The 72,089-nt window shown below is 40.5% G+C and overlaps 2 protein-coding genes across 5 annotated transcripts; one reads left to right on the forward strand and one right to left on the reverse strand.

Moving 5' to 3' along the window:
* Positions 1-6,021: 6,021 nt before the first annotated feature.
* On the forward strand, positions 6,022-29,547 carry LOC131233640 (probable transcriptional regulator SLK2). Of its 3 annotated transcripts, XM_058230424.1 has the most exons (11): positions 6,022-6,164; positions 6,558-7,474; positions 7,655-7,786; positions 8,002-8,050; positions 21,621-21,835; positions 21,956-22,024; positions 23,716-23,816; positions 26,180-26,273; positions 26,391-26,460; positions 28,536-28,901; positions 28,988-29,229. In XM_058230424.1, exons 2-11 carry the CDS (start codon positions 6,788-6,790, stop codon positions 29,077-29,079), a joined length of 1,875 nt encoding a protein of 624 aa, XP_058086407.1. In that variant the 5' UTR covers positions 6,022-6,164; positions 6,558-6,787; the 3' UTR covers positions 29,080-29,229. The 3 variants fall into 3 exon arrangements, with proteins under 3 accessions (XP_058086407.1, XP_058086405.1, XP_058086406.1); XM_058230422.1 differs by having other exon boundaries at positions 28,536-29,547; XM_058230423.1 differs by having other exon boundaries at positions 6,056-6,164; positions 6,517-7,474; positions 28,536-29,547.
* Positions 29,548-31,465: 1,918 nt separating this feature from the next.
* On the reverse strand, positions 31,466-56,607 carry LOC131233641 (F-box protein At4g00755-like). 2 transcript variants are annotated; one of them, XM_058230426.1, is made up of 6 exons: positions 56,344-56,607; positions 55,794-55,953; positions 40,433-40,849; positions 40,166-40,344; positions 39,350-39,468; positions 31,466-32,034 (listed from the first exon to the last, which is right to left on the reverse strand). In XM_058230426.1, exons 1-6 carry the CDS (start codon positions 56,590-56,592, stop codon positions 31,731-31,733), a joined length of 1,428 nt encoding a protein of 475 aa, XP_058086409.1. In that variant the 5' UTR covers positions 56,593-56,607; the 3' UTR covers positions 31,466-31,730. The 2 variants fall into 2 exon arrangements, with proteins under 2 accessions (XP_058086409.1, XP_058086410.1); XM_058230427.1 differs by having other exon boundaries at positions 31,472-32,034; positions 56,442-56,574.
* Positions 56,608-72,089: the final 15,482 nt, after the last annotated feature.

Genomic DNA, 72,089 nt, shown 5'->3' on the forward strand with positions numbered 1-72,089 from the left:
TAAGTGGATGTTTTTCATTCTACCGTCCAAAAATGTTCACCAGCCTAATAGTTATTTAATCAGATAATGTAAATTTTGGTCTGTGCCACATTGAAACTGCATTCATTAGTTTAAACTGATTAATTTAAATTGCCTTGTGTTTCAAGTATGCAATGTCTAAGTGACCAATAAGTCCTGCAAATTATACTGTAATGTTAGTGAGAGATTCACCCATCTGTTCATTTAAAAAAATGCAACAAGATATGTTATGCCTGGCGTTTTAACCTTCCTAGGCTCCACCTTGATATTTATATGGTGAGTTTCATTGGGATGAAGTAAGAACTCCAAAACCGTATCTTGATACAATACTTTTGTGGCCACATGAATGTTTCAACGGTTGTCATTGAAATCCCCCTGTTTCCTCTCTTTTTATCAACTTGAATCTGTGTCTATCTGAAATTTAATTACATTTTTCTAAAATGATGTCACAAAATGAGCACAGCGGTGAATTTCTCACGTTTTAACCTCCCTAGGCTCCACCATGATATTTATATGGTCATTTTCATTGGGATGAAATAAAAACGCCAAAAATGTATCTTAATACGGCACTTTTGTAGCCATAAGAATGTTTCAACGGTTCTCATTGAATTCCCACTGATTGGTCTCTTTTGATCTCCTTGAATTTGTGTCTATCTAAATTTTAATTACATTTTTCTAAAACGATATGACAAAATGAATGCAGGGATGAATTTCTCACAAACAAAACGGTGGCCTCACCTGGCATCCCAGTGCACGAACGTCATGTGAAAGAATTTTGTAGGAAATCGCGTCCTTAATACCGCAACCTTGTGACGTGATTGGAGCCGTTACTCGTGTGGGCGAAGCACATGCGAAGGCTGCGAGCTAAAAGTTGTGGGCTATCAAACAACGGTTGCCGTTCATCTTATTGGATGCATTAGGAACGCTGAGGGGAAAAAAAACACGAAATGAAGCATCTACTCAATGACAGGATGGCCAGATGAACCGGTTAGATCATACACTTTTCCACGTGTGGGCGGCCTAGCTTACAGATTGCACTCGTGCAAGTGCAAGATGTGAATATCATCAGCTCCTTTGGCCATAAAAAGGCTAGCGAATGGGAAACCATTTCTTTCTTCTCACCATCATGTGGTTACCATATCCGCACCACACGCACACAGGATCTTGACCGTTCATCCAAGTGTGCCTCACGTCGATCAGTATGAACTGGGCTGATAACTTTGACAGACGTCAATCGGATGGCTATGATCGTTTGATCAGTATGATTTTGGAATGCAGTTCGACACACGTAATCTTCGATTTGGACGGTCTGGATGGATGTAAAACGAATCCCGAGTGAATGGGTCATCGCTAAAATAGTAGAATGACTGTCGTCTGGTCAAAAAGGGTCCGAGGCGCTGTCTCTTTATTCTGGGAATCGTGGGTCCCGAGCCCTGACTCACCAGGACGCGAGCAGTCTCCGCATGGTCTTGTAAGTTGATGTTGGAGCTTTAGGTTAATGATCCAGTCCGTTGATCTGACGGTCCGCGCAGTGGATGGATGACCCAAGTTAAATTTATCATTGCCATCCCATCATTGTACGCTTGTCGTCCTTTTATTTGCAGGTCACCGACTGAGGGTTTAGCATGCATTGATCTTTGATGTTCTTTAAAGCAGCTATATACAAAGGCGGGCCCATCGGATCAACGGTCTGGATTGCAGAATCATGGGGAACTTTGTGGATCCTGGATTGCTGCATCCGGGCATTTCCAGGTCTCGTCCCGATGCGTCGGGACCTTGTCATGCCTCGGTCCGGTAAACTCGCCGCTAATATAAAAGCGCCACGTCAGCATGCGCGGAATGAGGACAGCGTATTGATGGACGCGGATTGCGTACTACCACCTGTCCCTAGCTCCGAACGGGCAGTTCTGTGGGCGGGCCCACCGTGATGTATCTTTACATCCAAGCCGTCTATCCACTTTCTCAGATTATTTTAAAGTAGGAAAACAAAAATGAAGCAGATCCAACGGTCAAATGGACCACACCATAGATGAATCTTGCCTTTAATGCAACTGAGATTTAATGCTTTGTGCATTTTAATGCAACCAAGCTTATTATTTGGTGTGGTCCACTTGAGCGTTGGATCTGCCTCATTTTTGTTCTGATGCCTTAAAATAATATGAGAAAAGGGATTGACAGCTTGGATGTACACATAAATCACGGTGGGCCCACCCCACAGAACTGCCGTTCGGAGCTAGGGACTGGCCGGGGGGTAGTACGAAATCCGCGTCCCGTATTGAGTAAACCCTGCGGGGCCACGATGGACGCTTGTGTATACACATACGCCCTGCATCCGTTCTTACTTATCATTTAAAAGCATGGTTCTAAAATTTAATTCCATCGGCACACCCAAGTGTACCACAACACAAGAAACAGAGTGAAAATAATGATATTCCCCGTTAAAACGTTCATTGGGCTACCGTAAGACCCACAATGATATTTGTTTGTCATCTAACCTTTTCATAAGGTCACATTGATATAGAAGAAGGGTACACACAAATATTAGCTTATCCAAAACTTCCCTTCCCTGCCACAAATATCAGCTTATGCAAAAACTTTCATGGTCACCAACAAATTTTCAACCGTAGTCATTCAACTCGCATTGTCTCCTGTGGTGTAGCCCACTTAATATTTGGAAATGCTTCAATTCTCAACTAATTTTCTAAATTGCTCTGGTAAAATGATAAATGGCATGGATAGAAGATATAAATCACGGTGTGCCCCCCACAAAACTTACTCAGTAGAGTTACTCAGCACATAATCCACTTCCGCCTAGCATTCTCCGCTACCAGATTTCTCCGGGCGTGGATTGCCGGTGGTTTCTTCCTACCTCCCTAAGCCGAATATTTCTTTCAAAAGCTCATTAACTCATGCATCAGTAGATAGAAATTTGAAGTATAACACACTAGAGGAAGAGGTGGGAAAATGTCAGCCAGCATTGAAACCTTCCCAGGGCCACCGTGATGCTTATTTGTGGTCCAATATGATGAAGTCAAAACACAAATGTTAGCTTGATTTAAAACTTCTACGTCCCATGGTGTTTTCAATGGTGGGTGATCAATTTTGAACTTTTTAATTTGCCTCGTGTTTGACTTGACACCCTAAGGTAAGCTTGCAAAACCACAGCCCCATAAAACTTCTATGGGTAATTCCCATCCATTTCTTCATGCCACCGATACAACCTTTGCTGATGGATGCCAGGTCTATGGTTCCTCCTGCTCATGTTAGGATATAATTCTAAAATTCAAGCAGTCCACGCTGCAAGAAACAAATAGTGGGGGATGGAATGACTACTGTCACAACATTTGCCGGGGATGCAAATTGCCTAAGAAGGGCTTTGGTTGGTGCGCAGGGAAGTTTGGTGAGGTCTACCATGATATTTGTGAGAAATCTAGTTGAGTCATCTGCTTTGTTTATCATTTTGGACTATGAGACATGAGGTGGATACAAAATTCAAGTGGGCTGCATGACATGAAATAATGATGACTAAATGACCACCGTTGAAACATTCGTATAACCACAAAAGTTGTATCAAGCTAAGTTTTTGTGTTTTCAATTTATTCCCATGAAAATGACCTTATAAACAATTTAGATGGCATATAAACAATAAGGTGGACCTGACATGATTTCAACTGTAGGCATTTCTTTCGCAACCACTTCCTGTCCTGTGACTCACTTGAGTTTAGGATTCATCTCAGGGTCTTAGTCTTATGTCTTAAAATGAGTTGTTAAAATGGATGGATAGAGTAGAATTTCTTCAAACATGACCGTGGGCTCCACCTACCTTTCTCGTGAAGGAACTTCCTTCCAAAGCTTTTGCAGTCAATCCTTGTCCTTTACAGGATCAAGTTAAAATTTGAGTTTTTCAGTTCATCCCTTTGAGTGTCCACGTGAATAATCTGGATGGGATATAAAGGTGTTGGTGGGCTGCGGAGATTTCAATGGTGGACATTTCCTTCCTGTTTCGTGTAAGACAGTGAACGTAGGTTTTGAATCTTTCTCATTTATCAGATCATGTATTTAACACGATTGAAGAAACCAACTGAGGCCGTGGATTTCTCATGGGCATCTTAGTGGGCGTATGTAACTTCTCACTACATGAACTTTTTATAACTGAGGAAAGTGGCATCCCTTCCATAAAAGAACAAAGTGGATTTGACATGCTCGAGTGACGAGAGACCCTTTTGTGGAATCCATGTGGCCTCTAGGGATGTCCATTGGAATCCTCTTTGTCTATCGGTTTTACCGGGTTATGTTGGAACGTGAACCTAAAATCAAGAAGATTCAACTCAAGTGAGCCACATGACAGAGACCAGGAAGCAAGTCTGGGCCTATCTAGATCAGGAGGGTATTTGTTTCTGGGAGTTTTAAAGAAACTACCTGCTTATTAGAATGTACACCTGGTATCATTAAAAAAACGATTTTCAATAACTTATCCTATTAATTTAAATAATAATCATCAAAGTACCTAATAATATAGCTCTAGTCCGTGCGTGGAAAGTGGTCAGCGGCTCAATAGGCTCTCTTATGATGGTTTAATGAAACTCACTTTTGTCACCGGGCGTCTCACCCAATGTTAGGCCTAGGGAGAAAAAAAATAAAAATCTCCATGCATATTTAGGTGGATCACATGATTGAAAACTATACACTTGGTGAACTTACCCCAACAGTTCTCCTTGCTGTGGCCCACCTGAATCATAAATGGCCTATTGCATGGGCTCCTATCTTAAATTGGAATTTAATAGTTGGAGTGGATTACATATGATCATAGTGAGATTAAGGAAGCTTTAGGAGTGTTTAGCGCAAGGTATTAAATGAGATTAGGTGGGATAGAATTGCATTTGGTCACATGCAAATTCCACATTGCATTTGGGGATGATGGGAAAGGTTGGGATTAGGTGGGAGGAAATTGCATTTGATCCCACGTGGGATTTCTGTGGATTTTGAAATCCGCTACACACGTGGGCCCCACATTGATGCAAGCGTTTATCCATGCCTTCCATCCATATACACCATTTACATGTGACATTTTGATTATATGTGTACAAATGAATGATATCCATTAGGGCGTGTTTGGCTGGGTGGATTCGAAGGGATTGAATGGTAGCAGGGTGGATGGCATGGTTTTCAAGGTAATGATGGACATGGTGTTGTCGGTGAATTGTCTTAAGATCCATGGGATTGCTATATCCAGATATTGCTATATCAAGTCTGTTTGGCATGCCTGGCCAATCTTGGGATTAAACCTTTTCATTCCTTCCAATCCCTTGAACCAAACACGTCCCAGTCAAATTTGAACAGATTAGGGTGGACTGGATGGGATTTAAAGGTAATGACGGTGTTGTCAGTAGATTGTCGTAAGATCCATTGGATTGCTATATCTCGGGATCAAATCATCCAGTTTGTTTGGCACGCCCAACCAATCCTAGGATTTAACTTCCCATCTCCAATTCTTTCCGATCCGCCTGGCCAAACAGGCCCTTATGAATTTGGTTCATTGATTACAATTCCATGCTCCTCCAAACAAGATTTTGCTTAATCCAATGTTTTTCCATAGCTAGAATTTTATCTCAAACATGGAATTGAATGGCTAAAATATTCAGACATCAATCATTGTACAATAACAATGCTAATCCCATCTAATACAATTCGATACCATTTAATTCCACCGACCAAATACGCCTTAACGGTAAGGGTCCATACCCACAGTTTCCTGCAGTGCTGTCACTTAATGATTTTTAACGCCCTAGAGTGAGCCGGGGAGCCTAATTTTGAGTGGAGCATATGTGAAACAGAAATCAGCGGGCTCACACCGAGCTTTTTCTTGCCTAGGCTCTCTACCCCTACAGTAGGAAACTCGCGTCCAGTAGGCACCGCGAGATCGCGACCATGTCCACGTGGATCCCACTTCCGCTCGACACGTACAACGGACACTACCGGCTGCACCCGGTTCGTTGGATTTTGGAACTGCTACAGCCGGTTACTCCCCTTCTCTCTGTCGCACTGCAGTTCCCGCGGGGTATAAAAACCGTATCCTACTCTCCTCAAGACATCGCTGGAAGAAAAGGAGGGAGAGAAGGCTTCGCTTTTTCGAGCTCCATTTCAAGGTTTGTGAAAAAGTAAAAATATTTTTATTTTTTCTTACATTTATTTCCCGTATTTTCTTCGCGATCGCTTTGGATTGAAGGTATATGCTTTAGGCTTGGTTCTTGATTCTTTTTTCTTTTTTTTTTTCCCTTTCTCTCTTGCATTCTTGTAGAAATTAAATGGCACAGTTTTCGGAATATTAGGGTTAGGAGATTATTTTATTTATCCTCGTCATTTGATCGTTGAATGTATGTAATTATAATAAATTCTTGAATTCTTGTCGTCAAATCACCATTTTTTATTTCGCAGTGTGGGGTGTGTGTGTGTTGTGTGTTGTGTGTTGTGTGTGTGTGTGTGTGTGTGGTGAATTAGCTTGATCTGTAGGAATTCACCACCATAGGACGTGGTTTCAGGTTCGTGTCGAAGAGCTACATATATTCCATCCACCACTTCCGCTCTGGTGTCATCCGCAGCACCATCCTGGGTGGCTGGTGGCCGTGCTCAATCTTCATTCGCTTCTGGCATCTCTTTTGAAGGAGAATGACAGATCCAGGTGCCCGTAGATTCCACATTGAATTCATCATTTGGGAACTCATCTAATTCTGGAACTGAGTGGTTGGGTCTAGAGCCCGCTTCCGGGGATATGAACCAGGTATCGAATAGTGTGGCAAACTCGGGGCCCAGTGTGGGGGCAAGTTCGTTGGTCACGGATGCCAACTCCTCACTTTCTGGTGGACCCCATTTGCAGAGAAGTGCTAGCATTAGTATAGACTCATACTTGAGGGTGCCGGCATCACCCATGTCTTTCTCGTCGAATAACCTAAGCATGGATGGTTCCTGTATAATTCAGCAGAGCTCCCATCAAGACCAGAATCCACAGAGGCAGCAGCAACAGGGGGCGGCTTCAACGGCTACATCACATCCGACATTGCAAACAGGCCCACAAGTTCCTGTCTCCTTAAACCAGGAGCCGATGCAGAAAAAACCCAGATTGGATATCAGACAGGAAGACATTTTGCAGCAGCAGCTTATTCAACAACTGCTGCAGAGACAGGATTCCATCCAACTACAAGGGCAAAATCCCCAGCTACAAGTCTTAATTCAGCAGCAGAGGCTCTTGCAGCAGCGACATCAGCAGCAGCAGATATTGCAATCTATCCCACAGATGCAGCAGGCACACTTGCAGCAGCAGCAACAACAGCAGCAGGAGTTGAGGCAGCAAATGCAACATGGGGTGCAGCCGATATCTGGTATGAAGCGACCGTATGACAGTGGCATATGTGCTCGTCGGCTTATGCAGTACATATATCATCTGCGTCATCGTCCTCCTGTGAGTTGGTTGTTTAATATGCTATTTATTTGTGTACTAATTTTTCTGTTCCTTTGTTCCTTTGATGAAGACATTGCTCGTAATACTATTTTTCTTACTAAAGCGTATTACATTCTTACATTTCCCCCCTTTTTTCTATTGAAATAGTCAGTATGTCTAACTATGCTTTCTTATTACCAGGACAATAATATTCTCTACTGGAGAAAATTTGTGGCAGAGTATTTTGCACCTTGTGCTAGGAAAAGGTGTTGCCTGTCATTATACAATAATGCTGCCCACCATTCCCTTGCAGTGTTTGCTCAGGCAGCTCTGGTTAGGTTTTCTTGCAATTTTACTTGAGTTGATTTGCTTTTAATTCACGACCTTTTGTGCATGCATACGTGCATGTCTTGCAATTTTACTTGAGTTGGTCTGTTTTTAATTGATGACTTTTCGTGCGTGCGTGCATACAGAAATATGTGCATGTCCATATCTGTACCCCTGCAAATGTGTATACAGGCATATTGATATTGTTGCTTGTTTGGCAGGATGCATTCCATTGTCATATTTGTTGTTCTAAGTCAGGAAGGGGATTTGGTAAGTAGCTTCATCACTATTAAACTGGAACCAGAATGGGTAGTTGCTTTGTTGCGCTCTTGGCAATTTTATCTCCAAGTCATTTAAGGAATCATATTTTAACCCCTTTGATCTCATGCTGCTCTTTTCTTTACTGTATTTACTTGGAAATGATCATTGCTTAATTTGATGATAGTATTATATGTTCTCACCAACATCATTTTGCAACTTAAAAACTGTATGTCTTCATCATTTATGTTGTTCAATTGTAGTTTGGGGACGCGATTAGCTGATTGCTATGTGCAAGGTATTCAATAATGGTAACAGTGGCTGTAAGTAACGGCCAGCCTTATGGTTGTTATGATATGGGCCATAACAGCCATTACGGTCCTGTAACAGTAAAAAATATTTTAAGGGAAGAAAATGTATCAGCCCTCTATTGGACCATTACAGGCTTGTATCGGATCATTATGGATCTACCGTTATAGGGCCGTTACGGGCCATCTTTTTAGAATGGCATTACAGCCTCGTAGTGGCTTCCACCTTTACCGTTACATAACCATTTTGAATACCACAACCATTTGTTGACACTTTTAAAACTTTGGATCTCCTTTGATGTGTCATCAACTATGGTTTCATTAGCTCAATTGGAAGCAGAAGTAGGAGCTTTCTTTTATGTTCGTGATTTAAAAAGTATTATTGTACATGTGAAATGTTAGAAACTAGTTATTTGTAAATGAAAATGATAAATAGTTGGGATCTCATTGAATGTGATTAATCGAAGTTACTTAAAATGAAATGAAAACTTGCAAAACAATGGTCATTGACTTATTGAAGTAAGCATAGGGAATGTCAAAGCCAAAGAGTGAGATTCCACAACAAAGAGGATACTTTACCCTATTGTAGCCTTTGTGCACTAAGTTTGATAATGATCCACAACAAAAGGAATATACCCTATTGTAGCCCTTTTTTTTAATAAAAAAAAAAATAAATAAATAAATAAGGTGATTATATTAAAATGCCAAGGACCAAAAACAGAAAACACATAAAAAAAGAAGAAGAGAAGATAATAGAGATAAACAAAGAAGAAAAGAACATATATTGACAGAGAAAGGCCAGCGAAAGGAGGAAGAAGAAAAAATACAAGGGCAAGGGCGCGACCCCAGGCCCAAACCCAACCCTCTAACTAAAGCCCGAAGTTCATTCCCTAACAAGATGGAGAACGTTACAGAGAACCCAACTATCGGAACACTTGGCATTGTTGAAACAACATTTATTTCATTCGAACCAAATGGACCACATAGCTACAAGCAGAGTTAGACTCCCATCTCTTATTTCTGAGCTTTCCACCACCTCTAGCCTCCCATGATCTGATGTGGGCCTCAAACAAATAAGGGAAAACCCACAAAATTCTCGCATGAAGCAAAATCCCATTCCAGACTCTATTGGAGAAAGGGCTGTGCAGGAGAAGGTCGGGTACCGATTTTGCATCTTGCATACAAAGGAGGCAGTGGATGTTTGGGAGGCAGAGCCCCCTCTTATGGAGATTATCTATTGTGAGAATACAACTCCTATCAACGAGCCAAGCAAAAGAAGAAATTTTCGGGCAAGCCCCAAATGACCAAAGAGGACCAACAATATTCCAATTTATGGAGTCAACGACATGAGTTTGTAAAGCATAGTCCTGCTAGGAAGAAAGGAATCCTAATAACTCATCAAATTCCTCATTCCAAAGGTTCCTCATAAAGGAAGGAGTCTACACACCACCTTGACCAGAGGAGTAACGATCCAAAACCATGATCTGCGTGTTGGGGCTCAATCTAGCTAGGGCTGGGAAGGAGGCCATTAGAGGAAGGTTCCCACACCAAGGGTTACACCAAAACCCAATCCTTTCTCCATTACCCACTAGGAAAGAGGTGTTCCTGAAGACCAAAACAAACATCTTAATAATCTCCTCCCAAAGAAAAGAGGACCTATAGAGGGATGGTTTTTTGGTCCACCACCCTCCTATCTCAACACCATATTTGAATAAAACAACTGATCTCCACAGGTAGTCTTCCTCAGAAATAAAATGCCAAACCCACTTACTTAATAGAGTTGAATTAACAACTTTCAAACCTTTGATGCCAACCCCTTCCTCAGAGTGTGGCTTACAGACCTCATCCCACTTAAGGAGAGGAAACTTCGTGGATAGGGAGCCTCCTTCCCATAAGAAGTTCCTCCTAAGCTAGTCGATCTTGAGTACAACAAATTTGGGACATCGGAAAAGGGACATACAAGGGAAGATTAAAGAGGGAATGTTTGATTGCAGTGATCTTCCTCCAATAGACAGAAGGTTACTCTTCCAAGGCGCAAATTTTCTTTCCATTCTCTCTAGCCTGTCCCAAAGGTGCAAGGTAGGCTTGCCTACACACAAGGGCAGCCCAAGGTATGTGGAAGGAAAGGATCCCACTTTACAACCAAAGGTAGAGGCAAAACCCTACACTTCCTGTAAATCCATGTGAATACCCAAAAACTCAACTCTTAAAACGGCTAACTTTGTGCACTAGGTTCGGTAATGAACCACAATAGAGGGAATATTTTACCCTATTATAGCCTTTGTGCACTAGGTTTGGTTATGATCTAGTATGTGATGCAGGACACATGATTTAATGCTAACATGCAATGTGGAGATTATGAAAGAGTCCGTAAAGTAATTCAATTAACAAAAGATGCTAACCTACCAATTAATTAAGAGTAAACAATAAGAAATAAAATCTGATTTAACCTAAATCACATGCCTGCATGCTAAGAAATCACATAAATCAATTAAAACTAGGACCGATGGAAGGATAGAACTTCCAATTTAGCATAGGCACATTCCACACCCAATGGACAAATTTGTAGGTTTTATAATTATGGTTAGGAAAGGGGAAAATATGAAATTAGGAAAATTAGGGTTCATGGGAATTGGGGAATTTGAAATTAGGGTTTTTAGAAATTGGAAAAAAAAGGAAATTGAAGAGATAGGGTTTAGAAGGTTGTAATGGGAAGGAAAAGAGGAAGACAATAGAAGAAGAAGAAAAATATTTTTCGAAGAAGAGAGAGGAAGGATGTAAGAAGAAGAATACCTTGGGGAATCCACCACCGAACAAGTTTGTACCCTTCCATGATTTAATTGGAAGGGAGGGTTTTTTTTTTTTTGAAAAAAAAAGACCTTAGAAAACAATAAGGAAAATTCCTTCACACAAGAGGTTCTCTCTTCTTTTTTTCTTCTCAAATCTCCACTAGGGTTGGAACTCACCCTCATTGTGCTTTTATAATTAAAAATTCGGAATTAAAATCCAACATAATTAGAACTATGTCACTCACTTAAGTAAAGTGGCCCATCATCCAAAATAAGAAAACTAAAACATATATTATCAATCTCAACCATCAAATAACTCCTAAAAATAACAAAAAAACATAAAGAAAGCAAGATTAGAGTCCAAAGGTCCCAGATCTAAAAGATCTAATGGTCTGATGGCCTGATTAACAAGATCCAACGGTCGGATCAACACGAAATATTATGACTAAAATGATCTTCTAAGCAGCCCGCATGCATTATCCTAAGGTGGGGTCTTCCTGATGCACGTCCAATGCATGTGGGGTCTTCAAAATGGCCCGTGTGGGCCTCATCTGGAACTCGTCACTCATCCACAAAGAAAGTTGCGCAGATGTGAGTGGTTGTCTCCGTCTCTCGTACATTCGAGTAGGTCATCTGATGTCCCCATCATTATGACATTAGAATTAGAAGGTGGACAAAGCGAATTCAAAAAATTGGATATGGGTATGACTAGTGTTTAAATTGTCGGCGATATTATCGAAATATCGCCGATAATATCGGTGTCGCTGCACTGGCGAAACCGAAACCCCAATTTTTCTTTTCTCTACGGAATATCGACGAAATATCGGCAAAATTTTCGATATTGTCGATAATTTGGATTCTCGCCGAGAATATTGACTGTATCCTTGCATAAATATGTAAAAATCGGAAAAAAGTTTACAAAATAAAAAAAATAAAAAAAATCTTTGATTTCTGTAATACCTAGTTATCGCCGATGAAAATCTCGAGATCTTGTCAGATGCCAGAGGTTTTTTTTTTTTAAATTATTTAATTGGGGATGAGGGAGAGGGATTTTTGGGTTGAAAATCCGGAGATATGCGTGGGAAGGAGAGGAATTTTTGAAAATTTAGGTTAAATTGGGGATCGGGCTCTGGCTTTGACGGACGTGGATTAGATACTGACAGGTGGAGTGGCGAGTCGGCTACGTCACCAAGTTCTGTGGGGCCCACTGTGATGTATGTGTCATATCCACACCGTCCATTCATTTTGAGATATCATTTTAAGTCATGAGCCAAAGAACGAGGCAAATAAAAATCTGCAATGGACCCCATCACAGAAAATAGCGGGGAGTGATTCCCACCATTGAAACTATCCTAAGGCCCACCATAATGTTTATTTGAAATCCAACCTGTTTAAAAGTTAAAAAAGACATGAAATAAGAGAAAACACAAATATCGGCTTGATCTAAAACTTTTGTGGCCTTTAGAAGTTTTTAACGGTGGGCATCACTGTCCCCACTGTTTTCTGTGTTGGGATCCACCGGAACTTTGGATTTAACTCAATCTTTGGATATTGCCCTAAAATGATCTTCCCAAATGAATGGAAGGTGTGGATACAAAACATACATCATGATGGGGCCCACGGAACTTGGTGACGTCACTTCAATAGCTAGTCTCGCTACTCAATCCGCGCCTGGCTTTGACGGTGCAAGTCGGTGCTTCGTGGGCCCCACCATGATGCATCTGTTGTATCCATGCTTCCCATTCATTTTTAAATATTATTTTAGAGCTTAATCCAAAAAATGAGGTGGATCTAAAACTCAGGTGGACCACACCACGGGAAAACAGTAGTGATTAAATGTCCACCATTTGTTCGTTTCCTGTGGTGTGGTCCACTTGAGTTTTTTATATTCTTCCGTTTTGTGGTAAAGCCATAAAATTATGTGTTAAAATAGATGAACGGAGTGGATGAAATAAATAAATAATGGTGGACCCCACATGGACCCCAACATGAGGAAGCGGATTAGCTACGTAACAGGTTGAGCAGGGGCGTGGATTGGATACGGACAAGGTCAGTAGCCAAATCGCTACTGAAGTGACGTCACCAAGCTCTGTGGACCCCACCATGATGCATGTGTTGTATCCATACCGTCCATCCATTTGGAGTGATCGTTTTATGGCATGAGAAAAATAATGAGATGGATCTAAAGTTCAAGTAGATCCCACCATAGAAAACAGTGGGGACAGTGACATCCACCGTTCAAAACTTCTTAGGGGTCACAGAAGTTTCCGATCAAGCAATTTTGTTTTCACTTCATCTATCTCTATGTTAACTTATGAATAGGTTGGATCTAAAAATTGCATCATGGTGGGCCCTATAAATGTTTCAACGGTGGGTGTGACTGATCCCACGATTTTCTGTGGTGGGTCCACTTGAACTTTAGATCTATTTCATTCTTTTTCTCATGCCTTGAAACGATCTCTACAACTGGTTGGATGGTATGGATACAACACATGCATCATGGTGGGGTCCACAGAGCTTGGTGACGTCACTTCCACGGATTGGCTGTTGTACCTCACACCAGCTATATAGCTGTTGTAGGTACGTGTTTGTGCGAAGACGAGCACTAATGCTCCTTGAGCTTCGAGTTGTACGAACGGTTCAAAGGAGATCAAAGTTACATGGGCCCCACAGTGATGTATTTATTATATCTACACCGTTAATTTATTGTTAGAGATCATTTTAGAGCATTATCCAAAAAAATGAATCATATCCAAGGATGACATCACTGTAGGGCCTACGAAGGTTTCAACGGTGGAAATATCTACACAGTTAATCTATTAACAACTTGGATGACAAATAGACATTACTGTAGGGCCTAAGAAGGTTTCAACGGTGGAAATCATTATTCCCACTATTTCCTGTGGTATGATCCACTTGAGATTTGGATATGGGTCAACTTTGGGCTCAACTCCTTAAATGAGCTGAAAAAACGTATGGACGGTGTGGATAAACCACTTATTTTCACGGTGGGCTCAACTTATTATTTAATGCATTCTAATAATGATTTTTTCATTCCTGAATATGTAACTATGTGTATTCAGGCATGTCTTGAAGTTTCACTGAAAAATTTCATCGTTTTCCCCATATTTTCCTCTTTTTCCCCGTCTTTCCGGTTATCGGCGATATTATCGGCGATAACGATATTATATCTATATCTCTGGCCAGCGAAACTTGTAGCGATACTGACAACTCGAACACTGGGTATGACATTGGTGCCTTTTACTGAAAACATGCTCCTTCCATATTCAATTATGGCATTGGTTAAGGCATGTTCATAGGATGAGTGTAGCTGAAGTGGGGATGTTGGGATGGATGAGTGGCAAGACAGAGAAGGATAGAATTAGAAATGAATGCATCCAATGGAACTCAGGAGTAAAAAAAAGGATGTGTGGTGTTGATGCTCGATATTATCGATATTATCGACTGATATTATATGTATCGCATGTCAACAATGCAGGTACAGGCAACATTTCAATTATCAATAATATTGGTGTCGCCAGGTTGGCGATACAGTGCCACTAGAAATGCCAATTTTCCAGGCATCGGTGAAATATTGGCAATATATCTCCAATGTATCGATACCATGTTTTATCACCTAAAAATGCCACTTTTTCTTTACAAAATCTCTCTTTTATTGAGTGTATCAATGATATTGTTGTCGATACTACTTAAGAAGGGGGAAAACGTGCACAAATATTACGTAAATTAGAAAAATAGGATTTTTTTTTTATTGTTTTTTTTTTTTTGACTTTTTTTGGAGATATGGTTGGGGAGTGGATTTTGACCACTCTTCAATTTTCGTGAATCGAATCCCACACTCTGAGGAAAAAAATCAGAAAGGGGAAAATGTGTGACTCTTGTGAAAATCAGAAAAAAAAATTCAAAAAAATAGAAAATTTGTTTGTTTGATTTTTCTAATTTTTTTTTGGGATATGGTTGGGGACTGGATTTCAACTACTCCTATTCAATTTTCATGAATCAAATCCCTCATTTCAGGGGGAAAATCGAGAAGAGGGAAAACATGCATAAATATTGCGAAAATCAGAAAAAGAACATAAAACTTGTTTTTTATTTTGAATTTTTTCAGGGATATCGTTGGAGAGCCTCTTCAATTTTGGAATTTTTTAATTAATTAAAACTTCAAAAATACTAAAAAAAGTTTTTTTAAAAAAAAATAATGATATTGTTTCATGAAAAAAGTTATTAATTTTTTCCATTTATGGATGGATGTCGAAGAGTGATGTGATGTATTTTTAATAAAAAATTATTTTCTGGTGTTTAAAAAATTAGAATAAAAAGGTAGAAGATTTTATATATAAAAATTACATTGTGTTGGTATATATTGAAATATCGTGTGATATTGGCTACAAACCCTTTGAAATAAATATATTATATCGTTGATATGTGATAATATCCTGGATATTATCATTAATATTGACTATACCAGCGTTAATACCTGTGAAACCATTGGAACTTTTGGTGGATCTCTTCTTAGGGTTGTTTTAAGTTAGTACATTTTATGTGCTGAATTACTGTGTTATTTTATAAAAAATCATGCATTAAAATCATAGTATCATATTTATGAATTAAATACTTTTGTCTGATAGCCTATGGTTTGGGCCACCATGCAATAAAAACTTATACACACACACACACACACACACACACGGAAACGCTCACCTGCGAACCAGTTCGTACGTACTACGTACGAACTTTTTTGAGAACCCATCCTACGTGATGTGGATCCAAAATTTGAACCGTTCATGTGAAGCAGCACCTCGTGAAACCCCTTGGGCCCAAGTTTTACTTTGATCTAAAACTTTGATTGCCCATGAAAAATGAAAACATTTTCCTCCCTTGATTTGCATTTCTCTTTGCTATGGCCCAACAGAATTTTAGATCAGGGTGAAAATTTGTCACATGGGGTTTCATGGAATTCTGCATCACATGGACCGTTCAGATTAGACACCCATGACACGTGTGCAAAGGTGCGCACGTGCGTAGGTGTGCAAGGGAGCATGACTCTCTCTCTCTCTCTCTCTCTCTCTCTCTCTCTCTATATATATATATATATATATATGTAAATTTATATAGTATTTGAGTCTTAAGTGTGTAGTCATGTGCCTTTTAACGTCTCCTGAATTTTCACTGAAAAATCGAACCTTGTTTTCTAACATTTTCCCAATGTTTCCCTTAGACATTGATACGTTCCCTAATATATGCAATATTTTTAAAGATACTGACGACACATGTTTCCGTATCACAGGTTCCGATAGATATAATTATAACCATATTTTGGGCACTCTTTATGTGCAATGGTTACTAAGAACTGCGCTGGTAGGAGTGAGTTGGTGCAAATCAATGGCTCTAAAATGGCAAGGGGAAGGCCTAAAAGGATGTGGGTGAATGTAGTAAGAAAAGACTTGATGACCTATGGTCTAACTGAAGTTATGGCCCTTGATGGTGTGGAATGGCAGAACGTGATTCATGTAGCCGACCTCAATTAGTTAGGATAATGCTTTGTTGGTGCTGCTGCTGCTGATGATGATTTAGGTGGCTTTTGCTGTCCCAAATTGTTGAGAGAAGGCTAAGACTGATTAATTAGGTGATGCTTATAATTTATTATTATTATTTACAAGCTATATTGTTGAGCTGACTAGTGGCAAGAAATATAGCAATAAAGAATCCATTTGGTAAATGGAGTCAAGTATTTGTCTGATTCAGGATTTCTTGTATGATATTGGAATCAATAGTTCTGTTTCTTCCAGCGGGATAATGGAGTGGATGTTGTGGAGGTTGGCTTTGTGGGCAATGTTGTGATTTATTTGAAGTAATGCAACAACAACAAGACTTTTTACCACAATTGTTAAAGGAAAAAAAGGTTTCCAACAATAATTCAAAGATATTTATAGTGTTGTTTCAAAGAGTTAAAAGCGCTGGATCATTGAAGGGGCTTCCGTAGGGGTGTTAATGGACAATGCTAGGGCTAAACCCATCCCAGCCCGACCGACCCTGGTCCTAGCCTTGGCCCTAATCGGATAGGCCTTGGCCTTATAGGACTAGGTTGGGTAGGGGACAACCTTGTAAGAAAGTATTTAAATGATCAAAGGCTTGAAATAGTCAAACCTGGCATTTTTTATTTTTATTTTTAGTATCCTCTATCTACGGTTTCGATCAATGTTACCTAGATTCTCAATCCCCCTTCGTTTTGTGTTCTGAATCATGTGATTTTGATGTAGAGCGGGTCGCGGACAATTACATGGCCAAGATGGATCAGAAAAGGCCCGGTCGACGACAGAAGTGATCCAGACCATCGAACCACCATCGAACCTTAAATCGGGCGTATCTTGCAATCCGGAATGAGTTATCTGATGTAAAATATATGATTTTGGGGGTAGAACGAGCTACTGAAGCCAACCAACCCAACTACGCCGGGTTGCGCAGCCCGGAATTGCGAAAAAACCCCTGGATTGACGGTCGTTTCTCTGTTTTAATTTCGTTTTTACTATAAATAGTAAGTTTTAGTTTGATTATAACTCTTCATCCGTTGGGCTTTAGGAGTTGCGCCCAACGTGAAAAGAGCTTAGAATAATTAGGAGAACGGGTTGGTGAAGCCAAATAGGACACTTACTATTTTTGGCTGAAAACCTTGCGCACTAGTAGACATCACGACCGTCTATAAATAGTAAGTTTACTATTTATAGTAAGTTGCAGATTCTAAGAGTTTGAGTTGTAGTTTGATTCTAATTTCTTTCCCATTGCTTGGTACCCCTATTTAAAGGGTTGTAAACTCGTTTTTATTCATCAATTAATCAATTTCGAATTTATTAGAATTTATTTCTATTTTCTGCTTTCTTTCCTCGTGGATTCGAGAAGTCTCTGTGAGGAGTCCAGAGAAGCTCCGTGGATTCGGAGTAGTTATCCTCATCACGTTCATCCCTGCGTCAGATTTGGATTTTGGCTCATTTGCTCTCTGGCTCATGGATTAATGACTTGGACTCTATTGGACTTGATGCAACACCGTGAGTCACCCAAATGAATACCCTTGAATTGGCTGACTTGTAACTAGATGAGTCGGTCCATATCGCCAAGTTTTAAATCCATGCTTCAGATCATTATTTTTTCCAACCCAAAGTTGTGATTCTATACTCTTATTGTTGATTAAATTGCAAGGTAAATTTATATTGAGAATGTAGAGATTTATTCTCTTAGTTATATACTCTTAAAAAATATTTATTCTTTAAGTTATGCAATAATAGGCATACAACATAAGACCATTCACGCAGGATCTATGGTAATGGTATTCATCATTTCATATACATAAATTACAATATTAGTTTGCATATATTAACTGCATTGCATATACTTCCTATTATGTCTTGGAGCAAGCCTGATGAGGACATCCGCGCGCCATCTGTTCGGGTGTATGTGAGGAGGAGAGCACCGGTGTCCTTATGGTTTGCTACTTGTACATGGGGCCCGCTGGCCTGGATCTTCATGAGCATCTCCTAAGGTGCATTGGGCTATTGATTTTCATCAACATATCATTCTGATCGTTGGATTGCAATCGGGCCATCATCATCGTTGGATCGTGATCGCGACCATTTGTGGGGCCTGATGGATGATACATAGGCCATTCGATGGCATATGATTATCTTAAGATTTATTTTATAGTTTGATTTATGTTTTGGACCATTTACGAGAGATGCATTATGTTTTTTCTTTTAGAATATAGGGTAATTTAGTAAAAGTACATTATATAGGGATGTTTTTGTAATTTTTGAAAGTTGCTAAGACTAGTGTGACCTCTCATGGTGGATTATTTTCTACAAAAAAAAAAGAAAAAAAAAAAAAAAGAAGAAGAAAAAAAGACCACCTCTATTGTTCTTTCTCCATGCAATGTGAAGACTTATTCCAAGCGATTTGGAAAGAATATCGCTGCGAAGCCCTTCTTCAATCACAGAAGTGCGAAGCTTCCCACTATCGACTGTAGTTCATCTTCTCCATCCAGGGTATTCCTTTAAGCTTGTCATCTTTTTCTACTCCAAACCTTCAAAACCCTTCTAGAAACCTTCCTCATTGTTCCCCTTAACCTTCTCCATCTAAACCCCATCCTTGAGAACCCAAACCCTAGCCTCCAAGCCCCACACATGTGACCATAGAGCCACATGTATGAAGCCCCTAGGTTGGTCCATACGGTTTCCCTCTTCCCCCCTTGCTTCCCTTTTGCTATCACACCAAAACCCCTTCACCCGTTACCCAAAACCCTAATCCTAATCCTAGATTCCTAATTTCCTATTTTCCCCAAATCTTCAAAATCCAAAATTCTTAATTTCCCTAATTAACCTAAAATTCCTAACATCCTACCACCCGAAACCGTAATTCCCTTCACTTATTACCTAAAGCCATAAAACCCTAGCCAATTAAGCCGATTAAATCCAAATTTTGCCCTTTCCCCAAATTCCCTGAACCCTAGGTTTACCTTCATCCTAATTGAGCAAGCCCTAGGTAGTTTTTGGTCTTCCTTTTTAAAGTCTTCCTTTTTAAAATAGACTTGTTCCTATGCTATTTGGGTTCTCACATCCATTAGATCCTAGTTTCAAGTATTTAATGATCATGCATGGCGTTGTTTGTTAATTTTGGCCTAGACTATTTGTAGTTTCTTATTGGAATCTTCAGATGTTTGATGATTTTGGCATGTTTTGTGATTTTGATTAATTAATTTAATTTGCTGAAATACCTCACCTCAATATTTAGCCCCATGCATTGGTCCTGCATCAAAGCCACATGATCCTACCCCATTGTACCATGTATTGGAGGAAGTAGTATACCCCATACTTGTTCTTGTAGCATTTACAATGGGTGTAGTGATCCATCATCCTGGTAACCTTGGTTTGGATCATTGAAACGTGACCGGGGTCCAATGGGTCTTTAAACTAAAAATTTGTGGTGGATGGGAACTGCTCATAAGTGTCTTTAAACAGTCGATGAATGGTGTCCTGCTGCGCTAGTTAGTGAAAGGGGGGGCCCATGGTTACATGATCCAAACCATTAATCTGATGAGTTTTCTCCATGGGTTCCTAGTGGGTGGAGGATTCTCCAAAAGTCTTCCAAGTTGGAAGTTCCTAAACCTTTGATCAGTGGGCTTGCCAACAAAGGAAGAAATACAAACAACATGACACTTGAAAGTTTTTTGAAAAAAAGAAAAAAAAGATGCAACAGTGCAGATTGGTTGGCAAAATTGTGTCTTCCTACCTTTAAATTCATCATTATCATTATCTAAGTCTGATCCCATTTAACTGGGTTTGGCTACATGAATCTTATTCCACCATTCCACTCTACCGAGGGCCCGACCTTCAGTTAGACCTAGGTCATCAACTCTTTTATTACTACCTCCATCCACGTCCTTTTGGGCTTTCCCCTTGCCCTTTAAAGCCTTCAACTTGTACTAACTCACTCCATCTAACTGGTCTCTGTTGCACCTGACCAACCATCGATGTCTACTTTCCCTCATCTTATTACCTATTGGTAATAAGTTCCCTCAACTACATTCATTTTGTATTCTGTCTTTCCTTGTCTTGCTGCTCATCTATCTCAACATCCTCGTTTCACCCAGACATCCTATGAACATGTTGTTCGTCAACTGCCCAACATTCTGCCACATAAAGCATGGCTGGCCTTTTATAGCTATCATATAAAATTTTCAGTTTGAATGGTACGTGACGATCACATAAAACTCCAGAGGCACATATCCATTTATTCCACCTAGCTTGAATTCTATGGGCAACATCCTTTTCAATCTCTTCTTCTACTTATACATCTTCTTCTTCTTTGAGTTAGGTCTCTCCTATTGTATACTGTTGAAATTCCTTATATCTCTTTTGGATTCCCATACTGTCCCCTCTATTGCAAATTTCTTGCCAAAAAAAAAAAAAACAAAAAACAAAAAACAAAAACGTAAAACAATAAGCAATCAGCAAAAGCTTGGACTTGTTAATTTGGTTTCCGTTGAAATGTATGATACCTAGTAAAGGCATGAGAGTTTTATTTATTTAATCTGTGTGTGTGTGTGTGTGTGTTCGCGCGCCTTGGGAATGTTGTACCTTGGCATCACTCAGAAAATGTTTTTGCATGCACTTAAGCACCATGTAAACTGTGCTGTTGAGTTAGGTTGCTTGCTTTGTTCAGGTTCTGCTGTTGTATGCAGCAGTTCTGATGTATTGTGACAAGGTTCTATTATCATGTTCCTTTGTCAGTTGAAATTCTATTCTCCCATGTGCTCATCAGATGTTAATGCATATTCACATGCTCAATGCTTTCTGGTTATCTTTATCCTTTACATCTTAGATATGCCTTCTGTTACTCTACTGGTACTGGTAGCAGTATTTGTACGTGTTCATTTCACTAACAGTGTCTAGTTTCCTTTCCTTTCTTTGGGGACAGAAACAACCTTCGAAGTGCTCCCTAGGCTTAGTAAAATTGAATTCGATAGTGGGGTTATTGACGAACTTTTGTTTGTCGACTTACCACAAGAAGTGAGATTCCCTTCAGGAATTATGATGTTGGAGTATGGAAAAGCTATTCAAGAGAGTGTTTATGACCAGCTTCGTGTTGTTCGTGAGGGTAATCTCCGTATAATATTTGCTCCTGATTTAAAGGTAAATAATTTGGTAGGACTTGTACACTTGACAATACTGTAGCATTGGATGTATTATTGTTGGTTTCATTCTTTTGTAGGTTCATTATGTAACTTTTGAAGATTTTTTCCCCCACTTCAGATACTTTCTTGGGAATTTTGTATAAGGCGCCATGAAGAGCTTTTGCCTCGTAGGTTGGTAGCACCACAGGTACCAACCTTTTCTGCCCCATATTTTTCAGATGTTCATGACCATATTGTTGTGTAGCCTACTGCAGATGTTGTTGTCCTTTACATCTGTTTAATTGCAGAGATTAATAGGGTTTGTATCAGTTGTTAAGAGTCATAAACTTTCAATACTTGGAGGAATCTTCAAACTAGTTCTTTCTCCCTTTTTGGCTCTCCCTTAGGTAATGATTCCTCTCTGGTGTCACTTGCCCCCACAGCAGGCTATTGCTCGCATGATACATTATCCTATTGCTTTAAACAATCTACATAGTTGAGTGTTTTTTTTTTTTTTTCTTCTTTTCTTTACAGTTACAGTATATGAGGTGATTTTGATATTAAACACATTAAAAACTTTGATGCTCATGCTACTGCAGGCTGACCATGGGAGGCTTCCATCTGTTATCCTTGAAGTCTACATCTCAAGTAGGCTACAGAATTCATTAGGTGTCTATGTCCCAGATAGGCAAACTCTTTCAACTGCCTTTCCTAATGAAAAAAATGCCAACAGAGAAATATAAGTAACTTTTCAAACTTAGTTCAAGTAACCAGTGAGCATAGCACTCAACATCATTTGCAAAAAAAGATGCACCACATCTTAAGGTGGCCCAGAGGTGCTCTTAGTTGCTTTCATCCTGATCTCTTCCTCTAGAGAGCCAAGCTTTGTTATGCAAATATATCTTAGGATAAGCCTGTCAGTTAATTCTTTGCCTTTAGGTAAACAACTCTCCTCTGACAGATGGCCATCATCATCTTCCCTAGCCCACCATTCCGGATATTTCAGCTGTAATGCTATTCAACTTGGAGAGGAGAACAAAACTTGGTTTAAAAAACGTGATTGCTTCTCTCTAGCTTTTGAAGTTTGATGTTAGTTACAGCGAGACATTCCATCAACTAAATCTATTAACTGGAGTCTGCACCGCATTTGCTATAAGAAAACACATTGGCTAATCATCCAATCTTGTGCTTGAATGAATGCATAAACAATGTCCATTTGAAAGGAAATCCTAGTCGAGAAAAGGAAGCATCTATTCTGACTGGACAGGATTCTTTTCGTCAAGCTTCTAGCCTGCTGTTGTAAAGTCAATTTCTTTTTTCTTTTTTCTCAATCAACTATAGGGAGAGTGCCAAAAGGTCCTGATTGAATATTAGTATGCATTTTTCTTTCTTTCTTTCTTTCTTTTCTGCGGGAAATTTCACCATATTGAAACCTTTGCAATACACCTCAGCTCCTCGAAGAATGCTGCAACTCCATTTCTCCTGTGATAGTTTTGTTTCTTTCTCTGTAAGGATTGGACTGTTGATAGCGAATATTCAAATGGAAAAAGAGTCAAGAGGGCAAAACTCTTAAGCTGGAATCTTTGTTTTTTTTTTTTTTTTTAATAAATTTTTTAATAAAATAAAATAAAAATTAGCTGGAATCTTTGTTAAATTCATAGTTGCTTCCTGTGATTAGAAGGATCCTGATGATCTGAATTCCCTCTTCTCATCTCTCAGAGATATGTATCAGAGACAATGCAACCATGTTCTTCGTTTGCATCTATTTGTAGTTCTCTCCAATACTTGGTGATTTTATATTTGAATGTATTTATTTGGATGATTCTTCAGAATGTTGGGGAGGAAAATCCTAGATATGACTAATGCTGTTATTGAAAAATGTGTAATTCGCTTTCACAGGTGAACCAATTGCTACTGGCTGCACAAAAATACCAAAGTGCTGTAAGTGAAAGTGGGTCTACTGGAATTTCGCCTCAGGATTTACAAACAAACTGCAACATGTGAGTTAACCAAATGTTAGCATGTGTTTCTCTCTCTCTCTCTCTCTCTCTCTCTCTCTCTCTCTCTCTCTCTCTCCACATTTTTTGGGTAATTCTCACCTTTTCCCCAGTATTGTTTCTTTGTTATCAATTTGGTCTCTGACCCGAACAAAACATCTCACAATTTGCAAGATGTGATTTCACCTACATAACATTAGCATTGTCAGCATCCCTCATGTGAACAAATGTTGCTCTTCCCATATTCATTATAATTTCTTGTTTGTGTTGGTTGGAGCTACAATAAAATATCAAATTCAATGTCATTGTTATCATGCTTAGCATTGATGAGAAAATTTGATGAGTGTCTGATAAATACATGTTACCTAGCTGATCCAATTAAGTTGGGATAAGGCTTAGATGATGATTATGTTTGTGCCTTTTACTGAGGAAAAAATCAATGCTACATTTTGTCAGATTTTATACGTTAATCTGATCCGATTCCTGCATCAGGAATTTGTATTCATCCTTAGCTGGTCATTAACGTTGTTGTGCATGGGAAGCTTAAAGGTGATGATGCACTTCATAGTTCCTGTTTAGCATCTAAGTTGGTGTTCTTACCCAATGTGCATGTAAATATCGAGGATGTCTTAGAGATATTCAATGAGGGACCGAATGTCTTTGATGGCAGCATTGTTGATAGATGCAGTTGAAGGATGCTTTTTCATTCTTTATTTCTTTTTTAAGTGATTGTTGAAGTATGGGTCAGTCACAGGCTTGAATTGCGATCTGGTCTATGAAGCGTAGAATCTAACTTTTAAAATAGGTGTGTTTTGTCCAATGTTGCCTAAATCACCAACCCCCTATGTTTTCGGTTCCTTGTATGCAATCCTTAGCATTTGGAATCTGGATGCTGACCTGATTTTAATTTTTTGAAAATGCCTCCTATTGTTGATTAAGTTTATGGAAAAACAATGTAGTGGACTAAGTGCATTCTAAACATTCGGAATCCCATGCACCTAGTTTCATTAGGAGTCATTGGCATCCACGGCTGTCCATTATGTGTAGTAGGTTTTATACACTTCTACTATACAGGAATCACACCAATTGAATCATCCTAAACATCCGTATCTGCACCTTATTATAAGAATCTTTTCCGGCCAGTTTTTCCATGCACTTACTGGACATCTGTATAGCTTTTCCCAGGCAGCCTGTGAAGGTTGTTATCGGCCCAATGGACAACTCAGATTGATGATATGCATTGTTCACACCTCCAAATGCAACTTGGTGCATAGAAAAGCTTCAATACACTTAGCCCACTGCATCATTTCTTGAAGTTATAATGTAAATCTATATTCAGAATGCAGAGATTTATGATGTGCTTTAAAGGATTGTAATTTGGACTATCTTGGGTTGTGGCTCGGTCGCCTTCTCGGCACCCCTTTCTTCTTGTTGTTTTTGCTTCCTTCTTGTTTTTAATAAAATTTTCATCATCTTTCAAAAAAAAAAGAAAAAAGATTTATAATGTGCTTTATGCGATAGCAATATAGCATGCATTTGATATAATATGCAGGGTATATAATAATCACATTCATTATTTCATATATAATTTGTATTATCAATTTGCCTTAGTCCCGTTGGCTTTCTTGATAAAATTTATCGTGTGTGTGCATGCGTGTGACATGCATGATCCTACCCCCAGTGTACCATTTATCAGGGGAGGTATCATTACTGCAGACTTGCTCTTTTACCACCTACTAGAGCGACCCACAATCCAGGTAGCCTTGGTTTTGTACCTGTTGCAAGTATGGCATGCCAGCCATTAATAAGCATCCAGACATACTATGTTCCAGACTTTATTCATAACTAGCTAAACGATAAACATCATATATCCCCATTGTTCATATTGTAGTTACATGAGACAGTAGTCTAGCCCCATTGTTCTTATTGTAGTTACACAAGACAGTAGTCTACTTGTGTATTATAGTAGTTCATTATACTTGATGATTTACAACATATGAATAGTTTCAGATACCCGGATCATGTCCAAAAAGAGAGAGGAAGAAAAAATAAAATCAGTGAATGTTTTTACAAGGTCATGCCAAGTTCTAGTTTCTTCTTATATGCTAGTTGAAGACAATCAACTGTTCCTCGTGACATGAGTTATTTCTGGCTCAGTTAAGTATCTGAATATTATGGCTCATTTGTCATGATAATTTCTTCCTGTTCAGTTCTGCAGTTCTCTTCTTATTAGCGCGGTGGTTACATAAGGCTCTTTTTGCTTTTCCTCAAAGACAGGCCATTTTTTTAGTCTCCTGTGTTATGTTCTATTACTTGAGATGGGATTTACACCACATGGGCATGCTTCTTGCTTTGTCATTTCTTAGGTTTGCAACAGCAGGACGGCAGCTTGCAAAGAGTTTGGATTCACAATCATTGAATGACTTGGGATTTTCCAAAAGATATGTTCGGTGCTTGCAGGTAGCTTTTTCTTTAACATTTGAAAGTAAATTCCTAGCTGGAAATAGTTATTCTTTAACTTGGAACTTTATGTTACTTCTGTCCACTTTCTTATCATTGATCTCTACGTATTGACAGATATCGGAGGTTGTAAATAGCATGAAAGACTTGATAGATTTCAGCCGGCAGCACAAGATGGGACCCATTGGTAACCTTCTTCATATCATTTTGTTATTACGTTTTTGGCATCTGGTGTGGATGATAGAAAACTGTCTGATGTGCCTGCAAATGTACGATGTGGGTCATCCATCCACTGGGCTAGACCATTTTGAAATAACCACAGCTGCTGGACAATTCTTTTTTTTGAAATGTAAAGAATTGAATTAAAAGCCCAAAGGCAAAGAAAACAAAAAGGAAAAACAAAGAGAAAAATGACAAGACACGAGGCCCCGAAACTGGATCCCGCTCCCAGCATAACGGGATTACAGCAGATCTGGGGCCAAAACAAAAGAGATTACAACCAAAACTGAACCACTGAAACCTAACCGGGGTCCCACTCCCTACATAACCCAAACACCTTAGAAACAACTACTGTAAGAGGCCTTGAGCCATTTCTGAAGCAGCGGTTGCTGCGTTCCTCCCAGATTGACCATAAAACTGCAGGCAGCAATAGCCTCCAGCTGCTTCTGGCTGAACTGACAGGCATGCCCCTGTGCCAAGAGCTGTTGGACAATTCTTACCTAATGGTTTGATCAATGGGCTTTCAAGTAACCTTCTGCATGTCATTTTGTTATTAGGCTTTTGCATCTGGTGGGGATGATAGAAAACTGTCTGATGTGCCCACATATGTACGATATGGGCCGTCCATCCACTGGGCTAGACCATTTTCAAATAACCACAGCTGTTGTACAATTCTAACCTAACGGTTGGATCAATGGGGTGTTTTTGGCTGCTGAGTGTGACTGTTGATTGTCGACCATTGTTATTTGCTTCAACCATAGGCTTGCAGTCTATTCAGACGCTTACAATCCTCTGATCAGTGCGATCTCTGAATGTCGCCCATCCATGGTTGTCTGGTCTGGACTATGGATTGATGTTCACATGGTCAAGTGTGTGGTGGGAAAGCTGCAACAGTCTGACAGCATGATCTTCAGTCTCCGATTCGTTGGAAGCCATTGGAGGAGGCTCTTAAGAGCTGTGACTTGTAAATGAAACTCTTGTGTGTGTCTTTCTTTAGTTTTCTCTGAACTCTAGGGAAACTCATCAACGGTGTTCTTTCACTGTACTTGACAAAGCCTCCTTGGACATGGTTCAAAATTGTGCAACATCAGTTGCTTTGTTTTTCTGAAGTGTCAACAAACCAATGACCTTTGTATTTGCAAATTATTTTAAATCATTTATTTGTTCTGTTGTTTTACTTCTCAATGAATCATTGTTCTTAAGCTGCTTTTAATATCGATGCAAGCAGTGTTTATCTGTATCTCAGGTCAGCGATACAGATAACACATGATGTAATATAATTGATAATATGGGCTGATTTTATCTGTATTGCAGGTCAGCAAAGCAGATGCAGGATGTAATATGAAAGTACATTTTATAGGTTGATATTATCAACAATTGCCATATAGCACGATATTTTCGATATTACAAGATATCGGCAACAACCCTTTGAAATAAATAGACTGTATCATTGATACATGTGATGATATCACTAATATTATCGAGTATATCTACGACACCCACATTAACAACTGTAATCCCATGGATGTTTTAAATCAGTGCATTATGTCTGAATTTTGCATTATTTCCTGAAAATTTGTGCTTTAATATTAATTGAAATTTTGACAGCGCATAGTTTGGGCCACTATCTAATGAGAACCTATCATGTATAGTTGTTATTATTATTAGTGATATTTTGAGACCTAAGTGTGTAAATCATGCGTCTTTTAACATTTCCAGGAGCTCCACTAAAAAATTCCACCTTTTCCCTAATGTTTCCCTCAGATAGCATTACGTTCCTGGTATCCATGAGATGATTGATGATATCCGTAGGACTGATACACTTAACAATAATGATATTTTCAACTTTCAATTATTAAAAGCAAATGGCATGCTTCTGTGCAATTAGTGTGTTGGCATGATTTCATGGTAATTCTTTACATTGCATTTTGAACCTTATGACTGGTGAAGTTCAAAAGGCAGGCAATCACGTTTCTGTCAAAACATTAGCATATTTTGACAATTATTTTTTCTTTTAATGTCATTGTTGTTTCTCATTTGCAGAGAGTTTGAAGAACTACCCCCGACCGGCTGCAGCAGCAAAGCTTCACAGAATGCAGGAAGGGGAGCCCTTGGCCAATGCTCAGGGTCTCCCAAATGACCAGAACACGCTAAATAAAATAGTGGCAATGAGCTCTGGTCTGAGCACCCATACGAATAATAGTCACTCAGGCAGTGGAACCCTGAAACACAAAGCCACAGCAGCTGTGGCATTTAGCAATTACCAGAAATTGCTGAGGCAGAACTCGAATTCAAACCAGAATTCCCCTCAGCAGGATTCATCTTGTTGCTTTAATGGTTCAAGCCAGCCTGCTTTGCCATTTCAAAGTCATGTTTCTTCGATCACGGGGCCTCTGCCAAACACACCTGGTAATGGCCCATTGAGCCCTCATCTGCAGCCGTCTTTTCACACTAATCAACATTTAAGGCAGCATGTGATTCAGCAAATGCTGCAGGAGATGATGAATACCAACGGAGGCATACAACAGCTACCTCAAAGTATGACTGCAAATGGGAATGCAGTGGAGGGCGTCTTCAGTGGGAGTAACGGATCAGGAAGTGTGCCTGGCATGGGTATGGTGAGATATGAAATTAACACAGCAAATGCATCAAATGGTGCACCGTCAATGATCCCAACTAGCAGGAGCAACAGCTTTAAGAATGCTGCCAACTCTTCAGTTGCTGCGGGTGCCAGTGTTTTTAATTTAAGACCGGATTTGCCTCAGAATATCTATGTAGGGGAACTGGTTGAAGACTTCCTATGTGAATCAACAGAAAACGTGTTCAACAGTGAGGCTGTGAGCAATCTAGGTTGTATCTGGAAGTCATGATTGTTACTGCCCATCTACCATTACTGGGAAAGTACTAACGCATTTTTTGTACATAAGCTTTGAAACTTCAGTAATGGTTGTTTTGTCATTGCATTTCAGCAATCCCAACACTAGTCGGTGTTGGCAGTTTTGCAGCTTTGCCATTTATATCTTATATCATAGCAAAAACGGCAAATTTTGATTTTTGTCATTCGTGGTTGAGATGATTCCTTGCCACGCCTTCATGGAAGAGCTCGACAATGATCCACATTTTGGTTCTTGGTTCATCCCATTTTAGTAATAATCATCACAAATTAGAAATCAGGATTATTTTGGTTATTCTGTCCTGGGTGAAGAACATGCTGTTCTTAGTTCTTGGGTTTAGGAATTCCTTTATCCTTTGACTATTGCCTGATCTTATTAGATCTTGGTTTCCAGATGTATTTGCCTATCTTGGCACCTGGGGTCATAGCTGTAGCTGTTATACAGTTGATTTCTGGATGTATCTGCCTATCTTCGCACCTGGTGTTATGGCTGTAGCTGTTTGGTTTGAATTGAGCTGCACATTCAATTCTCTGGCACACCTGTGACTGAGATCGGAATAGCCCAAGACCAATCATGTGGCTGAGATTGAAATAGCCAAAGATGTAGAAGCTCCACCTCGGCTAACGAGACAAGTCGGGCATGCAATTCCAAAGGGGACCGGCAGGAGAGCCCTATCAGTTGCAGAAAGCATGCCCGCCCCTTGGCCGCCAGCCTCAGCGGAGAGCTTTGAGTCAAAAGATGGTCAAGCCTCTACTGTCTCAGAATTTAATGACATAGTAAAAACCTTTTCGATTCTTTCATTAACTAATGTATTAGGATGCCACTCACCCTATGGTTGGGAATAATGATTAGATTAGTTCAGCGTACACAGATTTTGGATTTGCCCATAAAGATGAATCATATCTGGACTTGTTTTCACTTTTCTAGTCATTCTAGATACAATTTTTAGATACTGGATTGTCCATAAAAGAGAGGTGATCTCATACTACATAACTAGTATTGACTAAAATGAGATGGGAGTTCATTTTTAAGCGTCTACCAAATGAGCCCTCACCACCTGACTGGGATGTATCCCCATTTGGCAGTGCACTGATGTTCTCAGTTTGATCTGCTAGCTACTCCAAATGCAAGTGGAAAGAGTTGCTTCTGATGGAAAAAAGGGACAGATTTTAGAAATCATCCAGAAAGATCATTCCAAATGCAGTGGAAAGTTGCTTCTGATGGAAAGTGGAACAGATTTTAGAAATCATCCAGAAATATCATTGTTATGCGTAATTGGTTTCTTCATAGGACAAATCGGTCTCTCCAGTTCTTGAAAACTCAAAACTGACATGTTGCCCATGTTGCCCATCCACACTGGAAAGTAAAAAAGAATCATTCTCATCTCTTTCCTTACCTGAAGGGGTAGAGACAAAAACAAATGGCATCTTCTAGCATCAGCAAAGACAAAGCAATCCCCAAATTGTGGTTACAATAGTCCTGGACCATTACAACCTGAAAGTAATGTAATTGCAATGCAATGCCTGAGAACCTCAACCCATCTACTGCGAAAGGAATTTACACTTTGGTGGTTTTGTTTATTGTGCTTATGATTGCAATTTAATTTGATAACACATCCAAACAGGCCTAAGCATTCCCGTACCATGAAGCAATTCCCAAACAATGATTACAATGGGGTGGTCATCATCATCATTTAAGCCTTCTCCCAATTGACTACATGACTCTTGTTCCACCATTCCATTCTGTAAGGGTCGAGACATGTGAGTGCGGATTGAACATCGATTGAACATGCTGTGTGCATAATTAGCAATCTGGAATTACGATCTTCATACCCAGTTATTAATCTTTGCCTAAAGACAATCTTCAAAACATTCAAGGGATCAATCCCACGTCCTCACTGCTTTCATCCAACACTCACTCTTGCTAACAGCTCCTGACATTTTCTTTAGGTAACAGACATTCTTTATGACCAAAAGTAGGAAGTAATCAGCAGAACAACCAAAAGATGATGATGATAATAATAATAATAATAATAATAATAATAATAATAATAATAATAATAAGGAATTCACAAAGAAATACCACTAAACTGGTTCACAGCAGCCTTTTCATGTTCCATAAAATCTGAGAGCAAGGTTAGATTTTACAAGAGTCACTGGGCAGACGGGCACGGTGAAATTTAAAGATAAGAAAAGCAGTGCCGCATGCAGTTTTTGACCAACAACCCAAATCAGATATTGTTCTCCCCGAGTCTTAAGTGATGTCATTTAAGGAAGCCGCAGTCCACCAGAAATAGACAGCACTGTGGTCCTGAGCAACATTATTCAGTTGAAATATATCAGGATCAGGCAACCAGTTCTTCATCTGATTCATTGCTGTCATCGTTGTCGACAGCATCTACATTCCCTAGCAATGAATTCAGAATCACAACCCGGTCCCACACTCTTCCAGCTCTTATCTGCCTGATTCTAGCTGTTAATGCATGCCAGCCAGAGGACCCAGAACCCTCGTCTTGGGCAGTTTGTTTAGGAGTGTCACAATTTTCAGCTTCTGGGAAGTACTTCAAGACCCAGTTTCCTGGGAAGTCCAGGATATCGATGTCGAATGCAGGTGACAGTGACCGTCCAACGACTTCAACATGGCAGACACTTCAACATGCACATACACGCACACGCACGGAAAAAAATAAAATAAAATAAAATAGATGAGAGATGTTCATGAACATTTCTGCATTGAAATTTCAAAAAGAAGATATGCAGTCAACGGAAAAAAAAAATAAAAAATAAAAACCTTAGCACTCCAACCAAAAAAATAAATGGGGGAATGATCAAGCGCAAAACAGCAATAGCTAAACTTGTTAGTTGCTATTATTGAATCTTGTAACTGCTGGACTCTTAGGAAGCAGACCCCACTTGCTTTGACTTGCAAGACAGTGGGACCAAGTTGACCTCACTTCGCACAACCTTCTGATGCTTGACTGAGGCTTACGAGTTTCTATAATTGTAGACACCATCACACAAGATCATCTCCCATAAAATGAATAAGGGTCCCAAGTCCTGATCCTTCCAAGCTTCCAGATATCACCCTGGTTGAGGTGGAGAAGGATCAAGCTACCATTCTCTGTAATAAACTCTTTTCACTTCTCTGGAGAATTGATTCTATGTTAAGCAGCTTTTGGGAAATTAATGATCTCCTAAGAAATCATCTCTCTCTCTCTCTCTCTCTGTTGAACAATTGTGGGGCCCACATGATGGATAGCTCAAGGTCCAACATGTGTTAAATTTGTGGTTGTTCCGGTTTATTTTTGGGCTCAAATTTCAGAGTTGCTAGTTTTCGGGATTCTAGTAGAAGAATTTGCTGACTCTTGGTGGATCTTGCAAGATTATTCTTAAGATTTGCACAAGCTATTTTTAAGTAATTTCATTTTTGAAAAATCTTTGTAGATTCATTAGTTGCTATTTTGCAAAGATTTGTTTGAGGTTGGAATCAGTCAAATAGCTGGAAAATCTTGTAAAAGATTTGGTAAGGATTTCATGTTGCTTTAAGGTCTATAAATAGGGGTTGCTCTATAAGGTAGGGCATTATACTTTTTTTTTTTTTTTTCTGTGTTATGAAGTTGTTATTCAAGCAGTAAGTTGTCCATCTCTCTCTCTCTAGTCAAGATTCATATGGTGTGTGTTCATTGTCCATTCTAGAGATTTGGGTATCAAAATCTTATTGATTGGATAACCAGATTACATCATTTGGAATTGCAATGGGTATTTGAGGGTGGATTTTGACTCTACATCATCTCCAAATGGCTTCAGAGGGAGTGATACAAGAAGTGTTTGCACAACTAAACTAATACCTACACTCCTAGTGGGTGGATCAACTCAAGCATATGGTAGTCAATTTCACAAATTAAGTGAGAGATCCAGCGTGAAGGGAAACCAGAGACTGAAGTCGGAGCTCGAGGACACGTAGGGGAGATCTCTAACATGGACCTAATTAATAAATCAGCACCCCCAGCTTACTAAAGACACCACAGATCGAATTCTTCGATTGTAGGAACGTGATAGAGAGCCACAATTAATGTGAAAATCCCAATATTTCATGGTCATTTGCATGTAGACGACTTCATTAGTTGGCTAACAAGGTGGAGAAGGTGTTCGAGTAGAAGAACATTGCAAACAATCACAAGGTTAAATAGGCAAGCTATGGAGTTTCCCCATTACATGTTAAGTTAGTACATACTCCAAGTCAAACAACTCCATAAGAAGGGAGAGTAACTTCTTGGACAAGAAGAAGAAGAAATAGATAGTGGGTAAAAAAAACTAGTGACTTATGCCCATAACCTCTATCAAATATGTCGAGGGATAAGTCTGTGAATGAATATACGGAACTCCATACATTGACATCATGGGTATGGTTTTAGGAGTATGAAAGACCAAATTAAGATATTTTAATGGTCTTAGCCAGAATATAAGGAATGAATCGACTTTCAAATATGTGTTCAAGTGGTCGATGCATACATAATTGCATTGAGAAATTAATTAGGAACTTGAGAGATGATTCCATGTAAGGTGATTGCAAGATCTCCCATTGTTCAAGGGATGGTAGGAAGCAAGAAAACTTCCCATGTAAGATGACCATAGGATCTCCCATTGTTTGAGGAATGGTAGGCCAAAGTCCAACAATGATGCCAAACCCCAACCCTGGGATAAGTAGATATGAACAGGCAACTAATGCAACCAAGACGGGAAAAAGCAATATTTCTTTCACTTGCTTTAAAGTTTGGGTAGCTGACACACCATTCTTTTCAATGTCCTTTGCGGCAGTCCATGCTAGTTGAGATGCGACAAATGTGTATAGAGACAATGGAGAATGGGGTGGGGCGTTGCCCAGGTAATTTGGTTTCTTTTGTTTTCTTGTTGGTGTTTTTTTGTTCTGTTCTGTAGCTTTTTCTGTTTTTTTTTTTTTTTTTTTTTAATTTTTTTAAATTTTTTTAATTTTTTATATTATTAATTTTTAAATTTAAAAAGTAACGGATTCATTAAGAGAGGAGGAAAGAAACAGCGACTGCCAAGGTGGCAGCAAAAGAAAGAGAAAAGAAAGAAAAAAACAGAACTACTGTCCTAGGGTCAAGAAATTAAAATCCTTGAGGGAGGAGATATTAGCAGCCCATTCTAAGATAAAATTCTTCGCCCTGGACCCCACAACTTGAGCCGAAGAGTGAGAGTTGTTGAAGCATCTGTTGTTCCTCTCCATCCAGACCGCCCACCAGATTGCTATGAAAGCCATTCTCCAAACGCGTGATCTGATTTTTCCCAGTTTACAGCCATGCCAGAAGGTCAGCAGTTGGGAAGCAGAGTCCGGCACACACCCGCTGACATTAAATCTGAACCAAAAATCTGCCTGAATCTGCGATATAAACGGAGAGTGCACTAGGAGATGGTTGACAGTTTCCTCGCTATTCATACCAGCAGAGACAGATATTTGGGAGCTGCATACCTTTCTTTTTCAAGTTATCGATCGTAAGAATCTGGTTTTTTCTGTTTTTTGGGCTTTGCCCCTCTTTGATAAAGTTGTCATCCTTCAAATAATAATAATAATGAGCGGGGTGGCACAATATCTTCCCTACCACTTCCACTTTCAGTGGAAGATATGCAAGATTCTGATAGTGGATGGAAGAAACAGTAAGGACATTTGCCTCACAAGGTCTGGTGGATAAATTAAAACTTATGAAGATAAGCACCAAGATACATATCATATTCGTCAGTTCAAGAAAGGGGAGAAGTTTCAACTCCAAGTGCTTAGTGTTTTGGTCCAATTTTATAAAGATTTGTTGACAAGAGATCGGTCGAGAAAGCTGAAGCTAGGCAACCTATTATTCTCTTGCTCGTCAAGTGATGAAGCTGTGTCACTCGAAAGGCCTTTTTCTAAAGGTGAAGTGAAGGTCGCTGTGGACTTGGGAAGGGATAAATCTCTGGGCCTGGATGGTTTTACTTTAGCATTCTTCCAAGTGTTTTGGGAGGAGGTTGTGAATGAGGGTGTGCTCAACTTTATGGCAGAGTTCTTCGAGAGGGGTTGGCAATTAATGAAGCTCGGGGCTCCCTTCATTGCTATCATACCGAAGGTGACAAGGGCAGAAAGCTTAAAGGATTACAGACCAATCAGCCTGATTGGTGGATCCTTGCCTAAGTTTTAGCTTCCAGATTCCAGAGGTGCTAGATAGTGTAATTTCTAAAAATCAAGGAGCTTTCAGCAGGGGTCCACCAGATCCTGGATAGAGCCCTTATTGCCCACGAGTGTATTAATACACTCGAGACACAATGCGCAGGAGAAGGGCATAGTGTGTAAGCTTGATATCGGGAAGGCTTGTGACCATGTAGATTGGGACTTATTGGACATATGCCAGATCGTATAGGTGCAGGAGGAAATGGAGATGATGGAGGAGTGAATGCAGTAGCTCAGCTAGGTTCTCAGTCTTGATTAATGGATCATTGAAGGGATTCTTTAAAAGTTAAGAGGCATTTAGGCAAGGTGACCTACTTTTGCCTTCCCATTTGTGGTGGTTACTAAAGCATTGGGAAGGGTGGTAGAGCGAGTATAGGGGATCGGATTGTTCAGCGGATTCAGAGTCAATAGGTCAATCCCTCCAATATCCCACCTTCAGTTTGCCGACGACAAGCTTCTATTTTGTGATGTCGATATTATCATGTTAGACAAGTTGAGGATGACCATAAGGTGCTTTGGGGCAGCTTTCTTAGGAGCTTCAGTTAGAGTCAGTTAACCATTTTTTCATACATTGCCAATTTGTGTGTGAAATATGGGGCAACTTTTCTTAGAAGCTTCAATATTGCTTGTCTTTGCCAAATTCAATTTGTAGGCTATATGTATGTCTTGCATGGTGTGAGTCTTCAGAAGCAAGCTAGGGCTCTTTGGAAGCTATGTTTATTGCTTTTCAAATGAAAGCAATAAAGTAGAGTGGGTTATTAGTAGGGCTATGTTGTATGTTATGGAATGGTCTTCCTGTATAGATGTTTTGAAGGATTGTCCCTTCCATTTTTAGGCTTATAGCTTTGGTGCCATCTCAGTGCTTCCTTTAATAAAAAAATTTGATGCCTAATAAAAAAGTAAATGAGGTATGGTGTAATGTGGTCCTTGTAGATGCATGCCACATTTTGTAGAGAGAGAGAGAGAGAGAGAGAGAGAGAGAGAGAGAGAGAGAGAGAGATGATTTTTCTAGTACCATGGCGAGGAGCCTAACATGCAAGACAACATAATTGTTGATACAGGCAAACAAAGTTAAGCGAGAATTGTGCGTGAAGACTATCAACACACATGACAAGGCTGATACATGCAATATTTGGTGAAATGGAATAACAAGCGCAATTTTGAATGCATGAGAATTATTGGGAACAAATTGAAAGGATAGGATCTAGACATCTACTACTTGCATGAAGCATCTAATTTGTGGGAGTTGAGTTCTTCCAACCAATGTTTTAAATATCGACGATATCGGCCAATAGATCCCACGATATATGTTGTATCCCACCTTTGCGATATGAAACGCACAGGTAGTGCCGATATATCCCACATGTTCAATCCGGTGAGCACTTTCAATTTTCTATTCCTTTTTTATTGAAATTATGTTAAATCGATGTCGAATGGTTACAAATTTATTGGTTCTTCATGTTTTGCATTAAAAATCATGGAGTTGGAGCTTTGATTTCAATATCCATTGTTTCTTCATGTTCTCCATGTTTTCTTTTGAAATTTTCCTTCAACCAGCTATCAGTTGATACTAATTTTGAAGTATTTAGGAGTATTTGATGAAATGATCATCGCATACACTCTAATTTCAAAATTTGAGTGTAGGTGGTCCAATTTGGAAAATTTTGGGAAATTTTCAAAATTTCTCCAATTTCTCCCAAATTGCTTGCAATGTTGCACTTCAAATATGAAATCAAGCATGTATGATGCTGATCTATTGATTTGTTAAGTCCCTATCAATTTTTGAAAAATAAAAATAATTTTTTAATTAAAAATTAATAATTATTTTTTTTTTTCAAAATTTCCATTCAACCAGGTTTCAATTGAGACTAATTTCAAAGTATTTAGGAGTATTTGATGAAATGATCATAACATACACTCCAAATGTTATCCATTCAATTTGAATATAGTTGTATTAGTTTAGTTAGATAGCGCATAGCTTATTACCCTGTACAGAGGTAACCTATTATGTACCCTTGTTTTTTGAGATGTTATGATTTAAAAGTATGTATTAAGGTCTTTTTTAATAATCCTTGAAGTTTCATTGAAAAATTCAATCATTTCCCCCATTTCCCCAAAAAGTATGATAAAAAAATCCGACACAAACGATATATCCCGTGCGATAACTGATACGTATCTATATCCCAAGGATGTAATACATAACATGATATCAATATTTCGAACATTGCTTCCAACCAAAGGGGAATGATGTAAGCTCAAGGTTCACGAAGGGGTCCAACATGTGTTGAATGTATGGTGTTGTTGTTGATTTTATGCCTATTTTTAGGGTCTACAATTGCCATTCTTGGAGGATTCTAGTTGGAGATCTTGTTGATTCTTTATGGATCTTGGGGGCTAATTTTTTGGATTTGCATAGGCTATTTTCGGGCATTAAATATTCACAAACCTATGAGCTATTTTAGGCCATTATATTTTGGCAAAATCTTTATAGATACAAATTTTTGCTATCTATTTTGGATAAATAGATTGATATGGAATCAATCGAATAGTTGGAAATCTTGTTAAAAATTTAATTAGGATTATAGGATGTCTCTTTAGGATCTATAAAGAGGGTTGTTCAAGGAAGTAGAGGTATTGTAATTTTTTCCAAGTTTCATGAAATAGTACTCGTAACTAGTGAAGACTCTGATATTAGTAAGTTGTTTATCTCTCTACTCAAATATGCTCGTGTGGTGTGTTCTTTGTCCATTCTAGCAATTTGGGTATCAAAATCTTATTGATTCGAAATCAGTTGCAGCATAACACCATCGAATCAAAGTGATTGTTGAGAGGAACAAGGGAAGCAGAGCTAGCACCAAGAGATGGATAGTCTTATGTCCACAATTATATGATTTCCTATCATAAACAATCCAGCAGTCCATTTGTTGGTCAATGATTAGATGGCTAAAAACAGATTGCTGAAACAAATATCCCAATGGATATTGAGTTCGCAATTACATTACTATGGAGAAAATTGTGTTCTTGGGAGAATGATTAAGTAAAACATTTGGCCGGGACGTATTTCACTCGTGTATTGGTTTTTGCCCTTCTAACAGTATGAGTGTCTTTTGGATTGCAAGAAGGTAAAACATTGCTTACGCATGAAGTTGTAACTGTTGCATGCATTAATGGACCAGAGCATGAGCTTTCAAGCTGGACAAACCAGTATAGCAGTTCTTTAGGCATACACATGGTTCAGCATTACTCGAACTTAATAGGCCAGACATTGCAATAGATAGAATCCTTAGTTCTAGAAATGTAGCAAAGTAAACAATCGAGTACCAAAGCAAGAGATTTGAGTTTTAACTCCAGAATCCAATGTTCTCTAATTTTAACTCTAAGGCATGAAAATCCTACTCCAGATATTGGGTGGAATTTGATTCTTGGGGAGAGCTTATGCATCTTCTCTTCATCTTTCTCCAGAAGGCTAGAATGGAGGATGATTCTAGAAAAGTAAGCTCAGCATGAAGCAATGACCAATCCCATCCTTGGCAATTATCTTTATTTTCAATGAGATGTGAGAATTTTCATCTAGACTAAACATATCATTTGCTTACTCGGGTAGTGGTAGCTAGCAATATTTTCTATTTCAAGGTCGAGTTCCGCTTGACTTGATATAATTGTCCATTCATTTTTATTTTTATTTTTGGTTGTTGTTGTTTACTAAAAATGCTCTCTAGAAAAAAATGGAATTTCTTAGGGACTAACCATATGTAGTATAAATTGTCCATTTCTTGTTGCTGAACCCTACCCAACAGCTCAATCTGCAGAATTCCACCAATGCAGATAACAGGCTGAGGTAGCTTGAATGTCTGCAAACGGTTCTCCTGTTAAAGAACAAACATTTAAGCAGTTAAAATTTTGAAGAAGATAAGACTTTGGATTAGAAGATGAAATTTCAACAACATGCAATTGGAAATCAAACATATTATGATTATTATTATAATAATTACTACAATTATGTGATGGATAAATCAACCATATTATTGGAAAGCATGCAACATTCAAACACCTAATTCTCAACAATTTAATATCAGATTCAGAAGTTCTTATTTATGACATCCAAATGCAACAAGCACAATTCAAGACCAAGTGATGTATTTGTTGTTTTTGCCAGCTTATCAGAACTCTTATTTCTTCTCCCATGCGCTACATGGTTTTAAAATTTTTCTCATTTAAAAAAACTGCAACATTATTGTCTTTCCCTGGCATTGATGCAAATGATATAAAATCCATAGCCTATGCCCCACTCAGAAGAGCAATATATAATATACTCACATCTACTCCTTGTGTGTGTGTGGTTTTATTATTATTATATTCTTGTTGTTGAAAGCTCGTACAATCTGTAGCGATAGCATCTATACCATCGATACTCAAAGAAGAGCAATGACCAAACAGTCTGAAGTTACAACAACAGAGTGCATCATAAAATTTGAGCTCAGATACAGATAAAACACCAAATGTATGGCCATTTCATTTAAAAATAAATAAATTAGAAAAGTCTATCTCAATATGTCAACTGACCTGTACCATTGGAAATTCTGGTGAAATGTATGTCCAGACATAGTCATCATTATCAGACCTCTGACCAGGCGCAAAGGCATCCATGATACTGCTTTTCACGTCCAGAAATGACTTGGGATGTCCCATCCTAAAACGCACAGCTTTAGCTGAATATATAGGATCACCATGCTGAAAATATGCTGAGTACAATCACAATCTCACCATCAGATAAAGAAAATCACAAAGGGAAGCACAGCAGCATTTTCCGTAAATATCAAGAAAGATAACCTTTGAAAGGCTGTATGTTGACTTCACTAACAACACATAAATTGGAGATCAATCTATATGTTAGTGTCTCAGGCACCTCAGGATCTTTTTCTCCTTCACTCGACCAATAAGAAGGCCTCCCATCCACTTTTTCATTTGGTATCAACGTATTCTCAATGCTCTCCTCAGGATAGTTGTCAGTGCTGGAAGCACTAATCCACTTATCAATGCAGGCCTTGTTTGTATCGGAAGACATGATACTGTGAGCTAGACCAGCATAGATGCGATGTTCTCTTTCCAGGCTTTCCCATTCTAAAGCATTGCTGGAACTGACTTCTATAGGCTCTGTTGAGTTGCTTACTTCAATAACCCGAGTGAAACGTGAAATTTCTGGATGCATTCTGAGGCATAATTTCTTACAGAAACCATTTTCAATCACTGCAACACATTTTAGAACTAGTTTCAGTTACAGACAGCTCTCCAACACCAAACCAAAACCATCATTTCCATAGCAATCATACAAGAGAAATGCAGGCACCATCCAGAACAAGATTTGCCTAGGTAAACAGAGTTTTGAGTCTCTATCTTCCTTCTCAATTTGAAAACAGGTTTGATGAGTCAAACAAAACCGTGGTATCAATATTTGTTGAGCCTCCAAAACAGCTACTAAAACATGTTCCCATAATTTTCTCCGTCATTATTTGTCAAAGAAAGGAGAAGATCATACAAAATAACAGCTAAGAACAACAAAGTGATTCAAAGAACCAAGCACAGCATCACCCCCACCATAAAAGTACTAACCCTACATTATTCCAAAAAGTCTACTTATGATTTGAAGACTGCAAGGAGATAACTTTTAGTTTTCGAATAATCTTCAAAAAAAAAAAAAATAAACTGTTTTAGAACATTTATAGGGCCAATTGTGGTAGACTTTTGGTTGTTGTGCTGGACAACTATTTTGGGACCTCAAATTTAGTTAATAAATAAATTACGTGATTAGAATTTAGAAGCAGCTTTTCAAATAGGAATTTGACAGATTTACAATGCAAGCACATTACAAACCAAATCCAACCAGTGTAAAGGAATTCTTCCAGGGTTTGGAGAGGAAACTACCCCAGATGCTTTGGCCTAGGAGCAAAAAAGATATTTGATTCTTGAGATGGTTGTTTGGATCAGTGCACTTCTAATATTAAAAGTGTGGTTGTTCCTCTCGATCCACTCAAATGATAGCTACAAAGCAAAGACCCTAGCAGCTGCTGGGAATTTGCACTCTCTAAGCTGCCATGAACTGCATATAGAGGAAAGCACCTCCCATGCCATATTGAATTGTTGAAGGCACCATTGCCAAATAGCCGCCACGTTGGGAAAATGAATAAAGAGATGACTGAAGTTTTCAGCATTCCTAAGGGCCTGTTTGGGCGGGCGAATCCCATGGGATTAGGAGGGGATGGGATGGATTTTAAGGTAATGATGGTGGTGTCAGTGGATTGGTTTAAGATCCATGGGATCGCTATATCCCGGGACAAGTTCACTAGGTCTGTTTGGCACGCACGGCATATCCTGGGATTTTACCTTCCAATCCGCCCAACCAAGGGATGGGATCAATTTTAAGGTAATGATGGTGATGTCAGAGGATTGTTTTAAGATCCATGGGATTGCTTATATCCCGGGACAAGTTCACTGGGTCTGTTTGGCTCGTCATGCATATCCCGGGATATCGCGATCCCATCCCTCCTAATACTGTGGGATCGGTCTGGCCAAACAGGCCCTAAGGCATATGGAACATCCATCAACCAAAATGAAGTTCCTTTGGAGTAGGCGGTCTAACATCAAGATTCTGTCTTAACCAGCAAGCCAAGAAAAAGCAGTCACGAGCATAACCTAAAAATTAGGTCAAGAAGATGATATAACCATCTGCAGTAGCCCTTGGAATTTGGACCAAAGATTTTGCTTTTAACCATTCATAGAATAGCTATCAATTTGATGGTTCGAATTGCTTGATCAGTGCAATTTTGAGTGTAGGATCCATCAACAATGTGCCCCACAATTCGGATTGTCTGGATAGCCAAACTCCAGCATTTGAGAACCATGACAGGACTCTAACCATTGAACTTCTATGACAGAGAGATGTGCAGTCATAGAGAGGCATTTAGACAGAGAGACAAGAGAAAGGATGGCAATAACGATGATAGGTGCTAAGGAAGAGAATATAGGACCGGTTTAGAAGAGCCTACACGTGGTACGGTAACATTAATCAATTTGCGACCATCCATATATTTTCATATTTGTGGATGCATAATGATCATAAGATACATGGATCAGTTGATCTTAGACATCTGATCAATGGGCTTCAAAGTGACGTACAAACCAAGTTTCAATGCTCAATATAATAGTTTAGTAATGTGAAGCAAAATTATGTTATGAATTGAATTGTCTGATAAACTTAACTGAAAACGACTATATGGGCCATCCAAGACAAGGCTTACTAAATAGATTGTCCGAATTAACATGTCGTCCTGCCACGTGTACTGTATAGAGATGGCTCTACCATATTCTGATTCTACATACTCTACCATCCCATCTTCCTAATAATCACATCCTTCCCATGCCCATGTCATATTTAATAGGTTATGCTAGAGTACGGTGGTTGATACTTATGCACCTAGAAATTGTACACGTGCCATATATTAAGTCAAATAAACCATCAAAATTGTGCAACCCATTGTAGATAGGTGACGCAAACAAATTAGAGGAGGAATCTCGATTTGGAAATACCTTTTTCTTGAAGATCAAAGCATAAACTTTATTCACACATGCAATGGAAAATAAAAATAAAGGACTATAAATTGATATCCAGCAACCGGCTAACCACTATACTAGTGATAACAACATTACCCCACTCCTATTCCATTATTGGCAACACATGGCAAAAGGGAAGCAACTCATGCTTTAAGCCTAAAGAAAATAATTTCCATTCAAATACCATTATAACTCCTCACAAAAGAGTCTTTACGCCTTCACGTACTTATTATTTTCAAAGCAAAGGAACCTTAACACATTCCTCACCATCCATTGCTTCCAATCCTAACATATTCTTTAATTCAATCACAACCATACACGCTTTCCAAAACTGAGTTGTAACTCACCAAAACGATTTTGTAATTGCATAATCTTGGGCACATTTGAAAGATAACAAAGTATGCTTTCAGAAACGACCAATGTCATGTCATTCAAACATCATGTTTGATACAAAAAACATGGCACACAAAATAAGTGACAAAAATATTACGGGAAACTTGTTCAACTAGCTCTAACTTTAATAAGTACATGACCATTAATGTGGTCTATAATTCATATTAGGACTGTTGAGCTTCCACCAGATCAATCCAGACTCTCCAAAGTTGTTCAAATCTTCACGGCCCCTAGATTGGCCTGATGTTCGAACAGCCAGTTTGTGATGCTTGAATGCGCCAGCAAGTCACCATCTAAAAGATTGATTGAATAGTCCTAGACTCTGATTAGTTGGAATTTGTTTGTTGAACTCAGACAGTTGACTTGTTGCCATTTCATCTGTCATCCAATGTGTACCAATAAGCCCGCAATCAAATCAACATAAAATCAGAATGATTTTTTCGTTTACAGATGATCCAAAATGGACCCCATGATTTCAACAGTTTAAATTTAAGTTACAAGTATGCAAGGGAACAGCTTTTAGTGCAGAATATCAATTACAAAGTATGGTGCACCACCCAAACCTGACCCTTTGAGAACTCTAAAAGAAAGTGTCGTGTACCGGCACCAAGGTATTCAACAACGGTAGAAGAAGAAGGAGAAGGAGAAGAAGAAGAAGGAAGAAGGAGAAGAAGAAGGAGAAGCAGAAGAAGAAGGAGAAGAAGAAGAAGAAAAAGGAAAAGGAGAAGAAGAAGAAGAAGAAGAAGAAGAAGGGCTGTTATGCATGGTCATAAACACCGTTCCAGTCTGAATTTTTGGACGCAGGTCGTTACGACCCTGTATTATGGCTCGTACCATCACCGTTACGTAACTGTTTTTGTATACCTTGACCGATACACAGTAGAGGGAGGGCTTAGACTTCTCTTCAAGACCCAATAGCGATCCGAATCTGTCGGCATCTGGAATATAATACCTGAACTCAAACATGACCCGTTCACGTGGGTTTAGGTATGGTGCACGCCTGGACACAAACTGAACCTGACCCATTAACAACTCTAAGTATGGACAGTCTCCACAAAATCCTCACATCCCAATGACTGCCATGTACTGCACTGCAAGCCTGTAAAAATGCCCCAGTCTTCTTTGGCATCACCAAAGATCACTGTGCCACTGCACTGTAAGCTTATAAAAATGACCTGATCTTCTCTGGAATGAGACACCCCAAATAGAACGTAATGTTGTACCAAAATTCCTTTGCAAAGTTAAAATGCACGAAGAGACAGTGGACAAATTCTCCACTGCAATTAAAAAGAATGCAAACATTTGTGATGATCATTTTCCTCCTCAAATGTTAGTAAGAATGCAAACATTTGTGATGATCGTTTTCCTTCCCTAATAAATAGCTTAAAGCTATCACTTGAAGGGGATTTGATGGGGACATCACGCGCACTCACGCCGCCCCCCCTACGCACGTACGTACGTAGGAGGACCCCACCATCGATCTGGCTCGATAACGACGTCCAGAGAGGGCCTCCTAGCTAGAAGTCAAGTTTTGGTTCAGAAAAGTGGCCCGATAGTCAAGAAAAACCCACCATGGGATCTCATGATCGTGGCCCACTCGTCGGATTGGTTTTATATTTTAGGTTTTGCTTATTGTTATTATTTAGAACATCGTGAACACTTTACATTTTCTTGTTTAGTTTTTATTTTAGTTTACTTCATCGCCAAGTAATAGGTATCGCACATGGTGCGAGTTTTTGGGTATAGGGTTCTCCCTATAAATAGGCACCCCTTGTAGTTCTTTTCATTCATTGAAGTTAATAAAAAATTCCTGCTTTATTTTTCTGCTCTCTTCGTGAGTTGTGGAAGAATTCAAAAGTGGGTGCGAAGCTCTCCCTTTTCAAAGGGCTAACTACCGTGGTGCGAAGCCACATCGATCCCAATTTACCCCCATCTTCCATCATCTTTTTTCCATCTTCCCCCACCATCCGTACTTCGAATTTGTCCTTTTGTTGTATCAGATTTCTTTATTACAGCAGGTTTCCAAATTTCGGCCCGCAGGCGAGCTGAAACTTCGGCGGAGCACCACGCACAAACCGTACATCGGATCGAGCTAAGATTTGGGAATTTTGGAGTCCATCCCTGGCCGACCACGGCCAAGGTGGCCTTTTTCTGAATAGTGGGTCCCACACATGTGCGGCCGGGATCACACGCACGTTCGTTTGGGCCATTGTTGCTGTCCACACGCGGGATCATCTTTTAGCTCAGGTTTTTATCCTCTTTTATCCTCTCATAGCCGTTTTTCATGAATCCTAACCCTAGATTACATGATCCCTAATTGATTTGCCCCTTTTTATCACCTTAGAGTTCCTTGAATTGAAATTAGGGAATTCCTTAGATTAGGGACTTATTTTTATGCATGAGTGGTTGATTTTATTTCCCTTTGACATCGTTTGGTTTATAATTTTTATTGGTCCAGTCCTAGCCTGTGTCGGCTTGGACCTGCATAGATTCCCCTTTTTAATTGAATGTTTGGATTTTCATGTGGGACGTGGAATTTGTGTGATTGTTTCTGAATTGGTAGGATCTAAGCCTGAAATCTTGCATATCATATTTAATTTTCCATGTCCTGCATCAAATTTGGCATCAGAGCCTAGGGTTCTTGTAGGGGAATTCATTACATGTTTAGGGTTTGGTTGTTTATGTCCATTACGCATCAATTCTCATCATATATGGCTGTTTAGAGGTCTATAAACCCTGAAATAAGCTGCTAAAATTTTATGTTATCCCCTTATTTGAATTATTTTAGAAATTAACTTAGTTTTCTATTTCTAGGTTTAGAAACTTTCATTTTCTGTTTTTTTTATGAACTAATTTTTTAGAAACTTTCTTAATCTGTTTTTAGAAACTAATTTCCTTTCCTTTTTCTTTTTTAGAAACTAATTTACTTTCCTTTTTCTTTTTTAGAAACGAACTTACTTTCTATTTTTAGCAACTTTCCTCTTTTTCTTTTTCTCTAGAAACTAGGTTATTTTTTTTAGAAACTTTTCTAATTTGTTTTTTTAGAAGCTTTCCTAATTTGTTTCTTTAGAAACTTTCCTTTTTCGTTTTTTAGAAACTAGGTCAATTCTTTAAAAAAATAAAAATAAAAAAAATTCTCTTATATTTTGACAACTATAATGCTGAATTTTGGTTGGCACCCTACACTAAACATGGAACAATTGCAAGAGTCACTAAACAAGTTGTCCCAGAAGTTGGAGTTTATGATTAAGCGCTTGGAAATGGACCAATGCTTGATGAACGCATTGCCCGACTAAAGACCATCGCCAGAACAAACCCCACCATTGGGGTAGATGTCCAATCTCAGGCAGGTGGCCTAAAGGATAGACCAATGAATGGAGTTGGCCAAGGAATCAGTTATGGGCGTGCACCCGTGTACCCACCCCATGAGGGACATCAAGACCACTATTTTAAGGGGTACAACATGTGCAGCCTTGTGACTGGAGAGAGTGCACCGGATGTTAGTGTAGAGTTACCCACTGAGGTCATTCCGGTAGTGGATGAGTTTCGTGATGTTTGTCTTGATGATCTACCGGATGAGTCCCCTAGGAGGGGTATAGAGCACACCAGAACATGGGACACCGTAATACCTACAACCGAGTTTACGTTGAATAATTTTGTCGATAGGTCCACAGGTCTAAGTCCTCGTGAAGTCATTATTGATTATAAACCTAGGAAAGTTATTGATCTTGTCCCTATGTCACTGTCCCATAGGCCGTCAGAGTCTGCAGAGTCTTTTGCGCATCACATTCATTCATGGCATCAAGAAATCAGGCAAAAGATCATGACTAATAATGAACATTGCACATTTTTTACAGACCAGTATAAATGTTTCAAAGGATTCAATATTGGGGACTCTATGATGGTCTGCATTAAGCCCGAGCGGTATCCTTCGAGGGCTGTTCGTAAGTTACACGCGTGTAGCGTTGGACCCGTCAAAATTATAAAACGAAACGGTCTCAATATGTATGAGGTAGATCTTCCACCTTCCATGGGAATTAGTTTCACATCCGATGTGGAGGATTTAGTTACTTTTCGGGGGACCATTGATACTTTGTCCGGCCCTTCGCCCACCCATCCTGATTCCCCACATTTATCCCTTAAACCATGGCCCCTTCCCAACCCATTTTCTTAGCCTCTACCTCCCATATCTACTTTTCCTAACCTTTCTTCCCAGCCTCTACCTCCCATACCTACCCTTCCCGACCCATTTTCCCAGCCTCTACGTCCCATACCTACCCGTCCCGACCCATTTTTCCAGCCTCTGCCTCCCATATCTACCATTCCCAACCCATTTTTCCAGCCTCTATGTCTCATACCTACCCGTCCCGACCCATGTTCCCAGCCTCTACCTCCTATACCTACCCGTCCCGACCCATCTTCCCAGCCTCTACCTCCCATACATATCTTTCCCGACTCATTTTCCCAGCCTCCATCTCCTATACCTAACCTTCACACACCCAAAAAGGAAATAGAGGATATCCTGGACTATCAGATAATTTCAACGTCGGACAGCGGGTTTCAGAAGTACGTGGTTAAATGAAAGTCACGCCCTGCTTCAGACAGCATGTGGCTCACTGAGAAGGAGCTTCAGAGACTTGATCCTGACATCCTGGAGCGGTTCAGGAGTTTTATTTCGCCAGTGGCGAAATCTTTGCAGCTGGGGAGAATTGATGGGGACATCACGCGCACTCACGCCGCCCCCCTACGCACGTACGTACGCAGGATGACCCCACCATCGATCTGGCTCGATGACGACGTCTAGAGAGGGCCTCCTAGCTAGAAGTCAAGTTTTGGTTCAGAAAAGTGGCCCGATAGTCAAGAAAAACCCACCATGGGATCTCATGATCGTGGCCCACTCGTCGGATTGGTTTTATATTTTAGGTTTTGCTTATTGCTATTATTTAGAACATCGTGAATGCTTTACATTTTCTTGTTTGGTTTTTATTTTAGTTTACTTCATCGCCAAGTAATAGGTATCGCACATGGTGCGAGTTTTTGGGTATAGGGTTCTCCCTATAAATAGGCACCCCTTGTAGTTCTTTTCATTCATTGAAGTTAATAAAAAATTCCTGCTTTATTTTTCTGCTCTCTTCGTGAGTTGTGGAAGAATTCAAAAGTGGGTGCGAAGCCCTCCCTTTTCAAAGGGCTAACTACCGTGGTGCGAAGCCACATCGATCCCAATTCACCCCCATCTTCCATCATCTTTTTTCCATCTTCCCCCACCATCCGTACTTCGAATTTGTCCTTTTGTTGCATCAGATTTCTTTATTACAGCAGGTTTCCAGATTTCGGCCTGCAGGCGAGCTGAAACTTCGGCGGAGCACCACGCACAAACCGTACATCGGATCGAGCTGAGATTTGGGGATTTTGGAGTCCATCCTTGGCCGACCACGGCCAAGGTGGCCTTTTTCTGAATAGTGGGCCCCACATACGTGCGGCCAGGATCACACGCACGTTCGTTTGGGCCATTGTTGCTGTCCACACGCGGGATCATCTTTTGGCTCAGGTTTTTATCCTCTTTTATCTTCTCATAGCCATTTTTTATGAATCCTAACCCTAGATTACATGATCCCTAATTGATTTGCCCCTTTTTATCACCTTAGAGTTCCTTGAATTGAAATTAGAGAATTCCTTGGATTAGGGACTTATTTTTATGCATGAGTAGTTGATTTTATTTCCCTTTGACATCGTTTAGTTTATAATTTTTATTGGTCCAGTCCTAGCCTGTGTCGGCTTGGACCCGCATAGATTCCCCTTTTTAATTGAATGTTTGGATTTTCATGTGGGACGTGGAATTTGTGTGATTGTTTCTGAATTGGTAGGATCTAAGCCTGAAATCTTGCATATCATATTTAATTTTCCATGTCCTGCATCAGGATTGGGTAATACCAAATCAATGGCGTAGGAGCTCACTCTTCCCTCTCATTTCCTTTTAAGATCAAATAATAGAATGATCTCATTGAAAAGCCACCCTTCTCACTGGAGTCCACTTCTAGATGTTCCTTTCACAAGCAATACAAATTAAGAAAAACAGGATTATATTCCGTCAAGGTAATGGATACGCGTTAGGAGAAGGCCTAATGACCAAGGTATTACTGTTATGATACGGACCGTTACTCTCTCTCTCTCTCTCTCTCTCTCTCTCTCTCTCTCTCTCTCTATAAAAAAAAAAAAAAACTGGATTGGCACCATGACGGACCATTATGGGGGCTGATACAGGTAATTTTTTCCATAATGATTGGTACCATTACCGTTGTGTAATGGCCGATATGGCACACCATGCTAATGACCCCTCAGCTAAAGGAAACTGCTGGAATTGGCTTCCCCTAAAACATGCCTAAGGGAAGCATGAAAAGATGAAACCATAACCTTGATTTTGTTAATAATGAAAGATAACTTCCAAGGAGCACAACACTTTTAGTTACCTAACATTTCTAGAATCATCTTCAACAATAAGGGAGCACAAAACTCCGCAAAAACTGTAAGGCCATTTTATTATAACCATTACTTTTGCTAAATTTGAGTTGCCACTGCTGCCAGGTTCAGAGAGGACCAATTTTATCAACATTTTGTCATCCATCATCACAATGTCAATACAAATTTGCAAGATTCCCATGACTACCACCCATGTTCTTCTTTTCGGCCCAACGATAGTTTGAGAACCTAGTTTTGGATGGACAAGTGATGCAGGGAAAGACCTTTGTGTGAATCATTTCCGAGGTTCTTCAGGATAGTGACTGAGGGAGATGGCCGAATATTTCAATATGTGACCACTTTAGGTGAGACGGCGGTTTGGAGCCCAATATTTTACATAAATCACTATAAGGAAGCAATCAATGATCTTGTCTGTCTTTTAAGCATCATCCTTTAAAGTATGGTTGTGCCCTCCATATTAGATTCTCAAGTTTGGACATCATCCTTTAAAGTATGGTTGTGCCCTCCATATTAGATTCTCAAGTTTGGACATCATCCTTTAAAGTATGGTTGTGCCCTCCATATTAGATTCTCAAGTTTGGAATGTTGATGCCTTGGGGAGGTTCTTTGTGGAGTCATCTTACATGTCTTCAACAAGCTCCTCATCCTCTAGATCCCATCTCTCTCATTTGGAAATATCAAACTCCTCCCTGAGTGCTGACCTTTGCTTGGTTGGTAGGCAAAAACAAAATTCTGACAATCGAACATCCTAGGAAAAGAGGGGTGTGCATAAAAAAAGGGTGCTTCTATGCTTGTTGTGGGCAAATATATGTAATTGTGTGTGTGTGTGTGTGTTATCCATGTAACCCTATGGAGCATTATATGTTTCTCTCAACTTAATATACATGTGCTAGTCTTTATCCATTGCCCTTTTGTTCATCGCATATGGGAGAAGTTCTTTCCTCCTTTTGAGGTGGCATAGGTAATTGCCTCAATCAGTTGAGGATCTCATCAGATCCTGGCATGGGAGCAGGAAGGGTAACAAAAGAGGCTAGGTTGGGTGGTATTTATCTATGCTAATAGTGCTGTGGGCGGCATTGACTGAATGAAACAACCGAGCTTTTCAGGAAAGAAAAAAAACCCTGTCCCCATGGTATTTTATTGGGTGTGTGGGTCTAGGGCCTTTGGGCTTAATCATGGGGTTGTTTCAAGGGATTTTTGGGGTGGCTCTTCGTCGCTGTTTGGGGGATGGCACCTTGTCATCCTTCTTTTCTGTTTCAATAAAACTTTCATTATTCCTGATAAAATATTTTAAAAAACTACCATCCATGTTCAACTTCCACCATCAGAGAAGCTTGTGGTTTCCACATGTCAATCTTCATTCGGATTTTACCATTCACTAGGATAACTTGGCCACATCTCAATCTTCTTTTGGATTTCCCTTCTACTAGTATAACTTGGCCAATCCAGGTCTAACTGCTAAAGGGAACAACACAATCATCTAAGCCTAGCTGAACTACGAAGAATGTGTGGAGAAACACCAAGTTCTTAGAAAGCAACATATAGAAATGCATAAGGGCATCCTCATTACCATGCGAAGTATGTTCCCACGATAAACAGGCGATATTGGCCACTAGACACCAATGTAGATGCATTGAAGTTCCTAAGTTGATTAAGACAGAAGTAACAGTTGGAGGATGAGATCACTGATCAGTTAGGCTTCCCAGTCGGAGGATGTGACAAATTGTGATCTTCCCCTTCTTCTTGGATTGTAATTTTGTGCCTTTATTATATTCTTTTCCCGTTTAGCTTTTGCTTCGGTCTTTTTAATAAAATTAACTGTGCCCCTAAAAAAAAGCTATGGTAATAAACGCAACTACAGTTGTTTTAATGATTTCTGTGGAGGCTCAATGCAAAAGGAAAAAGATCAGAGGTCTCAATCAAATGGGAAAAGAAGAATAAGGTTACGGAGAGTTCACAGACGCCCACATCAGAAGGTGTTGGGAAGAGGCTAGGAAAAGCCTCAATCTGAACTTCAAAATCTAGTTTGATTAAAAAAAAAAAAACTTCTAATATCCCAAATAAAGACGTTTATAACCCTAAAGAGGTACCATATGATGCTTGCCCTAAGCCTCTAGTATGTTCAAGCTTCAATATGTAAAAGTGGGGTCCATTGTTCAAGGATCCAAAACCATTGATTTCATGGGACTTACTCTAGATGAACCATCATCATCATCTAAGCCTTATCCCAATTAGGTGAGGCCTCTAGTATGTTCCGCCATTCCACTCTATCAAGGGTTATACTTCCAGTTAAACCATAGGTATGGTTTTGAATATCAGTATTGGCCTGCAAATCAACCTGGCTAAAAACTGATACGATATGGCATCGCATATCGGCATAAGTCCCCTATCGGTCTGTTCCTATAACAGACAACTTTTCTTAACAAAAGAGGGGGGATTTTAGAAAAATAGGGGCAAAATGAGATATCCAAGAATTTATCCTCTCTTTTTTGAGTGTGTTTTGACCATGTATTCAATGGTGCATCTAACCGTTCTTTGGTAAGCATGTTGTATGTCGAGTTGACTTACTATAAGTTGTGATGTTGAGTTTTTTGGGTACAAATTGTTGATATATGTCATAAATTAACACCATATATTATTAATACAATTATTTATCAACCACTGGACTATTAAATGATTCAAATCATAATAGTAAAACACATATATTGAAAATGAATGTACTCATCTACCATTTCATCCATATGTCCATTTCCCAAAAATGCCTAAAAATAGCAAAAAATAGCCTGGAAAGATAAAAGTAATTTAAATCCAACAGCAAATAGTAGATCTATGTTTTTTAAAAAACATATGTTTTCTTAGATCTATCATTCGATTCATTTCCCTAAAATTATTTTCAAAAAAATTATTTTAAAAATACCCAAAATAATTTTTAAAAACAGTGTTGAAAAAAATATTTAATAAATGCATGTGTGAAATATGTAGATCCATAGTATTAAAAGACTCTTCATGCATCATTACAAGTAGTTGGAAAAAATTGAATTTTCAGAAAATTCCAGCGTAAATCGAAAATATAAAAAATCCCCAAATTGAAAACAATTCAACCATGATTTTTTATTGCTTTTTAATTTTTTTTTCCAAATTGGGTACATGCCTTTCAAGCCTTCGATTAGATGAAAACAAAAAAAGGAACTTGTTTTGCTCATCAAAACTGTTGTAGATCTGGCCGGAAGTGGGCCTAAAACAACATTATAAAAATTTGAAAGGAGAAGAAAGAAAGGGGAAAATAGAAAAAGTGGGCCAACTAGGGGTATTTAAGCCCATATCAATCCGACGTATAGGCGTTGATACAATATCACTTTTCAACATGGGTTGATACAGAGCCACATTGCGTATCATATCATGCCTATACAAATACGATATGATACCAATTTCAAAACCATGACCATAGGTCACCAAGTCTTTTCTTACTACTTCCATCTACGTCCTTTTGAACCTTCCCCTTGCCTTTTTAGAGCCTTACCCTAATTAACTAGGGTTGGCTACATGAATCATGTTCAGTCATTCCACCTTCAGCTAGACCATAGGTCATCAAATCTTTTCTTACTACCTCCATCCACGTCGTTTTGGACATTCCCCTTGCCCTCTTAGAGCCTTCAACTTGTACGAACTCACTTCTAACCAGCGTGGTTGTTGGTCTCGGTTGCACATGACAAGACTATCCAACTATACTCCCCCTCATCTTATTAACTATTAGCGCTACTCCCTCAAATACATTTATTTCTAATTCTATCCTTCCCCGTGTTACCACTCATCCATCTTGATATCCTCATTTTAGTACGCCCATCCAATGAACACGTTGTTCCTTAAGTGCCCAACATACTGTCCCATAAAGCGTGGTTGGTCCTATAGCTATCCTATAAAATTTCCCTTTCAGTTTGAGCATCATACGACAATCACATAAAACTCCATAGGCATATCTCCAATTTTTTCCACCCAACTTGAATTCTATGGGCAATATCCCGCTCAATCTCTCCACTCTCATGCATTATTGACCCAAGTATCAAAAGTGGTCATTTTGGGAAACTTCATGGTCAACAATCTTAACTAGTTCCTCGTTTCACTCCCATTATTACTAAAATTGTACTTCATATACTCTGTTTTAGCTCGACTAGTTTTAAATCCTTGAGATTTTAAAACACCCTTCCATAAATCTAGCTTTATGTTTATGCCCTCCCTCATCTTGTCAATCAAAACTATGTTATTTACAAACAACATACACCATGGGATCATTCCTCTACAAATGCCTCATTAACTTGTCCATAATCAATGCAAAAAGTTATAGGCTTAATGCCAACCCCTAGTGCAAGCCTACTACTTGGGAACTTGCTCGTCTCTCCATTAGTGGTCCTCACATTCGTTACCACTCCCTTATGCATAGCCTTAATCATGTATATACATCCTCTTTACACTCTTTTCATTCCAACACCCACCAGATTAACATTATAGGAACTATCATATTCTTTCTCTAAGTCAATAAAGATAATGTGGAAATCCTTACTCCTGTCCCTATATTTCCCCATGAATTGTCTAAGTAGGAAAATAGCTTCAGTGGTAGACCTCCTAGGCATGAAACCAAACTAATTTTTGGATACAGTTGTCCCATGCTTATAATCTTTGGTCAATCATTCTCTCCCAAATTTTCATTCTATGGTTTATATTATAGGTTTAATCCCATGCACCAAAAATCTATTGATACCATGGGCCACTCTAGATTAACCATGCACCAAAAAATCTCCCAGATGGGATCCTTATCCCTTGAATTGGTGGATTGCAAATAGAAAGTTAGGGAAGAAAATACAGCAAACATTAGAAAGGGCCAAAGATTCAATGGATAGGATCTCCCCATCCAAAAACTTTTTGGTGCATGGAGCATCCATGACAAGGCCCATTACATCAGCATCTTGGATCACTTAATCATACACCCTACTTGCACAAAGTGAAATCCCAAGCATACCATTTAGTCATAGATGTTCCTAGCATGATCATCATATAGTACCTCAAAACTAACAGCTTAAAGCAGGATGTGCTCTAGTTACAGTCTAATCCTAACTGCCCAATGCAATAAAATAACTGCCAACCCTACTTTCTGGGAATGACTGACATACCCCTAAAATTCCTTCACGTCTAACATGCCTACACTCAATTTTATTGCAAATTATAAAAAAGAAAAATGCTAACACTTGGATGCTAATGCCTGTACTCCATTCATATTTTGGTCACATTCTGCTCAGTTCATGATGTAATCACTTGAACTTTTGCTTGCAGAAAGGATAACTTGAAAACCTTTCCAATGACACAAACTTTGTGGCATTTTGATGCATTTTCAACTAAAACAAGGGCCGTAACTTTAAGTGACAAAAACTAGGACCATAGGGCAGCATGGACTTCTAGCCAAAAATAGCAAAACAAGTGCGCATTTTTTTCTTTGAAATAGAAAACAAGCGGGTATTGCTACTCGCAAAACCAAAAAACAAAAAATCAAAAAAGAACTAATCAGTGCAAACCAAAAAAGAATAGACAAGACAAAGATTGAATTAAACACTTTGGGATGTCACTTCAAGAAACCTGAAGTTAGTGACTATTCTATGTACAACACATTTTAAAGAAAGAAAAACAATCAATAGTAAATTAAAGGGGGTAAAAAGAAGCTCACCGAATTGGCGCCATGAGCGTGACACCAAACTCGTCCGAACAAGATCAGACGGTTCATCCAAACACAACAGCACGTTAACCGAATTGTCGGGTCCAAGCCACTCCAAGAAGTCGTAGCAATTCTCCATTTCACTGAAGCCGATCCCTTCTCCACTCAAAATCTAATCAACATTGAAAACGAAAATAACATCAATTATACAAACCTGTATTCACAATCCCCACCAAACAAAAAAGTATTGCAAGAAGAAGATCGGACTGAACCCATTTGAAATTCGATCAAATGAGAAAAACACAACTTCTTGTTCTAATAGATAACGCTGAAAATCCATCAAAAATGGGATTTTCTTATTAAAAAAAAAATTGAAATGGATTGAAAGCCGACGAGCCGAACCCATTTGAAATTCCCATAAAGTTATAAAAAAGGAAAAACAACAAAAAATAAAAAATAAAAAGAAGAAAAGAAACACGCTCTAAAGGGAATATTACAAAAACGTAGAACGATTTCAGGAACTTAAAGAGAGAGAGGGAGGAAAGAGGAGAATTGAACGTACCTTTTTCTGGAAGCAGATTCCAAGCGATGAAAGGAAAAAAACGAAAAAAATAAAATAAAAATAAGAAGAAGAAGAAGAAGAGAAAATGAAAAGCCTACGAGAAGGAGAGCATTCGAGAGAGCGATTATTGCCCCCCACCGACAGGCGTTTGGAAGGATGGAGAAAGACGAAGAAGGAAGGATGAGAATGGGGAGGTAGAATGGTAATGCACGATGGATTTGGGTACCGTCGTCGAACACGTGTCAACATGCTGCACGTGTGAAAGATCCAGGCTGTTCATCAAGCAGGAAGCAGAGTGAACATGCGCCGGACCAAAAACTAGGTTCGTTCCCTCCTCTGGCCGTCCAAACGTGAGCGTTGTATATGGACCATTGGTCCCTTTTTTCCTAACCGTACAATTGTAGTACTTGTATATTCTCCTCGGATGATGAATTGATCCATGTCGGACACGCGAGTTGGAGATCCAGACCGTAGATACGATCATCCTCAAATCTGATGGAGAAGATCACGGAGGTATTCGAGATTAAAAGATCCTAACCTTCTTTCCATGGCCTAATTTAAAAAAAAAAAAAAAAAAGCTACACAAGATTGGGTCTAGGATCTTCCAATCGGATGCATCATGAAAGACATCCATGGTGGGATTCATCTATTCAACGGTCACGATGATATAATCGCATCTCCCTTTGTACAAACTGACAGCCTAAGGAAAACTGTACATATCCTCGGGCTGTCGAGGATCATCTATGCCCCATTTTCTGTTTTAGCTAGATTCCAAGTACACCTGGCAAGTAATCCGCGGTACACGTGTCGTGCATCACGTCAATCTAGACCATTGGAAGTGTTAGTCCATCGTAAATGGATATCCTTAAAAACGCGCTGCTGGGACAATCTTGTCCCGTCCATTTCTTTCCTAGGTTGAAAAAAAGAATTTTGGTGGTTCATTTTCAGCTCACCTTCGAAGGTTGTCGGTTAATTCTACTGACGTAACGCGATACACCAACAATGGTCAGGATTGGACGGTTTTGATTGGCTCTTGCGTATTAGACGTACATGGCGTATGCTAACTCAAATTCAACCGCCCATGTTGTGGTAGCCAATGTAGATAGGCCATGATTCTAATATCAGGTTGTTTGAACAATTTCAACCTTTGATTCCTGGACGCTTTTATTTGCTGAATACAGACCGTTGGCTGTTTTTCATTTCAACTGTCCATTAAATGTTGAATTAATTAAAGAATTAAAGTACGACTTTTGGGGGTATATGATACATCATGGGCCATTGAATTGGACGGTACAATTCGAGTTACGTGTATGCCACATATGCAATTTCTCAACGCCGGAGTATCTACCACCACAGTCGACAGAGTAGCAAGGCTTTTACTTTTTTATTTTCCTATAATGGGGAATTTATGAACGTGGACGTCACCTTTTATCCAACGGTTTTTTTTTTTTTTTTTTTAAAAGCAATATAAACTTACGATACCCACTTAGACCTCCTTGCACGGAGTCGGAATTTCAGGATGAAAATAGCCCTCCTGGCGGAAACGGCTTTTCCTCTTCATTTCCTCTCTTTGCTTTTACTCTCCCTTTCTACGGTTGTTTTCGCTGCCGTTGCTTTCACATCCCTCTCCTCACTGCATTTTCGGTAGAAAGTTTTAGACCCGTTATAACATCCTGAATATTTACTGTTTTGGATTTCCAAAAATCCATTAATTTTTATTTTTTAATTTTATTTAATTAACCTAAACATTACTTAATAACCATTAGCACTTAATGTCAGTGTATACAGGGGTAATACCAGTAAAGAGCCGCACCAGTCCGATTAATCAGCCGTAGGAAGTTAATGAATCTGCCCGATCACTTGAACATAAGGTGTAGTGTAACGTTTCGTCCAACCAGAACAGTATACTGAGGCGTCCACGTAGGATTTGCCGAAGGACCGTTCGTTTAAACTACTCATGGTTTGGTGCCACAACTAAATTAAGTTAGGATTAGCCCATTAGAGTAGACCAGTCGGGTTGTGATTGGGCCAAGTGCGGGCTGTCAAGCCAAATGACCATTTACACTTGACAGCAGCCCGTACGGTCTATACCGCGACATGAGAAGGTCAGAAAATTATAAAAATTCAAGGGAGCATAGATCTCACTGGGCTTGGGGACCAACGCGGACCACGGACCCAGTGGACACCTAGAAGTGGAATCTGATGGGCCGGATGTAAGACCCGTGTCCTAATCCATGCTGTTGGCTTTCGCGGTCCTTACGGTCAAATCCGTCAACCTTCGTACCATATCCGGTGTTTGCACAGGATCCTAGGCCAGTTTCGCGCACCGATGACGGCTTGATCCGAAAGTTGTATTATAGCGACCGCTCCGTCGCTGCGGTTCCAACGCCGCGTCTTGTGCATGAAACCGACGCTTAGATCATAAGTTGGGGACTATGCATTATAATGACCGTGGACCGCGTATTGCGGGGCCCACCTATTCCATGTGGCACTAATCTCTAGGAAATTATGAGAATGATGACATCACCCTACCCTAGTACCCTAGCTATAGCCACCCTACCCTAGCTATAGCCACCCTACCTACCCCTACCCCTCTTACAAGCATTTAATGCTAGCCACCCTCTCTTACAACTCATTATTACCTACCTAAGCTACTCTCCCTCTCTCTTATCTCTCCCTCTCTCTCCTTTATTCCTTCATAATTTTTTTCAAGCAAAAAAAAAAAAACCCATACGTGAGACCCTCTCCCATTTCTCCCAAGCTACTTGTGTGGCCCACCTTTCCCACCCCTTCATCTCTCATCTCAACCATCTATTTTTCATCTTCCTCCATCAAAGAATAGCACAAGGAGCTAAGGAAGCCAAAGGAGCAAGAAGATCAAGTGGTGGGTGTCTTGATAGGGTAGATTTTCATATTTTTAAGATGGACCAAGTGAGGCCAACCGATCAATGGTTTGGATCTCACTTTGGACCCTAAGATGTGGCCGATGGCCCACTTGGATCATCATGATCATTCCATGATGGGGCCATTCTCCATGGACCCCATCATGATGTTTATTTCCTTATATGTTTAGGGTCATCTAGACCATTTATTTTAGTGGAGAAGGGATCTCTACCGTTGGATTTAATTTTCATGGGCCACGTAAAATGGGACCCACTTGATGTATGATTTAGTGCAAGGGAGGGCCCATAGTGCCGGGGTCCCTCCATCACACGGTCTCACTCTCCATCTCTCTCCCTTTTATCTTATCCATTTTATTTATTTTATTTTTTTAATAATGAGATTATGTGGCCCACTTGAATGGACCCACCATGAGGTAGGTATTTATTCCAAACCATTTTATAAGTGGGGCCCACCTTATATGTGTGGTTCCATGCCACCCATCACCTGGTGGCCCACCTAAGCAGGGCCCACCTCCAACCTATATGCCAAGTCCAGCGTCCAGGGACGCTGGACGTCTGATGGGAGAAACACCAATACAAGCTTTTTCCCTAAGCTTGGAATAAGCTTGGAATGGTCCACTCATGTAGGCCCCACCTTGATGCATGTTTTCAATCCATGCCATCCATTCCCTTCCCAACCATCTTTTAGGCGTTGAGCCGAAATATGGGACCAATCAGACCTTCGGGCGGGCCATACCGTAGCAAATGGTGGTCTTCACCATTAAAACCTCCCCTATTGCTTTTATACGCCGAAACAGGCCCAATATTGGGCTTGTTTTGTTTGTTTAGAGCCATGGAGGGCCATTGGATGGGGTGGATTGCTTAGATGTGGACCCCACCGGTAAAATCCTCAAGAAAAAGGGGAAATCAAAAAAAAAAATAAAAATATAGCAGCAGCCGCTGCTGCTGTGTCAGAAGCGCAGCAGCGCTGCCAGCGCCCCAGCGCCCGGGCTGGGTGGACGTACAGCCTCCCACGGCTGTGCCGTGGGCCCCACCTTGATGTTTATATGCCACCTAAACCGTTCATATGGTGGGCCCCTACCTGACGTGGGCCCACCTCAAAAATCAGCTCGATCCAAGACTCAGGTGGCCCACACCGTATGGAATAATGGGATTGAACCTCTACCTTTGAAACCCATTTGGGGTCCACAGAAGTTTTGGATCAGGGTGAAAACTTCTCCCACCCTCTATTTAGGCCCACTCGGCCTTGTCAACGGGTCGGATGGCATAGAAACGTCATGGTGGGCCCCACATGGAGCCCATTGTAATGTAAGTGTTTTATCTCCACCGTCCGCCTGGACGGTGGAGCCCACTGTATGTGTGTGCGCGTGCGTGTGTGGGTGCGTGTGTATGCGCGTGTGTGTGTGGGTACATGTGTGTGCTGGTGTGGGTATATATATTTATATATAATATTATATTACATAGAATATATGTTATATGTATATATATAATATTATGGTATATATAATATATGTTATGTGTATATTTATAATGTTATATTATATATAATATTATATGATATATATATATATATACATATGTGTGTGTGTGTGTATATATATATCATATAATGATGATGGGAGGCCCATCTCAATTATTTTGGCCGTTAATGAGGCCCACTTTGATTACATGTAAGGCTCATGGGTTGAGGCCCATTTTATGTGATATGGACTCATGGGTCGAGGCCCATTTTATGTGATATGGACTCATGGGTCGAGGCCCATTTGATGTGTTAGGGGCCCATGGGTTAAGGCCCGTTAAGATGTACTAGGCCCATGTGAGTAGGCCCATTTGATACATGTATGGGGCCCAATTGGCGAGGCCCATTTGATACATACAAGGCCCATGTGAGCAGGCCCATTTAATGCATTCTAAGGCCCACGGGTTATAGCCCATCGTAATGAACATAAGGCCCATTGATGCGGCCCATTGATGTGGCCCACTTAATGAATATAAGGCCCATGAGATATGGCCCATTTGATGTATTGAAGGCCCAATGAGATATACCTAAAGTTCATTGCAATGTGCAGTCCCAACATGATTCATGTAATGATATTTATGACAGTCATGCCTTGGGAGCAATGGTGGTTTGACGTCCACATTGCAAGTATAGTGTGGTTAAATGTCCACATTATGACTTTCCCTAGGGCCCATTGTTAGGCTCGTACACCTGATATGTAGGCCGTCTAGGCCCAATCTTGTTATGATTACCATCCATCCCATATAACACATTTAATTCCATGATTCATAATCATATGCATCATACGTATGCTTGATATGAGAAATGCTGATCATAGCATATGCCTTCGGGCGAATTGTTTAGGGGCTCCGTCTGAGGGTGTTGCCCTACATGACCGCACGATACGCGCAGGATTCTGTATGATCGATAGTGTGATTCATGCATTCGCATTGTGTGATATGGTTCTTGTATGCCCTAGCGACATCGGGCGTAGCCTCCACGGACGTATCGTGGTTGGCGGGATTGGATACCTGAAATCTTGTTCTACATGGGGTGCGATAGATACCCCTGGGTGAAAGTCCCTAAACCCTTATGGTACCAGGAGGTTGCTCCAACGTCTAGGCCAGAGTGGATGCATGAGCGCCGATTGCCGATTACCAGCGGTTGCGCTTTCCACCGTGTCGTGGTCGGTTGGAAGGGGGTGCGGCCTTACACCGCCCGAGAGTAGGGGGCAATGCTTGGCTGAGTTCGACCGGCTCGAGGAATGGGTCCGCTATTGGCGAGCCGAGCCCGATATTGGCAGGCGGATAGTGAGGTCTTTTCCACTCACCTTATTGCGCGCGATGGGGGGCAATCTGGCTTGGAGTGTACTAGACCCCAGTGATATTCCAGATTTGAGCCGTATTGACATGTGGACTTAGATGAGGATTTGTATGCTTGACTTGCATTTTACATTGCATGGCCTTGGTATGGCCGACATCATTCTTTGCACCGCATGGCCTTGGTACGGCTAATGGGACTCTTAGCATTCATCAGCATGTTCCGCATTACTCTGATACTGCATAACTACATTATCACCTTGAGCATACACTTTCACCACCCTCTAAGCTTTCTATAAGCTTATGCACGACCGTTGCGTGCAGGTGACATTGGATCGCAGCAGCGCTGAGGCTTGGACACGTGGCTGATCTTCTTTTGGAGTTTTGGTCTATCTTCATTGTATTTCCCTTATGCTCATTGTACCTGTAAAGTTTTTGATTATAGTGGAAATGTGATGAATGTTTTTGGTTGTGTTTGTGGGTTATGCCCTTGGTTATGCTTATTACGAATCAAACTGATGTTGAAAATCCTCCTTGTAGCATCCCAGGATCGAAACCTGGCGAATGGGCGCTGGGAGTCGAGAATGGGGTTCTACGGAGGTGTCGGCGCCAGATTCAGTGATCGGGAATTTTGTGAGCCCGTTTTTCGAGTTTGGGCGTGACACGAGATAACCAGTCAAGCAAAACTGGAATCTGGCACTTGTAACTAAAATTGAAATGTAAGACATTTCAGCCGTCGAATTTCTTCATAATTTACGATGAGGGTCTAATGTATTTTTCTACGCCCGCCCACAAAATCTGGGTCCCAATCGTGAAACGGTGACCGTTGATCGCAAATCGGACCCGTGCGACTAAACCCCATATCTGATCGATCCCAAATTTTGTATGGCCCTTCAACGGGCCATTGAGCACCTATCCTATAAGTTTCATGGCCATAGGGCCTCCAAAAATGTCCCAATTTTCTAAACAAGCTGTAGATCGCTCGTTGGCGGGCCACTAGTTCCAAAACTATAGAATAATGTCCGTCTCATTGGGCTTGACGTCCATCATGGGAATCGGACCTGGGTACGGTCCAGAACCGGTCAACTTGAGCTGAAGGACGAGTGCATGAGAAGTGCAAATACCCTAAAGGAAGGAGTTGGAACTTAAGTGAATTGAGTCGTCCACTCTTATGCAAAGTTGAGGATTTCGGACCGTCGGTTTACGACCAAACTTTACCCATGGAGTAAGGATATTTCCCTGCTCATATCCGTATAGCTGCGGCCCTGATCGACTATCGGTGACCGTTGAACAGACTTCTTATCATATCTGTCGATCGGTGCATCCAAATGGCGGGCCGATCATATCCATACGTAGATCATCATTAGGGCTAGCTATCCTACGGTGTATATTGACTTGTACACCCCATAGTGGGCCCTAGAGGCTAGAAAGACCCTCTCATAGGTCTAGTATAGTAAAAACCCAACACTTGGGGCCATTGTCACCAAATCTGGCATTATAAAAGGGCCTCATTTGGGGCACCCCTCTCCCCATACGAATTTGCCCTAGAGAAAAGAAAGAGAGAAAGAGAGAAAGAGGAGCCCTAGAGAAAAGAAAGAGAGAAAGAGGAGAAAGAGAGAAGGAGAGAAGGAAGAAGGGAGAGAAAGGTGGGCCCAAGGGAGGTGAGATCTAGAAACCCCTCTTCCCTTTGCTCAAGAAATCCCACATCCACAAATACAAGTGATTTTCATCCGATTGGGGAGGTAAGCACCCATCCTTTTTGTAATCTTTTGTGTTGAGCTAGGATTTGTATGAAATCCTAACATGCAAGTGCATTGTCTTAGGATTCCGGCCGATCAACATCGAGTTTGGCGTTTCTAGGTCGTTTTCTAAGATCTCAACGATCTATAGGTGCGGACTATTATCCTTAGGTGGCCTAGTACCAATTATAGTTGAAGTTTAATGATTTTGTTTGCTTAGTATATTGTATGGAAGAATTTAGAGGAACCTAGGAATGGTATGTTGTTGGATTGTATGGAATGACATGTTTAGTTCTCTTTGATGTTAAATCTTGCCTCTCATGATCTAGTGTATGGATGATTTCATGCTCATGTTTAGTTGATTTCTTTTTCTCATATGTGTTGCTTCATATTGTGTATGATTCTTTTGCTCTTCTGTATTTGATCCCTTAAGGTGTAAGAAGTGTTTAACTTCCTCACCAACCTGCACCACACACATACACCTTATCCATGATATTAATAGTTTGCTTGTTAGAGAAATTTGAATTGTATGTTGAGTAACATGAGAACATGGTGTTGAATATGTTTAATGTTACATTGGTAGTTAGCATGCTATGAGTCACTATTCCTACCCTTAGGTTGTTTAGGAACATGAGGAGAGCGAAAGCGGTTCCGTTGGTAGGACCACCTTGAAGCTAAACCCATAGGTTTGGACGAGCACGTGTGGGCGGCAGTAGTTAGGCTACATGGGTCGCTTGTACCCGATGTCGTTTCGCCACATACTTGCCTGGGCTCGTGCGATTTAGTCCACTGGCTGACCCACCTAGTTTGTTAACCTTGTTTGCTCACATATGTATGAAAACTTGAACACCCCACCACCGTTGTAGCCCATCGATACCGGATGAAATATTGATCCACAGTCTCATGAGCCGGGCATGGTGGAATGAGATACTATATCCGAGCTGTCGGCCTACGCTGGGGTGACACGCCTCCCCGTAGTGACCGCGAGCGACTCCACATTCAGCACCCCCCATATGCTTAAAGTCGGGGATGGGGAAAACCCGACGGGGTCAAGGATCACGGGGTCTCGGCCTCACACATTAGGAGGTCTTGGCCTCGCAACTAGTTCAGGGTATTTTATACGTGGGGTGTATCAGATTCCCAAATCTGCTGGATAAATGGACTTAACTAAGAACCCGGTTAAGATCATCATTGCATGGCATTAGCTAGGTTGGCAACTCGGCAGTCGAGGTCGCACTGAGGGAGTGTTGGCGTTGGCGATCGTTAGATGGTGTCGCACGAGGGAGTATTATGGCGAAGGCATACATCATATCATCCTGCATGCATGCGCATTAACAAGACTAGATAGATGTTTATGATTGATTACTTTTCATTAAATTCTTATTATAATTTATGCTTGTTACAACTTAAGATTAATAGCACTCACTGAGTTGATCACTCACTCCCACTCTGGGACAGTGTTTTAAAACACCAACCAGACCCGTTCATAGATGCAGGTGATATAGATTTTGTGGAGCCTGGTGATGCGAGCCTCAAGGAGGAGGACGAGTTCTCTTACTTTCAGCTGATGGATGATTCCCCGTCGACCTAGTAGACAAGATTTAGATCGCTGAGTTGTGGACTCAACCCTATTCTTTTGGACATGATATTTCTTTTGTGATTTTGTTGGGCAACGCCTGATGCAACCCTTTTTATATCCTTTTGGACATGTATATAATAAGCTATTTACATTTCAGCAGACTAGTTGTGATCGTGCTTCATGTTTTAAGTAATTCCATGCTGCGTCTTTAAACCTGGATTAATCGCATATTAATGAAAACCGATTATAAGTGACCTCGGGAACTCGGGAGTCAAGCGTATGCACGACCCCGATTTTCAGGACGTTACACCCGTATGCTAGACCGTATCGTTCTATAGGCTTTCGCGGTCTTCCCGGTTAAATTTCGGCAACTTTCAACCTTTATCCGAAGTTTGCGCGTGACTCTGAGACGCATGCCGTCAACCTGAATCGACTCAACTCAAGACTTGTACCCTAGCGACCGCGCCGTCGCCGCAGTTGCGATGCCGCGACTCGCGCGCCAATCCGATACTCTGGCTAAGAGATGTGGGCCAGCGTTCGATGCGAAGAAAACACCGCACGTGCGAATTATGAGAGAATCTTTACGACTTGTCATATCAATCAATCAATCAATCAATCCCATCATGTCAAGTACACATCACCTCATACCATTCCCTAAGCAACATCCAAAGTCAAATAGTTCTTACACACCTATGTCTTTCTTACACCAAGCAACTACAAAAGTTAAAAAGGCTCTTACACACCCATCCCTCTCTCTCCCATCCATCACTCTATCACATCCCTCTCTTTACAACCCTCCCTCTCTCTCTCTCTCATTTTTCAACTCATTTCAAGCAACCCAAAAAATAATCCCATGTCCAAGCCTCTCCCATCTCTCTCAAGCTACAAGTGTGGCCCACTTCCTACCCCCCTCATCTCCCATCTCTACCATCCAAACTTCATCTCCTCTGTGGGAATCGAAGCTAAGGAGCAAAGGAAGCCTAGGGAGCAAGAAGAAGGCGGTGGGTGATCTTGGATCTCCACTTATTTGTTTGTTTTGTGATTTAAGGGCCCACTTGTGGTGGGACCCACCTTAATGTAGGCTTTGTATCAAAGAGGGGCCCATAGTGGCGGGGCCCCTCCACCCTCTCCGCTCTCTCTCTCTCTCTCTTCATTGTTTTTTTTGTGTATGATGGCCTATGGCCCACTTGATGCATGATCCACGCCATCCATTGATGTGGACCCCACTGTTTTCATGGCTGGTACATGCCATGGGCAAAACACAAATATCATGCTAATCCAAAACAGGTGGGCCATGTGGGACCCACCTTGATGAGGTGTGCATCCACACCGTCAGTCCTGGCGGATGCACTAGTGGAGGGTGCATCTAAAAGTGATGTGTTAACTGACGGTGAGTGTGGACTGACGTGGGTGGCTAACAGTGTAGTGTGGCTGATAGTGGGAGTAGCTAACAGTGGAGTGTGTATGGATAGTGGGGTCCATGGGACTCATCCACGCCCTCCACCCCAAGTGTGGGGCCACACCATGGTGTATGTGTTCTATCCAAACCGTCCACTGTCTCTGGACGGTGGGGGCCACGTTCGTGTGGGGCTCGTTTTCCACACCCAGATCCATAGCTAAGTGGCAGACCGAGTGAAAGATACCTCGTTTCAACCTGGGGCAGCTCTAGTGGTGGGCTGAGTAAAAGATACCTCATTTCAATGCTGAGGTCTTGGCATCCATTCCTAGTGGCGGTGGCAGCAATGAAGTGTCAGTTGGCATGGGGTCCACAAGACCCACATATGCCGTCCATCCATTGGTGTGGGCCACACCATCACGTATGCGTGTGGTGTCCACCATCCAAGGACGATGGGACCCACTCCCACGTGTGGGGCTCTCCCTGATGTATGTGATCGTCCAGGCCCTGGACGGCTTGGACGTCAGATTTTATATATATATATATATATATATATATATATAATATTATTTATTATATCTCTATTGCGGTGGGCCCTATGTGGGACCCACCTTTGCCTCCTTCAACAGCAAAAGCTGCACGTGCATATTAAGTATAATATTATATATTATATTTCATTTTAAAAAAAAGGAGAAGCAGCAATGCTGCTCGTACAACAGCTATGTAGCTGCGCTCTCTCTCCCCCTCTTAACGTCAGCAACAAGTTCCGTGAGTCTCATCTGTTTTACCCACACCGTCTATCTATGGGACCCACCATGGTGCATGTGTTGTATCCAACCGTCCAACCATCTTTGAGATCATTTTATGCCATGGGGTAAATGAGTGAGATCCAAAGTCCAAGTGAACCCTACCAATTGCAATAATAGTGGGGTACAGTGACATTCACCATTTAAAACTTCTTCGGAGCCACGGTGGTTCCCACCCTAGCTGATAATTGGTTTTCACTTCATCTATCTTTATGCTAATTATAAATAGGTTGGATCTCAAAATGCATGAGAGTCGGCCCATCTGATTCGGCACACTTGAATCGGCCCATTTAAATCGGCCCATCTGATTAAGCCCATTTGATTGGCCCACTTGAATCAGCCCATTTGATTCAGCCCATTTGATCGGCCTGATGCGACGTATGGGAGGCCCATGAGCGAGGCCCAATGTACTGTATGTGTGTGGTCGTTACATTGTTTATGAATTCCTTATGTAGGCCACTCCTTGGGAGCAATGTTAGTTAGATATCCACATTGATGGGCAATGATGGTTAAATGTTCTCATTGTGACCTTCCCTAGGCCTTGTTAGGCCCATTCTCTGCGTGGGTTAACCCAAATAAGTGGGCCCCATTCGTCGTATGTGATGGATTGATTTCGATTCTCAATTTCGACTATCGATTTCGATTGTGAGTATGTGACAACATAGCATCATGATACATGTCCATACGCATTATCTACATGCTTGTGATGAGATGAGTGATCGATCATAGCACATGTCAGTGGACAAATTGTTATATAATCCCTGGTAAGGGAAGTGGCCCGCACGAGCCCGCGGTACGCACATATTTGTTATATGACTGAATTGCGTGATTCATTCATCTTGCATTGCGTGACATGGTTATTGTACGCCCTATTGACATCAGGGCCATAGCCTCCACAGGCGTATCGTGGTTGACAGGATTGGATACCAAAAATCTCATTTTACATGGGGTGCTATAAATATTCCTAGGTGAAAGTCCCTAAACCCTTATGGTATTAGGAGGTTGCTCCAACGTCTAGACCGAGTGGGTACATGAATGTTGAGTGTCGATTACCAGAAGGTCGCGCTCTCCACTGTGTCGTGGTCGGTTGAAAGGGGGTGCGGCCTGACCTATAAGACCCGTATCTTAGCCCATACCGTTGCATATGCCTCTGCGGTCCTCCCGGTCGAATTCTGGCGACCCGCGACCTGTAGATTTCATTTGCGCTCGACCGCGACTCACACCCTATACACCCGAGTCGGTTCGACCCAAGACCTATGCCATTGCGACCATGTCGTCGCTACGATTCCGATGTCGCGTCTCGTGCGTCAATCTGATGCCTAGATCCTAAGATATGACCTGTGTACGATCATAGCGGTGGACCGCACGTTGCGGGCCATGGTATACACATTTTCCCATAATCATAATGAGGATGATGTCATCCTAGGGATGACATCACCTTATTCTACAACCTAACCTACGCCCCTACCTAGCCTACCCCATAAATGCTCCTTTTTTTTCAAAACTCATTATTACACCTCTCACAACCCATCCTTTCACTCTTTCTATCCTCTCACTTTCTCTCTCTCCTTCTTCACTTCCATTGCTAGCCATGGACGTCCTAAGTAAGCTCCATTTCCAGCCCTCTTACCTTTAGATCCCTCCTAATCTAACCCTTAGAAGCCCATCTCCACCATTGGAAGGAGTCCTGGAAGGCTTATGAACCCATGGGAAGAAGAAGAAAGAGAAGATCATGTGGGTGCTTCTCTCTCTCTCTCTCTCTCTCTCTCTCTCTCTCTCTCTCTCCCCCTCTCTTTCTCTTTTTCATTTTGTGTGATGTGTGGCCCACTTGGATGGACCCCACCTTGATATATGTCTTATCCAACCATCCAAGTCTTATGAACCCCACCTTATGAATGACAAAGACAATAGCAGACCCATTAGGTGGGCCATGTTCATGTGGGACCGACCTTGATAAAGCGTGGGCCACATACATGTGGGACCCACCATAATATTGTGTTTATCCATGCCGTCCAGCGTCCAGGGATGCTGGACGTGATGCTGGCTAGGATGCCGTCAGTGTTAACAATGCCATCCCCTGCAACTAATTATATATATATATATATATATATATATATATATATATATATATATATATATATATATATATATATATTATATGTATACAAAATGTCAGTGGGATTTTAGATATTTGGGTGGGTCATTTATACAGGCCCCACCTTAATACATTTATTTAATCCAAGCCGTGCATTCTATTCCTCAGATTATTTTAAGCGTTGAACCGAAAAATGATGTTAATCTGACTCTTAAGCGGGCCCTAGCATGGCAAATGGTGTGTCTACCACTGAAATCTGCCTTGTTGTTTTTATGCACCAAAAATATAGTGAATATTGGACTTGTTTGGTCCGTATCAGGCCATGGAATACAATGGGTGGTGTGGATCTACCTGATGTGAGCCCTACATGCAAAAAACCGTATAAAAACGACTTTAAAAAAAATAAAAAATGGCAGCAGCAGCTGCTGTTGCTTACCGTTAGAGGACGCCTCTGGCGTCCTGTTGCGTAGGCGGACCGACCAGGGACCACTTTTCTAGCAGTGGGCCCCACTATGATGTGTGCAATATATCCACAACGTCCATTTTGTAGGCCCCCCCTCCGAGCAGTGGACCACCCCAAGAATCATCCATATACAAAGCTCAGGTGGCCCACATCATAGGAAACAACGGTTATTGAATGGTTGCCATTGAAACCCATTTTTAGGTTCACAGAAGTTTTGGAACATCATGAAATTTGTTTTTCCTGTTCATATGGGTCCGTGTGACCTTTTCAATGGATTGGATGGAAAGTAAACATTATGGTGGGCCCCACATGGGACCCACAGGGATGTACGTGTTTTATTCACACCGTCCACGGATACCATATGTATGTGTTTTATGAATACTGTCCAGGCATTCGCTGGACGGCCAGTAGGCCCCACCATGTCTGTGATATATCCAACCGTCCTTCTATCTAGTGGGCCATACATGTGGACCCCACCATGAGGTATGCCGTCCATTCCTATGGGACCTACCATGATGCATGTGTTGCATCCAAACCGTCCAATCCTTTGGCAAGCTCGTCTTGCAGGCTTGAGACTGAAAAAAAAAAAGAAAAAAAGAAGCCAGATCTAAGGTTTAAGTGGACCCCACCTTACTGTATGTATTATATAATCACACCGTTCGTGGAATGAGTGTCCAGAGGCTGGTGTTTGATTATATATATATAATAATATATAATAGTACCCAATATAAATAATAGTAGTATATAATATTATATAAATATTATATGATGTTATATAGTGGACCCCACTTGGGACCCACCTGTGATGGGATTAGATTGGCAGGTGTACAACACACTAGCCTATAGCTGCTGTTGAAATAGCAAGTTATGTGGAGCCCACCTTGGTGACGTGGCACCCCATGAGTGGGACCCTCTTTTATGCATGTGTCGTATCCAAACCATCCATCTAATTGGCAAGCCATCGTAGGCTTAAGACTAAGAATGAGGTTGATTTATCAGGTGGACTACACCACAAAAAAACAGTGGAGAGATGAACGCTTACCATTGAAGTCCTTTTTTAGACCATAGTAGTCTTGGGTTATTGATATTTATTTTTTTCCCTCCCAACCAAGTCCTTGTAACCTTACTAACAGACTAGATGGGAAATAAATTTGATGGTGGGCCTTGGAATTGTAAACGGTGAAAATCATTATCTCCACTGCGATTTGTGGAATGGTCCAGATCCTTCAATATGATCCTTTTTTTGAGAATGTATGAGGCCCACCTTAGTGTATACATAAGGCCCATTTGAGGAGGTTCACCTTTGAGGTGTTTATGGCCCATCTATGAGGCCTACCTTTGATGTGTTGTGGCTCATCCATCAGGCCCCCTTTGATGTACTTGTGGCCCATTAGTAAGGCCCATTGATGTGGCCCACTTGTTGTATATGAGGCCCATTGGTGTGGCCCAATGATGTAACCCATCGTGATGTATATGTTATACAGGCCGTTCTTTGGCCGGACCACTGGTAGGCCCAGTTGTGATGTGTGGGCCTGCTTACTACATGTGCAAGGCCCACCTCTGATGAATATTCGAGGCCCACCTGTTATGCATTTCCGACCCATATGGCATGGCCATCGTGATGTTTTGTAACCCATTTAACGAGGCCCATTATGATGTGCATTGGGCCCATGGGTTGTGGTCATGCGATGTATCTGAGGCCCATATGCAAGGCCCACTTGTTGTGCATATATCCTTTGTACGAGGCCCAATGCGATGTACATTAGACCTTTGTGTGAGGCTATGGGCCCACCTTATGTTTGACTCTATATGGGCCACTGCTTGGGAGCAATGTTAGTTGAATATCCACATTAATGGGCAATGACGGTTAGATGCCCTCATTGTAACCTTCCCTTAGGTCTTGTTAGGCCCATTCTCTTCATGGGTTAATCCAAATAAGTGGGCCCCA

This window comes from Magnolia sinica, chromosome 18 (assembly GCF_029962835.1).
Source record: "Magnolia sinica isolate HGM2019 chromosome 18, MsV1, whole genome shotgun sequence".
Classification (NCBI taxonomy): domain Eukaryota; kingdom Viridiplantae; phylum Streptophyta; class Magnoliopsida; order Magnoliales; family Magnoliaceae; genus Magnolia; species Magnolia sinica.

Excerpts from the sequence above, each read along its gene's own strand:
- LOC131233641 (XM_058230426.1), bottom strand. The coding sequence starts at position 56,592 with ATGTTGACACGTGTTCGACGACGGTACCCAAATCCATCGTGCATTACC. Across the intron at positions 40,850-55,793 it reads ACGCTCATGGCGCCAATTCG|TGATTGAAAATGGTTTCTGT; the intron begins GTGAGCTTCTTT and ends AATGTGTTGCAG. Across the intron at positions 39,469-40,165 it reads CAGAATTTCCAATGGTACAG|GAGAACCGTTTGCAGACATT; the intron begins GTCAGTTGACAT and ends GTTCTTTAACAG.
- LOC131233640 (XM_058230422.1), top strand. The coding sequence starts at position 6,788 with ATGAACCAGGTATCGAATAGTGTGGCAAACTCGGGGCCCAGTGTGGGG. Across the intron at positions 21,836-21,955 it reads TATTTGCTCCTGATTTAAAG|ATACTTTCTTGGGAATTTTG; the intron begins GTAAATAATTTG and ends CCCCCACTTCAG. Across the intron at positions 26,461-28,535 it reads GCACAAGATGGGACCCATTG|AGAGTTTGAAGAACTACCCC; the intron begins GTAACCTTCTTC and ends TCTCATTTGCAG.